General features: G+C 47.1%; 3 protein-coding genes across 3 annotated transcripts; 2 read left to right on the top strand and 1 right to left on the bottom strand.

The window, feature by feature from the left end:
* Window positions 1-13,900: 13,900 nt before the first annotated feature.
* Window positions 13,901-45,207, top strand: LOC117978850 (immunoglobulin superfamily member 3-like). The gene is given in 7 exon segments (XM_063594525.1): window positions 13,901-14,306; window positions 16,209-16,619; window positions 22,081-22,470; window positions 29,384-29,785; window positions 33,057-33,461; window positions 44,282-44,692; window positions 45,125-45,207. Coding segments are annotated over 7 exon segments (2,508 nt in total).
* Window positions 24,393-26,244, bottom strand: LOC100978154 (N-lysine methyltransferase KMT5A). The gene has a single exon (XM_003804265.5). It carries the CDS (start codon window positions 26,227-26,229, stop codon window positions 25,198-25,200), a length of 1,032 nt encoding a protein of 343 aa, XP_003804313.4. The 5' UTR covers window positions 26,230-26,244; the 3' UTR covers window positions 24,393-25,197.
* Window positions 45,208-52,513: 7,306 nt separating the features above from the next.
* LOC130541212 (inactive glutathione hydrolase 2-like) lies at window positions 52,514-64,611 on the top strand. Its single transcript, XM_057301274.2, has 2 exons — window positions 52,514-53,390; window positions 62,033-64,611. Exons 1-2 carry the CDS (start codon window positions 53,333-53,335, stop codon window positions 62,344-62,346), a joined length of 372 nt encoding a protein of 123 aa, XP_057157257.1. The 5' UTR covers window positions 52,514-53,332; the 3' UTR covers window positions 62,347-64,611.
* Window positions 64,612-70,993: the final 6,382 nt, after the last annotated feature.

Below are 70,993 nucleotides of genomic sequence, written 5' to 3'. Positions count from 1 at the left end.
GAATGGCATCAGATATAGCGAAGGTTTGCAAACTGATTTTCAGGGTTGGGCTGGTCTTCATGTGTTTGTTAACCTTGAGGACTAGGTATATCATTTGTTAAGTGTGTTATTGGACTGACAGCTGCTCTCTATGAAAAGTAGAATAATCATTGAATATAATAAAAAGAATAATTATGAAGGTTGGATAAAGAGGTCCGCGGAGCGATGGGCGAGTACGCGGGTGCCACACGCTCCTCGCCTTCTGCTGCCTGCAACTGGTGGCAGCGCTGGAGCAGCAGATCTTTGACTTCCAGGGCCGCCTACCAGTGAGCTCCCACCCTAGCCAATTTCCTGCGCCTCGTGGCGCTCACCCTGGGCATCGTGGGCACCGCAGTGTGGCTGACGCTCCGGGCTGGCCTGAGTGCGTTTATCACCTGCTTCTACCCGAAGGCTGGACCCAATATCCCTAGACCGCGACTTCCCCACAGCGTCCAAATGCCCCTGTACCGATCCAGGGATGGAGAATCGCCGGGCAGCGGGCGACTCCGGTTCTGAGCTTCCCCTGGCCATGGGGGGCTGCCGTGCAGTCTTGTCCCTGGCTGCCTGCTGCACTGTCCCTGCAAAGAAGCCCTCAGCAGCGCCCGCAGATCCTCCTGGCGCTGCTCCGCTTCCTGTTCGCCAGCTATGGGAGCAAAGTCTTCCTGAAGGAGGAGGCAGCTTTGACTTCATCAGCGGCTTCCACTCCTAGGGATGCCAGGCGCCCCAGAAGACGTCACGTTGACACCAGCAGCCTCTATGCGCTTCGGGTAGCCCTGCCCCGCCTGCCCTGGCCCTGTGCCCTTGGCGCTGGACTGACCTCGGCAGCCGCGATCTTGGTCAGGACCAGCAGGCACAGCCCTGGGGGCTCGGGACCCGCTGCAGCCTGTGAAGGCCCCATGGTTCTGCACACAGAGAGGCGGAGCAGCAGACTTTGGGACTTGGCCCCTCACAACCAGGACTTCAGAGAGGATTGGGGCGGGTAAGGGAGGGGCCACGGAGTCCGCATTTTAAAAAATTTCAGACTTAGTGTGAGCTGGAGCTTTTCTCCCTTCTCCAGCCTCTTCCTTTCACCCTTCACCCAGCATCCCGCCCCTGTCCAGAGAGAAACAGCAGGAGGGCTTGCCCTTTCTATCTCACCGCACTCACTCCCCAGCCTGAGGAAAGCCGGGGGAACTAGGGGCAGGAGTTCTGGTTTCTCATCGCAGGTCCATCAGACTCTGGGTGACAGCTAGCAGAGCCCTAGCCCTCTCGGTGCCTCAGTTTCCCCACCTTGCCATTAAAAGAGTCCCTTGGTAGGTGAGCTCTTCTAGCCTTCTCATATAACTCTGAATTCTGTGGGCTGGGGTGGGATTATAAATCCCATTTTGCAGATGTAGAAACTGAGGCCAAGAGAAGTGAAATGGTTTGAGGCCACACTGCTAGATTTTGGTGGAAGCAGGCCTTGAACGCAGCGGACTTTCTGTCGTTTCAGCCTCTAAAACCCAGTGTCCTCTCTGAGTTCCATTTTCAGGCCCCTCACTACATTCACACATCACTGCTTGCCAAGACCTCTCCTCAACCACCATCTTATCAAAGGTGACAAGAGTCACCTTTGCTCCAGTTTCCAGCAAGTTCCTCATCTCCATCAGAGACTGCCTCAGCATGGATTTCATTGTCCATATCATTATCAGCATTTTGGTCAAAGCCATTCAACAAGTCTCTTGGAATTTCAAACTTTCCCACATTTTCCTGTCTTCTGAGACCTGCAAATTGTTCAACCTCTGCCAGTTACCCAGCTCCAAAGTAGCTGGGATTACAGGCACACACCACCACACCTGGCTGATTTTTGTATTTTTAGTTTCATCATGTTGGCCAGGCTGGTCTTGAACTCTCGACCTCAGGTGATCCTCCCCCCTTGGCCTCTCAAAGTGCTGGGATTACAGGTGTAAGCCACTGCGCCTGGCTGCTGCTCCTTTTTTTTTTGTAATGGACCTGGGAGATCTTTAGGAATGAGGGAAATGATCCTTTCTTTGAATAAGGCAGAATACTAAAGACTAGCCAGCCCTCAGGCTCATGGTGGTTGCTGCTATTCTGTTGAATGTGAACCATAGCCTTTAGAAAGGAGCAAGTCTTTGTGGAATACACAGGATTTGAAGTGCAACAAAGGGGTGGAAACCCAGCTGACCATGATACCTTCAAGTGAGTTTTTCCACTGAATTTGATTATTTTCTCATTTGGCACTTCTTTCTGGGTTTTTTAAGCAGCCCAAAAACTCTAGGTGATTTTACTTTTGTAATTGTATTCTCTTGGGAATGCTCATTCCTGATTCCTCGTTTCACCAAATAGGTGTGGAACCTTCTTGTTTCTGCCTATAATAATTCTGGAGTCTTTAAACAAAACGACTGTGACTTTTCATGATGAGTAGAAGATAGGTTTTACTCATGCTACAATCAATATTAATTCCTTGCAGTTCAAAGACACTGAGGCCTTGTCTAATAATATAGAAGTTGAACTTGGACTTGGGAGATGACTCCTGCCTCTCGTCCTCTCTGTGGCTCTGCTTTCTATTATTTTACTCATAAGCTTGTTTTGTCTCCTTGCTGAGAATTGTCAAACATGAAATGTAATTTCAGGCTATAGTGAAGAAAGATGATGTAGGCAGAAGAAATTGGCAATCATTTGGCCTGTACATGTTGCTTTTTGTTTTTTTTTTCTGGACTTAGGTTATAGACCACACCTTGACATTTCTGGCCTTTGAGTCTTTCACAACTGTGATTATAATACATTAGCTCTTCTAGAAGTTAGAAGTGACTTTGGATTAAGTCTTTCATAAGGTGGCTAAATGAATTTATATAGCTCATCACAATTCACTAGATTGGTTAAGCAGGAAGTTTACAGAGATTTTCTTCTTTGCTGTAAATGTTTTTCTAAATTGAAAAACTTCTATTACTGTCTTCTGGAGTATTAGAAATAAGTGCAAGTGATTGTTTTTGGCAGGAGGCCACATAAACATTTCTGCTTCTCTGTGCCTTATGGGTAGCATTGATATAAATTGTTAAAAATAATGATTGTAGATAGATAATGTATCAGAGTTTGGGCTCAGCTGCGGTAGCTGCTGTTGACCCAGAGGGACCACTGGGATCCTCACATCTCAGGGCAGCACATCATTTGCAGCAATGGTTGGTTCTACGCAACCTTTTATGAAATTAGGTGAGGCCCTTGCTTAGAATTTTTTAAAAGCTTAATATGAGTTTATATCTCTTTAAATATCAGTTTCTAATATTTTTTTAAAGGCCTATGTTTACAACAAATTTAGGAGATACCTTTATGCACTACTAACTAGTGTTCTTTTGTGGTGCTTTAGAAATTCTGGCTTACTTGTATTTTTGCTGGCCTTCTAATGATTTCACTCATCAATCAGAAGATATTTGTGTCCACCTCCCTGCTTCCTCTCCGGTGATCTTGTCTATTCTTGGCCATTTTAGAGTTGACTTAGCAGCCTTCACAAAACTGATTGGAATTTCCACTGGGATTAAATTGATAGGTCATTTTTGGGAGACCTTTGCAATATTGAACTTTCCAATCCATGAACTTTACTTATCTGCCCATTTATTATGTTTGTTTTTGGTAGATTACAAAATTATATGATCACTCCAAAAATTACCTTGCCCTTTATAGTAAAACCTTCCATTGTAAACTTCTGGCAATAACTGATCTGTGTTCCTCTAGCATTGCTTTTTTTTCAGAATTTTATACAAATGGAATCATTCAGGATGTAGCCTTTTGAGTCTGGCTACTTTCATATACTGTATCAACAGTTATTCCTTTTAATTGCCAAATAGTAATCCATTGTATAAATACTACATGGTTTGCTTATTGGTTTGTCATTGGAGGAATATGGACTATTTTCACTTTTTGATAAATTATAAGTGGATTGGAATTCACAAAGTGCTTTTTGTCTGAGCATAGGTTTTCATTTCACTTGTGCAAATGCCTAAGGGTAGGATTGCCGAGTCACATGGTCCATGTACGTTTGACTTTATCAGAACCTGCCAAATTGTCTTCCAAAGTGCTGTGCCACTTCTGTTTCTTTAATAAATACAGGGGTATTCAAGCTGTCTGTTTCTTCTTGAGTTTCGGTAGTCTGTCTTTCAAGGAATTGATCTATTTCACCTAATTTGTAGAATCTAGAAGCATATAGTTGTTTGTTTTGTTTTTGTAGTGTCCATTCTAGCCTTCTAGTGTCTACAGGATTTGTAATAATATTCCTTTCATTTCTGGTATTGGCAATTTGTGTTTTCTCTTCTTCCTTTGTCAGTCTGCTAGAGGCTTCCTCATTTGATTGACTTCCACCTCCCACCACCCTTGCAAAGAACCAACTTTGGATTTCATTGAATTTTTTTCCTTTACTGTTTTTGTTTAAATATTACTGATTTAGTCTGTTTTTCTTATGCCTGATTTGAGTTTATTTGGTTCTTTTTTTACTTAAAGTAAATGCTTACATTATTGATTTGATGCTTCATTTCTCATAATTTAGTGCTATAAATTGCCCTGTAAGCACATATTTTGATAAGATGATGTCATATTTATTAAGTTCAAACTGTTTTCCAATTTGTCTTAAGATACTCTCTTTGACCTATGGGCCATTTAGAAGTACGCCATTTAACTTCTCATATTTGGGGATGTTCTAGAAATGTTCTAGATTCCTAGTTTAATTCTGTCATCAGAGAAAATAATTCACTGAATTTTAATTGTTTAACTTTAGGGTTTGTTTTATGACCCAGAATATGATCTCTCACCACCACCATCCAGATAATTCTTCAGGTTTTGACGTTTCCCAACTTGTCTGCTGGTTACTTTTCAGAGTACTTGGGTCATTGCTATTTATATTTTGTCCAGAGTTTCAAATTGTGATCAGTGGAAATGACAGGCCGTAGCATGCATACGCCATCCTGGCCAGCATCACAGGCGGTCAGCATATCTTTCTGTTGTTGTTTTGAGACAGGGTCTCACTCTGTTGCCCAGGCTGGAGCACAGTGGCATGATCAGGGATCACTGCATTCTCAACCTGCTAGGCTCAAGTGATCCTCCCACCTCAGCCTCCCGAATAGCTGGGTCTATAGGTGTGCTGCCATGCCCAGCTAATTTTTGTATTTTTTATAAAGACGTGATTTTGCCTTGTTGCCCAGGCTGGTCTCAAACTCCTGAGCTCAGGCCATCCTCTCTCGGGCCTCCCAAAATACTAGGATTATAGGCATGACCACCACACCTGGCCAGTACATCTTAAAAATAATTGTTGATCCATGTTGAATAATGATGGCCTGTAAATATTTTCTCTTGCACTTGCCTTGTTGGGTTTTGATATCAAGGTTATTTTTATTTTAACCTTGTAAAATGAATTCGGGAGTCTTCTTTTTTTATTCTCTGTTTGTGTTGGTGGCAGAGTTTTTTTTGTTTGTTTGTTTGGTTGGTTGGTTTGTTTCTCTTGTATGTTTCATGGAACTTTTTGGTGAAGGCACTCGGGCCTGGAAATTTCTTTATGGGAAGTTTTTTCATTACTGATGCAATATATTTAATCTATGTAAGTTTTTTTTCTACTTTTTGAGTCAATTTTGATTTTTTTTCCTAGAAATTCATATCTCACCAAGTATGGTGGCTTATGCTTATAATCCCAGCACTTTGGGAGGCTCAGGTGGGAGGACCACTTGACTACAGTAGTTCAAGACCAGCCTGGGCAATATAGTGAGACTCCATCTCTACAAAAAAAATAAAAATTAGCTTGGTGTGGTGGTGAGTGCCTGTAGTGTGAGCTACTTGGGATGCTGAGGTGGGAGGATCATTTGAGCCTGGAAGGGCGAGACTGCAGTGAGCTGTGATTGTGCCACTGCACTCCAGCCTGAGCGACAGAATGAGACCTTGTCTCACACAAAAAAAAAAAAAAAAAAAAAAGATTTGTCATCTATGCTTTAAAGTCTGTTGGCATAAAGGTATTCATAATTTTACATTATGAATTTGTTTATTTGAGACAGGGTCTCACTCTGTTGCCCAGGCTGGAGTACAGTGGTGCAATCATGGCTCACTGCAGCCTCCACCTCCCAGGCTCAAGCCACCCTCTTGCTTCAGCCTCCCAAGTAGCTGGGACCACAGGCACGTGCCACCATGCCCAGCTAATTTTTGTATTTTTGGTAGAGACGGGGTTTTGCCATGTTGCCCAGGCTGGTCTCAAACTCCTGAATTTGAGCATTCCTCCCACTTCGGTCTCCCAAAGTGCTGGGATTACAGGTGCGAGCCATCGTTCTTGGCCTGCAAGTTATGACTTTCTTTCAGAGTCTTTCTATCTGTAGTACAGTCCTCCTGTGCAAGATTGTTTTTTGAATGCTTTTTCTTGACAAATCTTGCTAAAGGTCTGTGAATTTTATAATGTATTTTTTAAGAACCAGGTTTTAGCAGGGCATGGTGGCTCATACCTGTAATCCCAGCACTTTGAGAGGCAAAGGTGGGAGGATCGCTTGAGCCTGTAAGGGGGAGGCTGTACTAAGCTGTAATTGAGCCACTACACTCCAGCCTGGGCAACAGAATGAGACCCTATCTGAAAACCAAAAAAAACACAAGTTTTAGCTTGGCTGATTCTATTGTGTGTTTCTTTTGTATTTCATTTGTTTGTTATGTTTTTCCTTTTTCTTTCTTTGAATTTAACTTGTTCTTTGTCTGATTTATTGACTGATGCTTAGTTTTTTGGTTTTTTTTTTTTTTTTTTTGAGACGTAGTCTCACTCTTTCACCAGGCTGGAGTGCTGTGGCACAATCTTGGCTCACTGCAACCTCCAGCTCCCGGGTTCAAGCGATTCTCCTGCCTCAGCCTCCCGAGTAGCTGGGACTATAGGTTTGTGCCACCACACCCAGGTAATTTTTGTATTTTTAGTAGAGCTGGGGATTCACCATGTTGGCCAGCACAAAGTGCTCGGATTACAGGCATGAGCCACTGTGCCTGGCCAGTGCAAGTGTCTTTAGCCAGCTTCATTTACTCCCTAACTCCTTGCCTCAGGTTCTGCATCCGTAAAGTGAGGTCACTAGGAGTATTTACCTCAGAGGGCTGTTGCAAGGTTAAAGCTGATTATACAAGCAGAGTACTTGGAACAGTGTCAGTTACCTGGCTGGGGCTCAGTAAGTGCTGGCTGTCCTCATTGAAAAGGTTCAAGTGTTGTGTTTTCCTGTCACCTGATCTGGAAAGAGGTCAAACAAAGGATCTTTTAGCCCATGCCACTTCCTGTCCTTCCTTGGCTGAAGGCTGACAGGTAAGAATCCCCAGAAGTTGTCACCGATGTGCCTGTGGAAGTGCCTTCCTGATTGCTTTGCCTCTGGAGCCTTTAAGTTCCATGAAGCGCTTAGTTGGCCTGGACTCCACCTATTCAGCATGCTGTGGCAGCTCAGTTCAGATCCCAATATTAACTTGGGACTGCATAGATTCCCCATCATTTCTTTTAGGACCAGGTGGGCAAGAAGATCCAGTCAGTGCTTTATTACTTCTCACTGATATTCACAGAGCACATTTAATGTGAGCCATGGAATAAGAAAACTCTTAGTCACATTCTGTGTCATGAGAAGGCTACTTAACCTTGGAAACCATTTCCTTGTCTGGTAAATGCAGCTGTAATGAAATCGACCCCATTCACTGTTGTGAGGATTAAATGAGATGATGTATGCAGAGCAACTAGGACAGTGCCTGGGAAAGTGCTACTCATGATCATTTACCTTCTGTTTAGAACAATATATACTTGCTTATTTAAAAAAGGAGATAATAGAGAAAAGGTATTGAGAAAAATAGGAGAGGAGAAAATCACTCATATTCTCACCATTCAGTGATTCAGCCTGGTATCATCAATGTTTTGTTTGGTTGTTTTTGTAGGTGTAGGATTTTTTTTTTTTTAAACGTAATTTTCCTGCATATGCAGTTTCACATTTTTAACCCAAACTTAATATTCTTTTTAATGTTCTTGTACTTACAAAGATTTATCCTGTTTTTAGATTGATATCTCACCTTGGCAGAAATGAGATAAAATTTTAAAATATTCATTTGGTGGCTTTCACAGTATTATTTGATCTCTAGGGTCTCCTGTGAGTTTGCTACATGGTACATTGTATTACTTTCATCTTATAGATGAAGAAAGATACTAGTGTGGCTGAGTCACATGCAGAATTTGGAGGAGCATGGTGGTGAATGAGTTTTGATGATTGTAGGGGCCACAACTGGAAAAGTAGATGTAAAATGGTGAGGTCGATCCCTCTGACACTTTCACATGCTGAGTCACACATCTTGAACATATAAGTTGGATCCTATGCCTAGAGAGGTAGTTTCTGAGCCAAGGCATATTCCAAAAATTGCATGAGAAGCTGGCTTTCCCAGGCACAGTGAGCCCTCCCAGCTCACTAACTCCTGAATCATACCTCCTGCCCCTAGCCAGGTTTATCTAGGACTTGAGCACAAAGAAAAAGTGGGAGCATCTTTGAACAACAAATATCTTGAAAAACTAGTTAAGTGGTATCATATATTTGTGGGATGGGTGATTTCAACACCCAGTCTAAAAGGACAGGACCTTGCTCATTGACAATTTATTGTCTGATGCAATGTTTCTTAATCTTTTTGGGTCTTGGATTCCCTTGAGAATCTTTTGAAGTTTATGGACTCTTTTCCCAGAAGAACACACTCATGTGTATGTAACACAATTTTGCATTCAATCTTAGGGACTGCAGGTGTCTACATTAGTTATATATTGGTGTAAAAAAAAAAAAGCCCCAAACTTAAGGCTTAAAGGAACAATAGATGTTTATTATCTCACAGTTTCTGTGGTTCAGAAAGTCAGTAACATCTTAACTGGATACTTCTGACTCAGAGTCTCCCAGGAGGTTGCAATCAAGATGTTGTTGGGGGGAAAGGGGCAGGTTCAGTGGCTCATGCCTGTAATCTCTACACTCTGGGAAGCAAAGCCAGGAGGATTACTTGAGCCCAGGAGTTTGAGACCAGCCTGGGCAACACAGTGAGGCCCTACGTATTAGTCAGTTCTCACATTGCTATAAATACATGAGACTGGAGAATTTATAAAGAAAAGGGGTTTAATTGTCTCACAGTTCCACAGGCTGTTCAGGGAGCATAATGCTGGCATCTGCTCGGCTTCTGGGGCAACCACAGGAAACTTTCAATCATGGTGGAAGGTGAAGGGGAAGCAGGCACGCCTTACATGGCCAAATCAGGAGCAAGAGAGAGAGGGGGGAGGTGCCACACACTTTTAAACAATTAGATACTGTGAGAACTCTAACGAGCACAGCACCAAAAGGGTGATGCTAAATCATTCATGAAAGATCCATTCCTGTGATCCAGTCACCTCCCACCAGGCCCCACCTCTAACATTGGGGATTATAATTGAACGTGAGATTTAGGTGGGTACACAGACCCCAACCATATCATCCCGTCTCTATAAGATATAAAAAAGTTAGCCAGGCATGGTGGTGTGTGCTGGTGGTCCCAGATACTCAGGAGGCTGATGTGGGAGGATCACTTGAGCCTCAGAGGTCAAGGCTGCAGTGAGCTATGATTGCACCACTGCACTCCAGCCTGGGTGACAGAGTGAGACCCTGTCTCAACAACAACAAAAAGATGCCTGGGGTTGACATTATCTGAAGGCTTGACTGAGTTGACTGAGGCTGAGAATCTACTTCCAGTCACGTGCTAGCAAGTTAGTGCTAGCTGTTGGCAGGAGGCCTCATGCGGTCCTCCCCATATGGCTGCTTTGATGTCCTCATAACATCGTGCTTGTCTTTTTATGACCTAGCCCTGGAAGTCACATTCCACCATTTGTGCATTTCCTATTGGTCACATAGGTCAGTCCTATTTAGTGCATAGGGCAAGGTCTGAGAGGGGAGTAGTGCTGACTGCCCATGCCCTCTCCTGGTGCACACCGCTTCCAGCACCCAGAAGCTCTCCTAACTCCGTTATTTAGGGTTTTCATATGGGATTTCATTACATGGGTATGACTGATCAAATCACTGACCAATACTGATTGGATCAATCTGCGGTCCCCCTCTTGTCCTTGGAGGTCTAAGGGTGGGGCTGAAAACTCCACAACTCTAACCATGGCCAGCTCCTTCCTTGAAACTGCCTCCGTGCTCACCTTCAGTCACCTCATTAGCATAAACTCTGGGATGGCCAAAAGGGGCTTCTTATAAATAACAAAAGGTACTCCCATTGCTTAGGAAGTTCCAAGGGGCTTAGGAGCTCAGTGCCAGGAACTGGGGACAAAGACCAAATATGTATATATATATAAATACTACAGTAGTGAATTTTATATAGCAAACATGCATTATTTTTCTTTTTGGCTAAAATTTTTTTCTAGTTATAAAACTGGTACATACTCATTGCAGAGGACTGGGGGAAGGAGTAAAATATTAAGAAAAAAATAAAAATCACTTGCCATCCTGTCACCTAGTATTTTCTTTCTAGTTCTTTTCATGCAGTTATATATAACATTTTGATCTTTCTTTTTATGTTACAGAAGTCATATTTGCTTATTGCAGAGTAATCCAAAGAGTACAGAATGTCTAAAGTTTAAAAAGTTATTTAAAAAAAATGATCCTTGCCTGGGAGGAACTTTCTATTGTAGGTTGAGAGGGGAGATAGAGGCGCTGTGGGTCAGAGGATGCCCTGGTCAGGGTTGGGTGCCTGTGTCTCTTTGGAGGCAGCAGAGGTCTGCACAGCAGGGTATTACCATTATAGGGAAATGGGGGGGGATGTGTGGAAGGGGAATTAAACTGCCAAGAAGAAAACAATTATTTTTATGTTGAGAAGCATTATTTTCAAGGGTCAGAAGCCCTTTGTGGGGCAGAGGGAAATTAAGGAGGTATTTAATAAACAGGTGCAGTTGAATGTGTGTGGTTAAAGTGCAATCCAGTAGTTATTTATTTGTCTGGATTGTTTATAACCTGCTTCCAGCCTAGACAAGTTGATTTGACCCTGCTGTCCTGGCTCATTCAGGCCACTTAACACTGTTTACCTTTGGGTGGGGAGGACATGCATGATCCGCTGGCTGAGTGCCTTTGTAAGGTCTGTAAATAGGATGCATTCTGGTTAAACTCATTATTGCAGCACAAAAGCCAGTATCTGATGGGTCTCAGCTCTTTTCTTTTGCACTGGGGAAGACTGGAGGAGAATGAAACTTCCTTGAACCAGTGATTGGGTCTCTACCAAAGAGAGAAACTTAAAGCTAGTGAGAGCCTTAAGATATTTCATTTGAGCACTTGGCTGGCACCATGTAGGTAGAGACACTTTAAAGTAACAGTGCTTTGCTACACCTGATTTGAATCATCTGTGGAGCTTCAAAAAAAATCCTAATTAATCCTAAGACCAGTTATGTCAGGTGGGGTCCAGGCACTGTTATTTTTTTTAAAGCTCCCCAGGTGATTCCAGTATAGGTCCAGGACTGAGAAGCAGTCCTTGAAGATGCTGGTGTACCCTGACCTGCCTCCAGCCTTCTTTGCAGGAGATGGATGGGGGTTGGTTGTAGTTGCTCTGTCATAGAACACGGCAATTCAAAGGATACCTAATGTTATGAATGTAGGTAAATTGTTTGCAAAATTTTCTGTGTTTCAGGAATACTGCAATCATTTGATTCAAATGTCACCGTGTGTGTGTATACAGTCATGGGTCACTTAATGATGGGGACATGTTTTAAGAATTGTGTCGTTAGGCAATTTCATTCTTGTGTGAACATCATAGGGTGTATTTCAACAAACCTAGATGGGATATATATTTTCATTTATATATTTTATTATGGAAAATCAAATGTCCCAGCACTGTTACTAAATATCAGTCATTTCCCCTACTTGATCTGCCATGCCAACATTAAGTGCCATATATTAGATCTCTATATATGCTCCATTATACTCTTACAGGATCACTGTTGCACATGTGTTTCCTCATTGACTGAAATGTTATTCAGTGCATGACTGTACATATAGTAAAAATGTTATGCACCATATTTTAACATACTGATATTACTAATGAGTTGTCCTCATGGTGACTTTAAATATCATAATTAATGCCATCAACCAGAATATATCAAATAAATTCAGATACCACTTGTTCTGTTTATTTCCTTCCCCTGCCAATTTTTTATTTTTCCTGATTCTGCTGAAGCCAAGATGGGGTTCTGTGTAAGATTTTGTTTGTGAGGAAAGGTTCTGCATGAATTAAAGTTTTGCAAGCCATGGGCATTTCATTGTATGGGCCGTTTTGAGGTCTGTCATCTTGCAGATTAGATTAGCTTACACTGAGGCACAGTCACCTGCTGGGCTGGGCAGAGAGCTGCACTCCACTAGTATTTGAGCTGTCCCGGCTGTTCACCAGCTGGATCCACTTCAGATAGGCATAGCCAGGGCAGCCGCCATTCCCATTTGTGGGGGAAAAGGGAAGCTATCACAAGAATGGGCTGCAGCTGTGGGATGAGGTGGGCAACCCAGTGATGGTGTCATTGTCAAGGGGCCATTGAAATGTCCTTAAGCAGTCATTGGCCAAATCCTGTCCTCTATGGATCCAGAGCCACAGAATGTTCCAGCAGAAATATGTCTTAGCCAGCAGCTCTTTATTGAGGACTGATTGTGGGCTAGGCTCTGTGCTAGGGTCTTTACAGATGTTACTAAATCTTCGCAATAACCCTATGAGACAGGCATTATTATCCCCATCTTACCGATGAGAAAACTGAGGCTTGGAGAGGTTAAGCAGCTTATCCAAGACCACAGTTAATAAGTGACAAAGCCAGCATCGGAACCCATGCTAGTCCTCTCTAAAGCCTTCTTAGAAATCATGTGATAGATGAGAAGATCAAGGTCTGGAGAAGAAAAGCAAGTTGTCTGAGATGACACAACCAGCTCTAATTGGTGGCAAAGCTGCGCCTATAACTCACCTGCTCTTTTCACAACCTGCAGTACGTGACCACTGCCGAAATGAAGAGGCAGCGGTGTGCCCCCTCCCACCTTCTGAGTGGCTCAGGCACAATCAGTGTTGAGTTGGCATGAAATGAGAACTTAAACTCACCATGCCACTTTAAGAAGAACATGCAGAAGGCAGGCAGAAGTGACCTTGGAGAACAGTATCTGAGCCAGAAGGCAGGAGGTCAGCGGGGGAGTCTTGAGTGGGAAACTCAAGGGTAGCCTGACTGTCCTTGTCACAGGTTTAGCTGGGCACTGTTAGTTCCCCCCTTTGTCAGTTTGTGGGAATCTGGGCATCAGGGATCTGTTTCAGCCCTTCACATTTGTATTTGGGTGTGCTCAGCTTAAAACGATAGCAGCCTGCAGGAGCTCAGCTCTGCCTCCATTTATGGAGGGAAGAGAAACTAAGGAATGCTCCTTGGGGTGGTGTTGGGGAGCAGCTACATGGGAAAATGAAGGGTGCAGCACCAGTAAAAAGGCGCTCCCAGGACTCCCTCCCACCAGCACTCGGACCAAGGAAGAAGCATTTAATTTCAGCCAGATTTCTAGATGGTCGCTTTTATTTGTTTTCATCTGAATTTGTGCCAAGGATTCAACTTTTCCCGCTTATTTTATTAAAAACTTTATACACAGCATTAATAAATAGATATAAACTGCCATATACATGACAAACAGAGGGGCTAAATGAAATTCCCACGGGTCAGCTGTTGAATAAGTAACAAAAGCACATCTTGGCATGAACAAATTCCCATATATTCAAATTAGGGACAGTGCTTTACCACAGAGTGTTTTAATTAATATTTATAAATCACAGAGTGCCTTTGAAAGGGCCAGTAAGCTGTTTATATTATTATCATGTCACACAAATAACAAACCCTTTGGAGATTGCTGCCTACTTTGCATTTTGGTCTGAGAAGTAAGTGAGCATGTTGCGTGTGTTTCTCTCCCTCGTAGGTGTGGTGTCAGCACAGCGGCAGGTCACCGTTCAGGAAGGACCCTTGTACCACACGGAGGGCTCCCACATCACTATCTGGTGCAATGTGAGTGGCTCCCAGGGACCTCCTGAGCAGAATTTCCAGTGGTCCATTTACCTGCCTTCGTCGCCAGAGCGAGAGGTGCAGATCGTCAGCACCATGGACCCTTCCATCCCCTATGCCATCTACACCCAGAGCGTCCGCGGAGGGAAGATCTTCATAGAAAGAGTCCAGGGGAACCCAACCCTATTGCACATCACAGATCTTCAGGCCCGGGATGCCGGAGAATATGAATGCCACACACCCAGCACCGATAAGCAATACTTTGGGAGTTACAGTGCAAAGATGAACCTAGTGGGTAAGGAGAAGCTGTCTTCACGTTGCCAGCGTCTGGCCTGACTCAGTTCTTTAGTAGTGTAATTTTGCTTTATGCCATGCATTTGACTTTAAAAAAAATCCCAAAACTCCCAACATATTTTAGGGGTCAACAGATAGCACAAGGAAACTAAATTTCTGTGTTCACTTCTAAATAATAGGTGGTTGAGGGTGAAACTTTAAAAAGATCTAATGCAGATGTTAAGAATTTCATAAGTTAACTAACCCTGTAACTGGTGAAAAGGGATATGAAAATATAAGGCAAGGACGTTTGTGGTTGATGATCTGAATGACAAGGAAGATGAGACGTATGACATCAGTTGGAAGAGAGGAGAAACCTCTCGGAAGGATAGGCCTTTGGGTAGCTCTGAGACCCACGGGGCACTGCTGAAGCAGGAAGCACATGTGGCTGCGGGTCCTTGCTCAGACCTTGTACATTGAAGGTCCTTTGGCTCCATGCGTAAGGAACTATGAACTGGCTGTCTCCCTTGTTGCTCCTTAATGCTGAAGGAAACATGAGGAAGAGGGATGCAGGAGCTTCCAGTGTGGGCAGCACTGGTCACAGTGTTTGCCAGTGTCAAAGGGTTAACCGTATCAAGGCTGTTCTGTTTTTCTGCCTATCTTAATGTCCAGTTTTTATTATCACAACTAAGCAGTGGGTGTTGCTAGTTCTTTTATTAATACACATACTATCATTTGTTTATTTTTCCTTTCTCTAACTAGTCTGTGTCCCAGCAGGAGACCTTTTATTTTTCGTGTGTGTGTGTGTGTGTGTGTGTGTGTGTGTGTGTGAGTGTGATGGAGTTTTGCTCTTGTTGCCCAGGCTGGAGTGCAATGGGGCTCACTGCAACCTCCACCTCCCGGGTTCAAGCAGTTCTCCTGCCTCAGCCTCCCGAGTAGCTGGGATTAGAGGCATGCACTACCATACCTGGCTAATTTTGTATTTTTAGTAGAGACGGGGTTTCTCCATGTTGGTCAGGCTGGTCTCGAACTCCCGACCTCAGGTGATCCACCTCCCTCAGCCTCCCAAAGTGTTAGGATTATAGGTGTGAGCCACCGCACTTGGCCGTTCCCAGCAGGAGACCTGTAAGACCCAATCCTTGGGTGAGAACAGGGAGAAAACACATACTAGTTGTCACTAGGGTACTCTCATCAGACAGAGAGGTGGTGCTATTTAATCTCCAGAAAGGTGCAAGCAAGGATCAGGGTATGATTCTGACCAAGGGATCATGGAGAAAATCTCTTCTCTTGCTTGAATCTCTCCAGACTGTGGCTTCCTTCCAGTGAGGACCCCTTTGATCGATGAATTATGTGAAAATTAAACCCACTAAAAATAGGGTATGATGATTATTGTTTCTACCAAAAATGGTTTTTTAAAAAAATCATCTTCCTAGGGCTGCATTGCTGAAGTAAGTTACAGGATGGGGATGTGGGAAGGAAAGAAAGGATGTTGTATAGAAATGTAAAACTAAAAGTTCCAGGAGGCATTTCCATTAGAGGACCAGTCAGAAGTGAAGTTAAAGTATCTCAAAGCAGTGCCAGAATCAACAACAAATGTTATCTGACCTATAAGACAATTGTTTAAAGACAGTATTTTCAGGGAGTTCATTTATTATGTAATATGAAATACACCCCATGTTTTATCCAAGTGTTATTAAAATACGAGACAGGTAAGTGTAAGCACCAAAATAATGCATTTCCGAATCCGAACAGAAAACTTTCTGTTTATGTGCATTTGGGGCTGTCTGTGGCCTTGAATCGATGGTTCAAGGATGACTGTTAGGGACGCAGTGCGGTGACGCCTGCGTGGAATGGGAGCTTAGCCCCAGGAGTCTCAGATTCTGTGGCTTTGTGACTGCAGTCTCAGGACATTTCTGTGTTGCAGTGATCCCAGACTCCCTGCAGACCACTGCCATGCCCCAGACTCTGCACAGAGTGGAGCAGGACCCACTGGAGCTCACTTGTGAGGTGGCCTCGGAGACCGTTCAGCACAGCCACCTGTCTGTGGCCTGGCTCTGGCAGAAAGTTGGCGAGAAGCCCGTGGAGGTCATTTCCCTGAGCCGAGATTTCATGCTTCACTCCAGCAGCGAATATGCCCAGAGGCAGAGCCTGGGGGAGGTGCGGCTGGACAAGCTGGGGAGGACCACCTTCAGCCTCACCATCTTCCACCTGCAGCCTTCTGACCAGGGTGAGTTCTACTGCGAGGCCGCCGAGTGGATCCAGGATCCGGATGGGTCGTGGTATGCTATGACCCGAAAGCGTTCCGAGGGAGCAGTGGTCAACGTCCAGCCAACTGGTCAGTCCCTCTGAGCCTCTTGTCCTGTCCTTTACTTGGTGGTGAAAGCTGTCAGATACTGGGAGAATGTGGAGACTCCTTCTTTGGGCACCTCTACCAGGGCAGCAGGTTTTCATGTGAAGTTAAAGCCGGTCTTGTGTGCGGCCAGAGGGAGCTGAGGGATGTTGGGGACATAGGTATCCTAAGACCTGAGTCACAGGCAGGTGCCACACAGACTGAATCCTGCTTAGAGACATGCTTTCTTCCACCTACGTGGTGTTTACACTTTTTTGAATTAGAAACTCATTTTAAAAATTCGGAGATTTCTGAGAAACCATTTGTATCTTAAAACTCTGGGCTTTCATTCCCATTAGCCACAGTTGCTGTCCCGTTTAATGATGTTGCCTTCCTCAGGTACCCATCTGGTTTCATTTGCAGAAGCCATTTGAGATAATGAGACTTCCATCCAAGGTCTAACATTATGGACTAGAGAAATTTTGGCTTAAATTATTATTTTTTATCTAATAATAGTCTTTGGTGATATTTTGTAATTTCCAAAATGCTTTATCACATATTACTTCACCATCCCCCAGACGTTCTGTGAGGTGAGTAGGTGGTAGTACTCCTATTTTGCAGGTGAGGATGCTGAATGCAGATTACTTTATGTTGGGGCTCAAGAGGAGTCATAGGGCATGTTGATGAGGCCAGTCTGAGAGTACCAAGTTCCACTGTAGACGTTTTCTTAAGTGAAGGCCTGGAAGGGGTTCTGAGGAGGTTTCATGATGTCTTTAGACACCATCATTTGTCTTGAGGCAAAATGATGGTGGCACAGCCAGCTGAAACCCTCCCTGGCTTCTCTTGGTATCTCCCGTGGCCCCAGACTCTACTCCCCAGTCTCATGAGCCCATCAGGCTCCAGGCCAGAGCTGACAGCTGTTGCTGGCTGCCTCTGCTGGGCTGAGGGCAGGTTCTCACATGGGCCTTCAGTTCCCCCAGCTTTGGTTGGAGCGTGGTTGTTGTGCCATCACTAAGTTGGTGATGAGTGGCCTGAAAGCCTTTCCTTGTGCGGATGCTCACTTCCAGTGAGGACTGTGGTGGTTCTGGTGAGTGAGTGTGGCTTTGTGGGAAATAAGCTGGTGAGTTGCAGTACAGGTGGGGTCCTTCTTCAGGACCTGTCTCTTGGGCTCCCTGTCCCATTTGCTGCAGTCAGTTGTCTGGGTCTTTGTATACTTTCTCTGCCATTCTAGAGTAATGCCTCAGACTCAGCTAACAGTACACATTTTGGGGCTTCGTCCCAGAAGTCTTCAATTGGAGGCTCCTGGGATGGGACCTGGGAAGCTGGATTTCTGGCACGCTTCCCAGGTGATTCTTCTGCTATCTACATTTTTTTCAAGCAAAGCTTCTAGGGCAGAAGCAATTCTCTGGACATCACTTTAATAAGTCATCTAATGGATGTGAAATCTTTTACCATAGGGGTTGGTAGGGATAGGGAGCACTTTATCTGCTCTGTAGGACATTTAGCAGCTTCTGGATTTTTCAGCATTAAAAAATCTATCCAAGGGGCTTTATTTTATATTTATCCTTTCCCTTCCTGGATAGTTTTAAGATCAACTTCAAAAATTTGGGCCAAATTTTGAGTCTTAATGCTTTTAAATTAGGTTGCATCAGTTCATCTTCTTTATTTTAATCTTACCAATTTGGAATTAGAACTTTTTGAATTTACCCTGAAAATGTATCTAGACTAAGCCATCAAAAGGAAAACTAAGTGAAAAAAAAGTTGATGACTTCACTCTGCATTCCTGTGCTGTTTAGGTTCAGCAGTTGCATCTCCAACTCTACCCTTCTCAGTTTATTTCAGTAAACATGTATCCAGTCTCCACAGCATTGAAGGTGTGATGGTGATAGGCATTAAGGGCTTCAAAGATGACTAGCACTGGTCCCTGCACTTAGGCAGACCTGAGAACCAATGGACAAGTAAAATGTGCTAAGTGCATTGATAGCATTTGTATAGAGTGCTCTGGGAATACCGGAAATAGGAAGTGTTCTTGCAACCATAGTTTTCTCTGAATGGGATGGTTGATAAGACAAATCCAGGAACACCAGTAAGTTTCTTGACTTGAACTGAGTCTGGAAGCTTGAGGAGTCAGCAGGAGAAGAAGCATAAAAGTGCAAAAGTGTTTGATATGTTTGGCAAGCAGAAAGGAGTCAAGTATGACTAGTTCCAGATGTTGAGTTCCAGATGTGTGTGATGAGAGGAAAGGGAGCCCGAAGCCCCAAATGCAGTGATATAGAGCCGGGGCTTGACTCTGTGGGCCAAGAGTTTTCAAGCTGTTCTTGGAACCCTGGAAGCCCCTCAAAGGTGCCTAGGAGGTTAGACATGGGTGTGTGTTGGTGTTCATGTGCACGTGTGCATACCCAGGAGTGCAGGAAGAAGGCATGCGAGGGCCTGTGTGGTCCCCCCTTGCTTCAACTATGTTGGGCAGCAGAAGATTTTATATGAATAAAAAGTCCCCTTCCTTTGTCCTCTTCTTAATAAAGTTTGAAGACCTCTGCTGCAGACAGTTGGAGAGGAGGTAGAGATTTTTAAGCAGGGAGTAAGACAATCAGATCAGGGTTTCAGAAAGAAAAACCTATGGAGGCCACCTGGAGGTTGATTAAATCCGTTGAGTCTGAAGCCAAGAGACCAGGTAGAAAAGAGCTAATAAGAGCCAAGGCTAGGTCAGTGGGTGCCAGAGGCGAAAGAATAAAGAGCACAATGGAAGGAGGGGTCCAACTGTCTAGAAGCCCAGGGGCTGGGGCTGGGGCTCTGGGGGTTCCTTGAACTGTGGGAGGGAAGGAACAATAATGAGGACATGCGTGACCTTTGCATTTGTGGCAGCATTGGCTGCCTTTTGTTTTTGTAAATTCTAATGAAAGAGCCCATCCATCAGACAGACTCTGATAGAGATGCTCAGTATGTGAAACACCCAGTGGGTCCTCAGACATAGGGGTCTGGGGCTCAGAGACCGAGCCTGAGAGTGATCAGGGCCCTGGAAGAGCCCATGGGGTAAAAATGGGAAAGGGCCTGGGAGAACAGCAGCAGTAAGAGGTGACCAGAGAAGCAGGTGAGAGAGTGGAACAGAGTGGGCAGGCCAGCAAGAAGAAGAGCAGGAGAGAAGGGATCATAGAGCAGGCTCAGAAGCCTCAACCTGCTTGAGGAAAGCCTTTGGTTAGGATGGGGGTAGGGGTAGGGGTAGGTTGGATCATTCGTGACATTTGCTAAGTCAGCGAAGCCTAATTTCAGTGAGATGAAGTGGAAGGGGTATTGGAAAAAGCACAGGTCAGTTTCTAGAGATGTAATTGACTGGGCATAACCAAGGGCAGAAACGGGGGTGATGTGGGTAAATCTTGTGTCTTCAACCTGGGAACATGAAGGTGTCACCAAGGCATGGGAGGACTCCCCTGAGATGAGCAGAGTCTTTGGCCGCTGAAAGAAGAAAGCCAGAGTTACAGCCAGGCTAACCTGGAGCAATGGAAAGGTCTGAGGTCTAGGGTACCCCTTGCACAGCTCCAGTGGTGTTTATGTGGAAGGAGTGCTTTTCTGTCATTGATGTCGGGTTATAAATGACTAATTGGGTTGACATGAGAGATAATATCCAGCAGATAACACGGGGACTGTCCCATATGGGTGTGTTCATCCAGGCAGATGGTGGCAGAGTGAAATGTGCTTCCTTCAATCCATGCCTCTTAAGACTGGTCTCTTGGGAGCTGGAAGCTGTGACGGCAGCTACTTCATTGGAGGGGAGGCCCTAGAGTTGACGTGGTTTTCCCTGTCAGGAAGTTTGGCTGCTAGAGGAAGTAGTTAGGTCACTGGAAAGAAGGGGTGTTTGCAGCAGGACACTGGCCTATATCAGGGGGAGGGGCTGGAGAGCCTGAGAAGCGGGAAGGGTAAAGCTGAGCTGGGGCTGGAAAAGAGGAATGTGGATGCTGCTCATGCGTGACTCTTACGTTTTCTCGGGGAAACAGAAACCTCGTCTGCTTGAAGAGTGCCTAGGACGGGATGAATGGGCAAGATCTTGAAGATAGTGGGAAAGACTAGACATGCCAGTCTAGGGAAGGCAGGCAAGGTCAGAGCTAATGAATCTACATGGAATTCAAACATCTCTGCCATGAGATTTTTTCCACCTCAGTGTTCTTTTTAGAGGAACAGAGCTAGAACTGGGCAGTGGTCACAGCTCCAGTCTCTAACCCTTAACTCCGTTTTCTTCCCCCTGACTTCTGCCCTGGGTGCCTATGAGATACGATAGCTGTCTAATGAGATTAATAGCCACTGTACACTGGTACACAGGTTGTGGTGATGCTGTTAGTGGTGATGAGCCCCTCTTTGGTCACCCCCTCATGCCTGGTTAAACACTCAACTCAACAAAAATTTGCCAGATATGGTGGCTACTCCGGAGGCTGAGGTGGGAGGATGGCTGGAGCCTGGGAAGTCAAGGCTGCAGTGAGCCATGATCATGCCACTACACTCCAGCCTGGGCAACAGAGCGAGACCCTGTCACAATAAATAAGTAAATAAATAAAAATTTAAAAAACACCTAGCTCTTTGGAGGCGGCTTGGGTTTAGTAATCATTTCAGAGGCTGTCTGGCTTTCAGCGGAAGTAGGTACTTTCCTACTAAAGTACCTACTAAGTACTTACTAAGTGGGAAAGTACCTACTAAGGTTTAACCAGGCGTGAGTACTTAGTAGGTACTTTCCCACTAAAGTAGGTACTTTCCCACTAAAGTAGGTACTTTCCTACTAAAGTAAGTACTTAGTAGGTACTTCAGTGGGAAAGTACCTACTTCCATTGAAATCTGCCTAAAGATTTGATCTGACAGGTGGTAAACTAGTGAACAGACATTAGTTTTTATTTTTTCTATGTAATTCTGTTAGGGTTTTGTCATAGCTACATCTTATTTCTAGTATTCACATGGTGGGGGGTAGAGAGGGAATTTTAATCTTTGAGCATTTGTTAGGATTGGGCCAGCACCTAGGCCACTCTGTAATTTTTTTCCCACAGACCTCAGTGGGGTAAGTCTTACAATATCTGCTGAAAATGTTTATAATGCTGTTGCTTAAATAGAGTTCTGGGTGCATATATCAAGGCTAGATATTTGTAATCCACCATTTGAGTGATATTGGTAGCTTCTCACTGACCTGGGGGTCTCATGCAAGACATCTAAAGCTTCAGACTGAGCCCCATTGGTCTTAACTGGGGTAACAGTTTGCTTAGACCGTCTGGGCTGAAGTAGTTTTGAATTCTGTCTGTGATATTCAGGTGTTTCTCTGGACCTCAGATAACCTGGGTCTGAGTTGGATTTTACTTCAAGCCAAGTGCTGTGGTCCTCCCCGCAATTAGTATTGTAAAGAAGAGGAAGGATAGTGGGAATGTGCTAATGTGGTTTAGTTGGCTGGGGCCCTCATTCACCCAGGATGTGTCTCTTTTCTTAATTGTTCTCTCAGAGAAAGAATTCACTGTTCGGCTGGAAACAGAGAAGCGGCTGCACACGGTGGGTGAGCCGGTGGAGTTCAGATGCATCCTGGAGGCTCAGAATGTTCCCGACCGTTACTTTGCTGTCTCCCGGGCCTTCAACAGCTCGCTCATCACCACCATGGGCCCTAACGCTGTGCCTGTCCTCAACAGCGAATTTGCTCACCGGGAAGCCAGGGGACAGCTTAACATGGCCAAAGAGAGCGACAGTGTCTTTGTGCTGAAGATCTACCACCTCCGCCAGGAAGATAGCGGGAAATACAACTGCCGGGTGACTGAGCGAGAGAAAACCGTGACGGGGGAATTCATTGATAAGGAGAGCAAGCATCCCAAGAACATCCCCATCATAGTCCTCCCCCTCGGTAAGTAGAGAGATGTGCTGCTTTCTTCTCCTTTGGCTCAGCATCATTTAGGAGAGGTAGAGGGAGAGAGAATAGTGTGGTGAGGGTGAGGGGAGGCAGATGGAACCCTCGAGGTTAATGCAGAGCTGGGGGAAAAACCGTTGAGCCTCTCTTCCCTGTTGTAGCCCACCTGCCTACATTTAGCAGTCTCCCCATAGCAGAGGATCAGGATCAGGGGTGTCCAGGATCAGGGCAGTCTAGGGCTGGTCATAGGCCTATCTGATTGCTAGCAGCCCTGTGCATACACAAGCAGTGCCAGCTCAGCTTGGAGAGAAACGAGGAATCCCAGAAAGCTGTTTGCTCTTGTGTGGGAATCAAGTCCCAGAAGAAGTGGGTAGATAGATGCCTGCCTTGAAATCTCACTTAAGGAGAGCTGGTCTTTTATGGGAGGATTTTAAATCATAAAGTGCATTATTAAGGATTTGCCATCTGGGTTTTTCAGTATAAAGGCTGGCATTTCCCTAAATGGCTTTTCCCTGTTTAAATTGTGTTTCTAAAAGTCAGTGGATGGGACCTCTCACATCTTCCTGGAGCATAGCCTTCTAAGCTTAGCTGATTTCTGAGGCTGCCTCAGTGGGCTCCCAGCCTTCATGTAGACTGGCCTTGTGTGGGTGGGTAGTGGCCATTGCTAGGGATTCCAGAAACTACCGGTGTTTGCTTGTGTTGTGTTTAAACATTCACAGTATCAAGATATTCTTATTAATCTCATTCTCCCATAGTTCTGTTTTTAGTAAAGAGAATAAAAACCTATGATGATCTGATTTTAAACAAGTGGTAAAGTTTTAAGACTAACCTTTAACCTTTTCTCAGCTGCTAAAACTATTCTTTCTCTGAGCCTTGTAATAATTTCCTTTACTTTTTATTTATATGTTTTAATATTTAAAATATTTCTCTTCAAGTGTGAAGTAAAAAGTAGCCATAGGGGTCCTCTTGTCAGTTTTTTCTTCTTTTCTCATCAACTGGATTATTTTCTTTTATGCTTATTATTATTTTGTTAAAAACCATGCACACACATACCTAATTATCTTTTTTTTTCCTGGCAATAAATATTTTAATTTGTTTCATTTTTATGATGACAAATACTTTTCAAGTTTATTTCCTTGTTTAAATACAAAGCTAAACCACAAACAGGTATAATCAAGACATTGTGTCTCACATTTACACTCCCATCGGATCCTCTTCCAATTTGCTGACCACTGACCAGGCTAGCGGCGGGGGGGGAGGTGTGGGAGGGAAGACTTTCTTAGGTAACACCGTCGTAAGGCCCGAGGTGGGGTTGGGGGGGAAATCAAAGATGAGGACAGGCTCTCATACCTGTCTCCATTCACATTTACCTGGGACCAGGGTGGGCAGGAGACACCAGGTCATGGCTCCTGAGCCCCGGCCCCCTGGACTGAAGGGACAGTGTGTGAGAATCAGTTCTGTGAAGGGTGGGAGGAAGCAGCCACTTATTCCTCCTGCCTTCACAGTTAAGGTGAAAACCTTAGCCCTATCCTTGATTCCTGGGGGCTGCCAGGCCCTGTGTGCTCCCCTGCACACCTGGGTGCCTTTCTGAGGCTGGCAGCAGTGGCTGGGGTCAGGGGTCCTGGGCTCCTAGGCTCACACCTCAGCTCAGTTGCATCCTTGCAGGAGGACACTGGGTATCTGACAAACACAAGGCCTCGACAGCAGGTCTGGAACTTTCAACCCCAGCAGGATGAGGGGGAATGGGGGTGGATGTCAGGTAAGTAATTTCTGGTCCCACTACAAAACTTTATTTTTGGTTAGAGTACCATTCTCAATCTCTTCTACAAAAAGCAAAAAAAAAAAGCAAAAAAAAAAAAAAAAAAAAGCAGCCACTTCATTCACTTCAAGACCTATATACATGTAAGTTGTTTTCTGTGTTTTTTTTAATTATTTTTAATTTTTATTATTATTTTTTAAAATAAATTCAGTGTTCACATTTCTATAAAGAAGTAACCCAGTTTCAGGAAACCCTGCCCCAGCAGGGCAGGTAAGCAACACTCTCCCTGCCCACAGCTAGTTTGATTTCGCGTCCTGATGCTTCAAGGTGCCCAGAAAAGCGGCAGCTTGTGGAAGAGGAAATCTATGCCCGGCCCGTGCTTGGGGTCCAGGGCTCAGTAAGCTTTCGAGAAAGCAGAGGGGAAGACTAGCTTACTGCAAAAACCTTTTTAGAAAATATTCATACACTTCAGTGAGCGCCTGTCGAGACGTTAGGAGAACAAGAGCTTGGAAACATCCCGTCCAGGCCATTGGGAGGCAGCATCTTCCTCACACTCCATCCCTGGATGTCGGGGGTGCAGGGGGAAGGTCCCGGCTCTTCCACTGGAGAAAGGAGACTCACCTAGCTTCCTAGTTCATGTTTGACTATTTCCTCTAAAACCTGTGCTGAGTCTTTGACTGCATGCACGGGAAGCACAAACGTTCGGCTTGTATGCAAAAAAAAGTACAAAAACAACTAGAATATAAAAGTTTCGGTAATATAAGGCCATCTGTTCAAGTCCACCTTGGGAACCTGTAACAGATATTTAAATACTACAGTGAAAAGGCATCTTAATATACTTTTTAAAAACATCTGAAGTAATCCGCTAAGATTAAGTGTGTAAAAAAAAAAATTCAATTCCCTTTGAGGGCACTTTGTCCTTTGAAGAAGGGAAAGTGGGGCGGGGAGGGCGCGGGGCCCACCGGTTAATGCTTCAGCCACGGGTGGGCTTCAATGGAAGCCTTGCTGCGGTCCCCATAGTCATACAGGAGCTCCTCCCCAGCCGCGATGTCTCGGGAGGCGATGAGGATGAGGTGAGGTACGCCGTCAATGTCGTGCAGTTTGGTTTGGCAGTTCCCACATTTGCTGTGATTGATCGGTCTTCCTGGGCGATTTGTCTCTCTAGTTGCATCCACGCAGTAGGTTTTGCTCAGATACTGAAAATAGTACATGTAGCAGCCTGTGGAAGGGTCCTGTGCATACAGAGCCTCCCATTTCTTGGCGTCGGTGATCTCGATGAGGTCCCCGTGGTATTCCACCACAAAGTCACCCCGGGAGAACTGCTTGGTGGCAATCACACCCCTGCCTTTGCCATCGATGAGGTCAATCTTCATTCCTTCTTCCTTCCCACTTTCAATCAATTCATCTATTCTTTTCCTTTCTTCAGACTGCAGCTCGGCTTTCCTCTTCCTGGATCTCCTTCGGACAGGGTAGAAATCCGTAAGTTTGTGATTCTGTTGCGTTTTTCCTTGAGCTTTTTTTCGGGGGGCCTGTTTGCCCTTGATGGGCTTTTTCAGGGCTTGCTTGGCGATGGCTGCATTGGTGGAATCACAAGATGAGGGTGGAGTTTTTGGAGGTTCTGCTGCTTCAGATTTTTGGTTTGGAAAAGGTACCAGGGGACCTCTCCTGGCGTCTTTGATCTTCTGTTCCTTGGACTTCATGGCGCTCCGTACTGCGTTCCCAGTATTTCTTTTCTCTTCTCGTTTCCTGTAGATTCCGGCTAATGGTTTCCCCTGGCATTTGACTTCGTGATGTGTAACTGAGTTCTCTTCCTGAAGGGGGAAACGCATTCCAGAGCATTTGTTCGGGCTCATGTAGGAATAGATCTTTGACTGCCAGGTAAATACGTTCTCCCCATCGGTGCGGGGCCTCCCCGGGCCCCTCCGCTCCACCATCTCCAGGCCCGGGGCCGTCGATGCCGCCGCCGCCGCCGCCTCCAGCGTTCGGGGCTTGGACATCTTCCTGCCTGCAGCCCGGCCAGGCCCATGGCAGCGCGCCCCGCACCCTCGCCGCCGCCGCCGCGGCCCGGCCACCACCGCTGCCACTGCCGCTGCTGCTGCTGCTGCCGCCGCCACCAGCGCCGCGGCGGCGCCCCGGGGAAGGGCCGGCGGCGCCCCATGGTGCCCCCTTCCCCCATGGCCGGCAAGGCAGGGCCCGGCACCCGCGCACCGCGGCAGCCCCAGGCCGCCCGGGGTGAGGCACGCAGGGAGGGAGGCACAGGCGGCGCGTCCTCAGCAGCCCGCCCGCCCGCTCCACCTAATTATCTTGAAATTCTTTTGTTTCTTTGCCTTTTCCGCCCTGCAATGCCTAGCATGGTGCTTTGCATAGAGTAGGTGCTCGCTGAATACTGTACAACTGAAATTATTGAATTGAATGCCCACTGTCTTTACTATTTTCCTGTCAGTCTGTGCTTGCCTTAACCACGGACTCTCTACTTTTAAATCTGCAACTAATTCCTCATTGTTTTCTAAGGATCAAGTGAAGGGCAGCCACGCTGTTTACTTCCTATATTTTTTGTACTAAGATTTCCCCCAACCCCTTCTGAGAACTTGTTTGATGATCTGTGGCCTGCTATATTGCTTTTCCAGCAGATAACTGGGTAGTTAAAGTCCCCCAGCACCACCAGATCCTGTCCCAAGGCCACTTGGGTAAGTCGGCCGAAGAACAACAACAATCACATCGGTAATGGTGATAATGCCTTGGATTTTAATGGCGCTTTTCCTCCTAAGAGACCGAAGTGCTTCTGCATATATCATCTTCTTCTCCGCTCCCACCTCTCAAATCCTTGTAGAGGCCAATATGATATCCATCTAATGAATGAAGAAATCAGAGTACCACACAGGAAGTGACAGAGCTGATTGTTCAGTTAGTGGTTGAGCTTGCATTGTATTAGGAAATATTTGCTTCTAACTCCACACCCACCGCCCTGCGCTTAGCCTGTGCTACACCATCAACTTCCTGATTTGAAATTTCATTTGCGAATGTGTACTCAGATTTTTATTAGTTCTGTCCTGGTTTTCACTTAATCCAGAGAGTTTAAAATTGTCGGCTGCCTTTTCTTAGGCCTGGAAATTCTTGTAAATAGTGTTAGTGGGCAGTGAGGCACCAGGTCTGTAGTTGCCTTTGCCTCAGCTGCTGTAATAAAATAGCATTTCTTCTTGTAGCCCCACATTCTAACTATGTGGGTTTCCAGGCTTGCTCAAGCAACAGAGCACCACCAAACAGTAGCCCTTTCAATAAATGAGCCAGGACTTGCATAAGTGTCCACTGGGATGACAGTAGGGGATGAGAGTGAGGTCCTGCAAGTCATTCTCCTGCTTAAGACAAGTGAAAGGATTTTCTTCCTTGATGCTGCAGTTACCCTTTTAATCCCTTATTTTGAATTGATAACAGTGGGGATGAGTCTTTAATCTAAAGAGGAATATTGTTGTTATTAATGATGATGAAAAATAATTACCTCATCTAATCCTGTCAATGTCATGCCCTAAGAAGTAGGCACTATTAGTATCTCCATTTTTCACATGAGAAATTGGAGCTTTGGTAGGTTAAGGAAGAACCACAGGATTACAGAGTTAAGAAGTCTCCAAATCCATCCCCTTAACCATTAGTGCTATAGATGGTGACTGTTCAGGAGCCTGATTATCTCTATGAATCATCCTGGTATGACTCCTGGGGGAGGTTGCCCTCCTGGGAAAATTGCTATTCCCTGCCCCATCCAGACCTTTTATTTTTCACATAAAACAAGCACATCCAGAATGGCTAGCAGGCATCCTCACTATAATAAGAGCTACATTTTGAGGCTCAGTGCTCGTCTTTGTTTCTGCTTGTTGGGGAAATAAAGGAGAGAAAAGATTTGATTCAAATGCATTGTTATGTGTATGTGTATGTTTTCTCTTGGTAATTGGGCGTGCCTCTTAAAATCTGGGATTTGATTTAATTAATTGGTTTAAATTATTGCATGTATTTAATGTGGGTGGTACCCAAAAATTGGAGCCAAATTAGTTACTTTGTGTTCTTTAATACTTACAGACCTTCTGAACTCAATATAGATAATTATACAAAATACTACATGCATAGTTAAAACATATTAGGCTATCTGTGATGTTTATAAAAACAAAGAGTTATGTGGAATAGTAAAATTAATCATGATCATGATGACCAGTTTTTGAAAATCTACTGTGTTAGGTGAATCTATACGCATCATCTCATTTACTTTTTAATATTTAAAGAATTCTACAATTAAAGGTGGCTCTCTACCTGTCTTACAGAAGAAGAGGCTGAGGCATGTCGAGTTTAAATAATTTGATTGAGTGAATTCAGATAGTTAAGTGAGCAGCAGAGGCTAGATGAGACAGGGAAGGGAGTGGAATCCTTATCCCAAACTTTTGATTGGCCGAATGTTTCTAGAAAGAGAGCAAAGGAGCCCCAGGGCTGACTGGACAGGTGGGAGAGAGGTGGATGACGAGCTGCTGGCTTTGTTTTATTCCTGTGTGTTAATGAAAGAATGAAAGCCTGCTCCTCATGCACTCTGCAAAACTAGACCATCTGTGCTCCCTTATTGCCCACACTTAAGCACACATTATCATCCAAATACTTACTGTCAGTTTTTTTTTTCGTATTTCCTAAATTGTCCTGAAGGACTCAAATGGCACATTATGGATGTTCAGCTTTTATTTGACTGCTGTAGTATCGAATGGTAGGAAGAGTGAAGTGAAGTAGGATTTTGGAGTTACTCTTCTTGCTGAAAATTCAACTTGAAAAACCCTGAACTGCAGCTGAATAGATTACCCAATAAATTGTTTTATGCCCTAATCATCATGCCACTATGTTGTATTTCTTAGGTTCTTATTCAGGCTCAGGTCTTAGAACCTCATTATCACAGTTCTCTGCACACAGCAAAGAACATTCTAGATTATCAGATCTAAAACCACAGGGAGCAATGCCCAGAACCAGCCAGGGCTTACATCAGCTAGGGTCAGAGTGTTTTTGACCCTCTGAGGCTCACCGTACCTGAATATGATTCCATTTGCACCCCTCCTCCTGTTTCCTCTGTGGGGAGGGCACTGTGGAGACCATAAAGCCTCCAGGGTGTTTCTCTCTCCCTCTTCCTAGAGAGCAGCATCTCCGTGGAGGTGGCCAGCAATGCCAGCGTCATCCTTGAGGGCGAGGACCTGCGCTTCTCCTGCAGCGTCTGCATGGCAGGAAGGCCGCCGGGTCGCTTCTCTGTCATCTGGCAGCTTGTGGACAGGCAGAACCACCGCAGCAATATCATGTGGCTAGACCGGGATGGCACCGTGCAGCCAGGCTCGTCCTACTGGGAGTGCAGCAGCTTTGGGAGCATCCAGATGGAGCAGGTGCAGCCCAACTCATTCAGCCTGGGCATCTTCAACAGCAGGAAGGAGGACGAGGGCCAGTATGAATGCCATGTGACTGAATGGGTGCGGGTGGTGGATGGCGAGTGGCAGATTGTTGGGGAGCGCCAGGCCAGCACTCCCATATCCATCATAGCTCTTGGTGAGTGAGCAGTGGGACTGGCAGTGGGTCTGGCATGGAGACAGCTTCAGTGTCAAACACCTTATCCTGACTTTTGTCTGTCAGAGTTCTAGCAGGAAACTATGGCCAGTCTTTTACCTATAGAGTTTGAAGTACTTTCCTTTATATCTATTTTGTTTCTTATAAGGGTTTAATTAATTAAGATAGTGCTAGCAGGAACTAAGGGACCCACAGTGGATGATGGGGCTCCTGAGGGATAGCAATAGCTGGGAGCTGTGACTACTCCTAGTCTGGCTGGGAGAGAGTGATGTTATCAGAACTCTATCCAGGTTAGTGAAGCCACCCAGCCATAGTTGTGGCCCCAGGTGGAGGAGCATGGCCACTGCCAGCCTGGCCTTAAAGAGAGCAGAGTGGCTGAGCACTGTGTGGCATGTCTTTCCTGCCCTGCTGCTCAGGGGCCAGCCTTCCTGAAAGAGAGCAGAGAAGGGTATAAAATTATCTGTTGTCATTTATTTAGCATTTACTATGTTCCTGGCTAATCCTTAACACTTAAGCTTAGTTGTCCCATTGAATCCCCACCTAGCCAAGTGACAGACACTTTCATTTTATGGAGGAAACTGAGACTGAGACACATTAAATACTTTGCCTAAGGCTAGAAGTTTCTACTACCTGATGGGGCCCATACCTCACAAAGCTATTCCCTCATTAGCATGGAATGAAAAGATACCTTGAGATTTGCTAAAACCAAGGAAGATTAGATTTGCTTCTCATTGGGGTAAAGAGGCTTCTATCAACATTTATCTGCCTGGATATAATCAGTATATTAGATTTTAAACGACCAGTCTGTGACTTTGCTGGGAAAGAAACTTGTTATGTCAGGTCTTCCTGTTTATCAGGAGACATCGGTTGTCCTCAGCAACTTTATGTCCCACTCCCTGGGACTGTGTCACCACCTTCCTTGCAGGTCGGGATGGTGGTGCTTTTGGATACTTCCAGTAAAGATGGCAGCCCCGAGTGGTTTTTGTCCTTAACAGAGTCCTCCATTTTCTTACCCCTCTGAGATTAGAATTACATTTGTTTTCTAAAGCTTAATCCTAAAGATTGACCTGCTTTTTGCAGTAATTATATGGCTCAGATTTCTGTCTTAGAAACTTCCTCCAGTGATTGCGTTTCCTGATCAGCTCAGTTCCTGTGTCCATACTCAGCACCTGTGTGGACCCAGTCAGATGGAACTTGGGGGACAACTTTTGGATGTCCAGTACTGGTGTTTTTTTTTTTTTAACCATCCTGGAAGGTTAGGAATGTCCAATGAGTGATTAGAGTTAGTGAGGATTGTTTCTCTAGAAGTAATTTATGGTATCAGGTTATCCCCTGAGTTTTTTCTTACTCACCATATGTCTGGTGGTTCTCACAGCCAGGGGCACTGAGGGGCTCTGCCCTGGGATCTGGAGGCCAGCACTGTTCACCTGATCTTCACCACTGAGATACTTCTGGCTACAGCCATAATCAGGTGGCCCAAAGGACTGAACAAGGAAGAATGGGAGGGCACTCTAGACTAATTAAGGTTGTCTTTTCAGTCTAAAGTTAACAATGACACACATGAATTTTCATATCAGTATAATTAGATGCGGGTCCCAAATGTACAATGGGCCATTATGGCTGTTCAGTTAGAGCAGCTTGGGTGCTCTGTGACTGTGGCATGTGCCTGTGTCAGGACTAGACAAAGTCATTTGCTTGGGGAAGCTCTCTCCCCTTCAGGTGTGAGGCCAGGAGCACCTGGTGTGGGTCCTGTCCCTGAGGTTCTGTCCTACACCACCCTCATGCAACACCTACTACACACAGGTGCACAGTGACTGTCAGAGGTGCTTCATGTTTAAGGATGGGCCTCCGTGTCATAAACTTTTTTAAAGGGTATATAGAGATAGCTCATGAAATCCAAATCAAAGGTCCAGAGTTTTCAGCAAATTGTACCTACCTATTTGCCAACTTAACCTCACCATAGAAAGCCAAAAGATTCATCCTGTGGCCAGTCTTTCCCATTACAGAGTTTAAAGTACTTTTTAAAAATTTCTATTTCATTTTTTAACAAAATATTTAACAAAATATAGTATATCTCATGTGCCAGGTACTATTTGTAATATTTATAAACACTGATTTATTTAATCTTCACAGAGACTCATTTTACAGATTGGAAAACAGAGGCAGAGAGAAGTTAAGTAACTTTAATGTCACTCAGCTGGGAAGTATCAAAGGCTTGGCTGCTGGCTCCAGAGTCTAGACCTTTAACCACTGTGTTATGCTTTCCATGGGTAAAGCAACCTAAAAAGGCCCCTGGAATCAGTTACATGTGGTTGGAGACTAACTCTGTCATTGACTTACCAAATGCTTGATATTGGGCAATTTATCTAACCTCTCTCTGCATCAGTTTCTACATCTGCAGGAAGAGATGACAAGCCTGCCTGTTCTACAGGGTTGTTTTGGGGATTCAGTGGAGCATGATGAGAGCAAAGCAGTTGGCACCATGCTTGCACCTAGATAGTGCTCAATAAATACTGGCTACTGTTAGCTTTATGATTGTGATCAATGTATGAATATTAAACAGTATTTCCAGGCTGAAGGAACTCTGAGGTACTCATATTGAGGAGTCAGTATTAGAGCTTAGCAGTGCTGCCCATTAAGGAATATTGAGAGACCCACAGCCACTGAGACTGCAGAACCCTGCATTTAGGACAATTGTCCCACCCCACTGGAGGTCCCCACCTGCTCTGTTCTTGGATTTCATGAGGGACGTGAGAAAGGGACTGGAGGCCGACTCCATCTGCTTCCCTTCTCAGCACCAGTGCACTAAGGGACCAGGAAAAGAGGTGTTGGGGCCGTGTGGTTGTGTTTTCCTCCTGTGCAATGGAGGAAATTGGCTTTGGGGTTTTCTTTTCCTGTTTTCTCATGGAATCTCAAGATTTCTAGGAGCAACCCTGCCTACATGCAATCAGTCCCTGAGAGGATTGTGATGTCTAATTCCAGGGGAGGAGCAAATGCACGAGGATCTCATTGGGAAGGGTTAGGCTAGTGCTGCTCAGGGGGAATTGTGGTGGGCCTTTCTTTGGAGTCTTGGAAACTCTTGGACTGGGCCTCAGCAGGATACTAAAAGCAACACTAGCCTGAGAGCTCAAAAGGGGCCCCGAGAGCCTCTGCTCCACACTGCTTGCTTTGCCAGCTGCCCCATTGCTGATGTCATACTGCCCTGAGAAAGCCACATGCCTCCTCTGGTTGAATCTCTCTGCTCTCTCTCCAGAAATGGGCTTCGCAGTCACAGCCATCTCCCGGACACTGGGGGTGATCTACAGCGACTCCTTTGACTTGCAGTGTATCATCAAACCCCACTACCCTGCCCAGGTCCCCGTGTCAGTGACATGGCGTTTCCAGCTGGTGGGCACGGTGGAGTTCCATGACTTGGTGACCTTCACCCGGGACGGAGGGGTCCAGTGGGGGGACAGGTCCTCCAGCTTCCGAACCCGAACTGCCACCGAGAAGGCTGAGTCCAGCAACAACATCCGCCTAAGCATCAGCCGAGCCAGTGACACGGAAGCAGGCAAGTACCAGTGTGTGGCAGAGCTGTGGCGGAAGAACTGCAACAACACCTGGACGCAACTGGCGGAGAGGACCTCCAACCTGCTGGTGATCAGGGTGCTGCAGCCAGGTGAGTGCTGAGGACCTGTGGGCTATGTGCCCATGCTGCCTGAGCAGACGTGAGGGAAAAAGAAAAGTGTGCATGGAGCCCTTAGCATCACTTCCCCCTTTCCCAGCTCTTCATTTAGAGACATTGCAAATCAATAGGAAGTTTTAAGAATCATGCAGTGGACACTTGTATTTCCTTTCCTTGATAGCCAGTTGTTGTCTGACGGCATTTGTTTTCTTCCTCTGTGTGTATGTTTGTTGTTGTTTTTGAGCCATTGGAGGGAAAGCTGTGGACATTGGGACACTTCCCCCTAAGTACTTCAGCATGTAACTCCTAAGAACCTACCCACCCACTGCACCATTACCACACCCTTGGGGTTTTACGTTAGTGTAGTCCTATCACCTACATTTCCCCAGTTGTCCCAATCATGCCCTTTAATTTTCCCTTTCAGATTAGGATCCAACCAGGGATCACACATCACATTTGTTATCCTGTCTCTTTAGACTCCTTTAATCTAGAACAATTCCCTAACCTGTGTGTTTGTGTGTGTGTGTGTGTGTGTGTGTATGTGTGTGTCTGTAGACATGGACATTTGTGAAATGCACAGGCCAATTGTTTTAAAGAAAGCCCTTTTCTTTACTTAACCTCATCTCCTGTAATCCTCATACAATTATGTGGAAGTGATATCATTGTCTCCTGTTCATAGACAAGGAAATTGTGAGTAAAGAGGGAGGGTAATAGGCACCTATTGAGCATCTTCTTTGCATGAGGTGCTGAAGGTCAGTTATTCTATTAGAATTGCACAACAACCCCAGGAAAGATTTAAGTGACTAGCTTAAGGTCATGTACCTAGTGAATGGTGGAGCCAGGATTTGAACCCCGGTTGTCTCCCACAATGTTGCCTGCACCCAGGCCCTGTCCAGTTGTATGGGCCCTGAATTTGAGCTCCTTTCTCTATGGAGGCTGAGTCTGTCTCAAAGCGGATCATCAGGATGCATTAATTTGGGGAGCATTAGTCAGTGGGGCTTTCTGCAAACACTCTCGCCTTCATCAGGCTCTTCCGCTGACATGCGGGAGGAGTTAAGTACATGCAGCTCTTATGGTTTTCCTCCATTTGTCCTTGTCTCCTGCCAGGTTAGAAGCTGGTGGAGGGTGGAGCCCAGGCAGTAGGCTCCTGTGTTCCTTCCCTCACCCAGCCCATGCCTCGGCTAGAACAGACACCTGTGCAGGCAAGGGCAAGGGTTTGACTTTGCAAAGATGGCTGGAACGCCTTGCCAAAGGGATTTTTCTGCCCACTAACAGCCATGGTTAGGGCCTGACCTGGTCTGCCCGACTACTTTAGGTGGCCACAATGTTGTTTTCAGCAACATGAGGTTAAATAACGGTAACCTTTGGGTTTCTCCTTCACCTCTTCCAACCCCATAACAGAGTTCTGTTCTGTACCAGATTTGGAACAAGTGAGTTGTATAAATGATGAGACTGTTCCCTTGGCCAACGAGAGCCTAAACTTTGACTGACAAGAGGCTCAGGGAAGAGGCTGTTTTACTTAAGTGGATTTTCAGGTTAATGGAAGGTTAAGCAGAGACCCCATTTTATGTGAACCCTTGTTGTGGAAAATGTCGAGGTACCCACTTGCCTGCGTTATTGAGTGGGACATTAGGATTGTAATTGCACCTTTTTTGGTCCCCTGTGGCTCTCAAAGTCAGTTTTCTGAGCAGCATTGCCCATCACATGGTTCTGCAGCTACAGAAGGTAGAGGAGATGCTGACCTCAAGACCTTGTCTGACATTGCCTTTTTGAATCCATCCCTAGTATTTGCCTGTTTCTGGTACTACTTGGAATCTAAGACTGGAGTGCCTAAGGGAAGAATACAGAATTAGTTCATTGAAGGTTCTAATTATTTGGATTAATTTATGGTGTTACTAAAGGCAGACAGGGAAAAATATGTATGAAGTACCTCTTGGATGCCAGGTTTGTGCTTAGTGCTTTACTCATGTTTTCTTTTTTAAATTTATCCAACAACCTAATAATGTAGGTGTTTGTATCCCTATTTTGCTAATGAGGAAACCAAGGCTCAAAGTGGTCAGGAATCTTGATGGAGGCAAGCCAGCTGGTTAAGGGGCAAAACTGAGATTTGAACTGAGATTGGAGCCCAGGTATCTCTGACTTCCATAGAGCAAATGTTTTCCTTTATACCATAATTGCCTCCTGGGTAAAGTAGCTGGAGGGTTGGGAGACCCCAGATCTGCTCTGAGGTTGTCTTTGTGTCTTGGGTGTCTCGAGTTGGTTTCTGTTGTGTTTTCACTGTAAAATGAGAATGAACAGTGGTTGGCAGAGGAGACTTATGAGTATCACTGTACTTGGGCTGTTATGAGGCCTCTACTTAAAGGTGCACAGTAATATACTTTTATGACCCTTTGGAGGCTAGGAAGAGCAAAGGTGGGTGCTTGAGGCCGTGCAGGACTCCCAGAGGGCAGCTGAGGCACCAGGAGAGTGCATCCCCTTAAGTGTTACTGTCTCTCCTCTATTAAATATTTATGCATTTAGCACTTAATATTTTCCAGAGAGCTTCATAAGAGTTTTTACTCTTTCTTATATACTTTGGTGCTGGTGCATTCATTTTGGGGAAATAGAAGTGGAAAAATACATGAGAGCTGACTGTGCGCTGGAGACTGTTGCACACTTGGTGTATATTATCTCACTTAATCTTCACTGCAACCCTGGGAGGAACATATTGCTTTCCCATTTTATAAATGAAGTAACAGAGGCTCTGAGAGGTTCTCAGTTCCTCAAATTAAACACCTAGTGAGTGGGGGAAGTTGGGATTTGAATCCAGGTGTGCCTTGTTAAAAAGTAATTGTGGTAGGGAGACTTTGACCTTTTTAAAGGCTATGTAATCAGAGATTCTTCTTTCTGCATTCAGTTAATGCTGTCCTTTACAGAAGAATTTTCTCCTTGTAGATTGATGATGTGGAGGAGTTATGGCACTAGTGTTACTGGTAGTAACAACAGTAGCAGCTAATATTCACTGAGCATTTCTTGTAAACCACTGGGAATGCTTTACACATAATAACTTAGTTCCTTGTTTCTTAATCCATGCAGTGCTGTGAGGGGGACCATTTAACCCAACTTCACAGATGAGGACACTGACACAGAAGTTACATAAATTGCCCAGTGTGCCATAGTAAGTGGCAGAGCCAGGATTCAAGTCCAGACAGGCAGTTTGGCTCCAGAGTCCAAGTTCCTAATTTTATTATTATATGTTCTAGACAAGTGTTTTTCTTCTCAGGAATCCTCTTTGGTACCATATGCTTGTATTTAATGTTTCCTCTCTCTGGTTAACCACTCCTGATTTCCTAATCCCCTTTAGCAAATCCTTAAATTTGTTTTTTGGAAGTTGGGGTCATAAGACACTGGTAGAGGTTCCTCAAGACACAGTTTGCTCATGGTATAGAAGTTTTATCTTGTGCCTCTTTTAACTCCTGATTCTTCCAGCTTCTGCCACAAGGTGGCTCTAAGACCTGGGGATACCAGAGCTCAGAACCAGCGCTGTCCTCTCTTCTTTTGCTCTCCCTGCGTACCTTGCCCCTCAAAACATAGATTCTTAGCCCTGCTCTGGTGTCGTCCATAGAAGTGTCCCCTGCTACCCCCGTTTTAAAGAATATTGTGTTAAATATTCGTATTCCATCAGAATCAAATAGGAACCCAGGGACTGTTGACTCACTCATGCTGGTCCATTTACCATCAGCCTTCCACTGCTGTGATATCATTTATCACAGCAAGCTTCTCTGTGGTCTGTGCCCCAGACTCGTCCCTGCTGATCCTGCCCCCATATCAGTATTCATCAGAATCTCTGGTTGGATGGCACAGTTGACTTGTGGATCTGTTATTTGACCATGCCCTGTGTGTGCTTCCTGTTGCATATGCACATCCCCAACAGAATCTTCAAGGAATGCCATCACTGTCATGTTGCCATTGATCTAGCTTAGTCTGATCCTCATTGATCACATAGTGTGACCCCTCAAGGGATGCTTAGGCAAGACTTTCAGCCAGTTCACATATTTGATTGTTAGCTCTTAATCAGTTTTCTCTTTTAATTGTAAAGCATAATTGCCTTGCTTCCTTCTGATTTTCTTTAGCTCAAAACGCCCTCCAATTACACATCCCTAAATACAGAAGCAGTAAGGGAAATGTCAGCACTCATTTTCCAAATGTTTACAACAATATCTTGGTTTGGCTATTAAAATTGACAAAGCCATAAACAAGCTTCCATGAGGACAGCCTCCAGTGGTGGAAAGCTGACCTGTCAGAGGGTGTATTCTGCTGGGATTTTACTGATGGACACTCAGGATGAATATTTAATACCCTCTGGATGTCGCCAAATCGGTTTTCTTCTATTTCTTATTGCTGACCTGGCAGATTGGGATAGCAGAGGGCTTTTCTTTGACTTCCATGAGTCCAGAGCATGTGAACACTGGCTCTCCTTTCACATTCTGAGGGATGACTGCCCCATCCCTCAGAAGACTGGCCTCTGCCTTCTTTCAGGGGAGTCCGGGGTTCTCCTTCTTCCATCCCAGGTGGCTTCTGCCTGTTGTCTGTGCCAAGATAGAATGGGCGTGAGTGCAAGAGCCCTAAGAGGAGAGCCCAGCCCCTCCCAGATGCCTCAGGCCTGTAGTCATGGTAACACCGGGGCACTTGTTATTGGCATCAACGAGCCAGGGTAACTGCCCTGCCTGCAGACAGGTAAGGCAGGGTAGGGCGCATCTGGGTAACCTTCATTAGCTATTTCCACCTGCAGACTCTTGCTGCTTTCCCCTTGCCCCTCCCTCCCTGTCTCTCTGCATGCATCGAGCACCTACTAAGTGCCAGGTTGCCATGCTGGTGAGGCTGCTGAGATGGGTGTGTCACGTTCCTGCCTTGCGGGCTCTGTGGGAGGCAGCAGGCCTAGGGACAGAGGAGAGCAGAAAAGCATTACAGGTGTGGAGGCAGAGCCAGCACAGGGCAGGGGGCAGGGGGCGTGAGGAGGGAATGGGGTAGGGGTGAGGGTGGGAGGTTGGGAAGGAGGAGTGGAGCATTTCAGGCTCAGAGAAGAGTGTGAATAAAGATAGTCATGGAGGGTGGGAGCAGCATGCTTATCTTGAGATGACTAAAGCATGGGGTCTGGGAGGGGTTCACCCCCAGGCAAGCTGGCAGGGATCAAGAAGTCCCTTTTGTACATGGGAGCATGGGGTGAGGGTGGGCATATGTAATAGCTAAAAGCAAGGACAGACCAGACGGCCTGGGTTTGAATCCCAGCTCTACCACTAAGCCAGCTGTGTGACCTTGGGCAAGTGTCTTTATAAAATTGGGAATAATATTTATTTCATAGGATTGGTGAGGACCAAATAGTTAATATTTATAAAGTGCTTAGAATAGTGCTGAGCACATAGGACCAGATGAAAGTTTGCTAAATTAATAAGAATATCCTAAACTCAGAAATTAGGACTTTAGCTCATACCCAGATCATATACTCCATTTTTGTAATAATTTATAATATTCCCTTTACCCAGAAATGAAATTCATATACAATATAACATTCCTAATCATATCTTTAAAATTTGCTATACTGTCCTAGTTGTGGGATAAAGAAAGTTTTTTTTTTTTTTAAGTAGTTCATAGTAAAATAATGTGTTTCAATGTGTAAATGCTCAGGACAGCTATGCTAGGAGGCACAGTCACAGTCAACGCTGTCCCTAAATGCACACTGACAGTCACCGTATCAGACTTGGCACCATGAGCAGGACTGCCATCCTGACAGGGTTTCTGAAGTCCTGAGTAACTCTTGCTACAATTCTGAACAAAACAAAGGAAAATCCTCTCTTGACTGACCTGGCATATATTAAAACCATGCAAAATAAAAGTATCGTGATTATAGTAAAATGAAAGTAGGTTCTAGGCTCAGAGGCATAATTTTTGCCCATATGAATGTCCTTCGAAAGTCACACAGGACACGAGGCAGAGTTTTGTTGCATGGAGTTGTCCCAGATACGATTTTACATCTTTAATGGCTTTATTCCATTGAATATATACCCCTCCCCAAATCAATATGGCAACCAGAGACCTGCTTGCAATTAGCTGCCTTATTGAGAACTGCTGTCACGGGCTGTGGGGTGGGCAGCCGTGGGCAGTAGCATGCCCCATTTGCCATTTAGGGAAATCCCCTGGCTGTGGCTAGGCCGAGAGGGAGGGAGTGTCATATGCAGGCCAATTATAAGAGCCTGAGAAAGAGATCATTGAGGGCCCAAATAGGGAATGGTCATGTGGAGAGAGCAGGGAGCCAAGGGGTGTTAAGGACAGAGGGACTCAGGGGTAGTAACAGTTTGACTGGCAGGCGCCTGTGCCACTGGCTTCCCATGCAGCTCACCCTGCATTCTTTCCTCGTCTCTCATCTGACTTGCTTCTCTCCACTTGAAACATCTCTCCTGCCGCAGCCACTGGCCGCCTCTATCTCTAGCATTACTGTCTGTTGTCTTTAATAAAGAGCAGTGTCTTCCTCCCTCAGTGCCCATCTCTTTGCACCTGCCACTCTGGCTGCTGCTCACACCACTGCACAGAAACCGCCTTCTCCAGACTTACCAGCAACCACCTCAGCAGCACAGCTGTTGCTACTCAAACTTGAATGTGCATCAGAATCAATTGGAGGGCTCGTGAGCCTGCAGGTTGCTGAGCCTTACTCGCAGTTTTTCTGACTCAGCAGGGGCTGGCAAATTCCCAGGTGATGCTGATCTGCAGATCCATGGCATGCACCCTGAGGGCCACAGGTGGTCAGGATCAAGTACAAGCTGCAGGTCCCTTGCAGTGTGGCCGAAGCTTACCTTTCTAACCTCATCCACTATACCTGAGCACTTGCTCCTCCTTGAATAGAGTGCACAGGGTAGTTGTCATCTTTCTTCACTTGTCCCCTCTCTCTGGCGTGCCCTTTCACTCTCCTTCTCCGCTTGTTTCTCAGGGCCTAGCTCAGAGGTCACATACCTTTTGAAATGTTCTCTTTTCTATCAAAATCAGAATTGCCCCTCCTTTTAAAAAGTAACCACATTTATTCAACCATTCATTGATTAGTTTAACAATGATTGGGTCAGAGTCCCTGCCCTGCATATGCTTAGACTTTTGTAAGAAAGAGAAGACTTTAAAAATTACCTTCGTTGTAAGGCAGCAGTAACAGCTATAGTGGAGCATAAGGAAATCCTTTATTGAAGAAATAAATGAGTTTTGAGTGAGAAGAGCACGCACAGAGTGGAATGTGAAGGGAGGGTAGGCTGGCTGAGAAAGCTGCTGCTGGTCTCCGCTGTGGAGTTCTTCCCTCTTCCTGATGTCTCACCTTGAAACCACCCTATCCTGGCTTGTAACAAACACAACAGCCTCTCCTACCATACAAAACACAGATCTTCCAAGTTTTAATCACAAGCCTGGGAAGGAAACTCTCCAGCTGCAGAAAGAAAGGGCCACTCCCTCAAAGCAGGGCCTGGCCCCTGGGGGCTGCTGTGAAGGCAGCTGCTGGCGTGAGCTGGAGCAGCTCTGGGCCCTCTTCCTGTCTCTTGCTGGATTCTTTCTTCCTCCTGCCAATTCACTGTTGGGGGTTAACCAAGCCTCACTCTTTTCTTTCATGTCTGCATTTATGGCCTCTCAAAGCCCGTTCACTCACACGGCCAAGTCCAGGGTTTCTCAGGCTTGAACCTACTTGTGAATCACCTGGGGATCTTGTTAAAGTGCAGATTCTGACTTACTGGGTCTGGGGTGGGGCCTGAGAGTCTGCATTTCTAACAAGCTCCCAGTGCTGCTGGTCTGAGAACAGCACTTTGAGCAGGAAGATTGCCACTTATGCTTGACAACTCCCAATCTAAGTGTTGAACTTTGAACTTGGGACAAGGCACAGAAACCAAAAAGGAATGAGAATAGCTAAAATTCACTGGGTGTTTGTTATATACCAGGTTCTGTGCTAAACTCTTTTTATAGACAATTGCTTTTAGTCTGCACAAAACACCTAATGGAGATAGAGACATTGTTCTTATTTTGCAGATGAAAACACCTGTGGTCTCTAAGTGGGCAGGGCTCTCCTAGCTCTGTGGAGGAAGGTGGTGCACGCAAGCTGTACACCACCCAGGGCAGGGCTCTGGCAGGACATGGGAGGGCTCCCTAATTATATGTGGAGATTCCAGTCTCCCCTGTGCCTCAGGAAAGGTCCTACCTGCCCTGGAGATGTGGGAGGAAATCCAGAGCATAGAATAGGAGCTGACCCCTTGCCCACCTGTCAGACATGCACCAAATTTAAAAAATGCCTCTCTTTCAAGCTTCTCAACACTTCACAATATTTTGACATGGGAAGGAAAAAAAATGGAAATGCTTTGGAACATTTCTCTTCCTTGAATTCTTGTTCTCAGACCATGTGACTGAATAGAAGTTTAGTCACAGGATTCCAGTTTAACATATGCAGTTACTATTGCAATTGAGGTTTCCTTAGTAACAGTTGCAAAAATAATCCGGCCCCAATTAATAATACATTTTAAAGCTCTTTCTACTCCATGCTGAACAATCCAGTTTTTTTGGCCAAGAACCAGATAATTCAGGTGGTGTCATTTGCACTGATATAGATATCATTTGCATGCGGTGAATTGGGTTGGAAAAGAATGAAAAGGGAGCCGGTTGTTTCAAGTATTATAGGAGTCCAATCTGAAAAGTCGACTGGCAAGCGAATGCAAATCTAGCTTCCAGAGCTTGGGAGCTTAATGGTAAACCCTGTCCTGGATTCCTAGTGTGCCCTAGAGGACTTTCTGCATTTGAAGAAGGGAGAAGGCAGAAGATTGGACTTGCTAACAAAAAAGATGAACCCGGGAGGGTGGGGCCGTGGCACACAGGATTTCTCTCTAAGTGGTGCCTGGTGTGTTCTTGATGGCGTGAGAAGGTCTGTGGGTTTGTGAATTCAACAAGTCTTCCTGGAGAGAGTGTCTGATTCACCGCTGGGAGATGCTCCGCAGTGTTGCTCAGTCATGGCATTGGGAACTGGACTTTGCCACACCTTGGCTTGCTAAATCCTTCCATCCATTCAGAACATGTGTCTGTGTGTTACAGGGAGACCAAGTGGCAGTCTGTGGCTTTCACAAGTTTTGGTTCTGTGATGCATGGGACTCAATCAACCCTTGATGCTGCCAAACCAAGCTTAAGCCAGCTGGCAGGCCAGGGTCATGACCAGTGGGCTGGGTCCTGGGTCTGGATGCAGTTCCTGGGGTTGAGCTGGACTAAAGAGACAAGAGTCTGACCAGCAGAGTGCTGGAGCCTGGCCAGGCATCCCTGCCCTGCCCCTGCCCCTGCCCCTGCCCCTGCCCTCCACACAAGCTCGGTTGGAGGAGGCCTAGGTTACTGTCCCTGGGTGGAATCTGCACCTTGCCCCTGCTTTCTTTCTCAGCTGGGAAGTGGTTTGGTCACCTGTGGCAGAAAAACTAAGTGTGAAGAGAGTGGTGGAGGTGGAACAATGCTTGTGCTATTAGTTCCCTAAGAGGAACTTAGAATTGTTTTGTTTGTTTGTTTGTTTGTTTGTTTTCATTTTTAGTAGCAGGAGAGGCGTGGGTGGGGGAATGCAGAGCCAAGGTTAATGATGACGGGGTGGGTGAGATCTCAAATCACCTTCCTAAGATGGATTTCATTAGACCTTGGCTTCTTGCCACTGGCAAGGTGAACATCGTCATTAATTAGCTGCTGGGGAGGCGCTCCACAGGCTGCCCTCTTGTCTGTTTTTGGAGCGGGACAGTGAGGAGAAGGGAGGATTGCAGTTGGCTTTGCCTTGTCCCGTGGTTTACTGTCTTCTCAGCCTTCTCTCTCACTCCCCTAGAGGAAGCCCCCTCTCCCCACCCCCGCAGCATCCTCTAATTACCTGTTGCCGTGTTTCTCCAATGTGCTCTCATTCGCTCACCCACTCATTCACCTATTTCAGCAAACACTGATCAAATGCTTTCCTGGCCCAGGTGTTGTGCTAGGCTCTGGGGGTGCAGCGATAAGAATGTCCGCTAGGCCGTCCACCCCATGAGGGCTGGGACTCTGGCTTACTCTTCAGGGCATCCCCAGCACTTAGCATCCTGTGGGAAACTGAGTGGGTACTCCGTAAATACTGGTTGATTGAGTGGAAAGAGCTTGATCCCTGCCCTGGGGGAGCTCACCATCTAGGATATGGGAGAGAGATGTGAGGACACACAGACCAGAGATATATAGAGGGTGCTGAGGAAGGGTATGGAGCCCAGGGGGATGGGAATGAGGGATACGTGGAGAGAAGGGTGAGGGTGGGAGGTGGCAGAAGGAGACAGGCAGAGAGGACAGCAAGGGCAAAGGCCAGCACTCAGGGAAACTGCACCAGGGGCGTGTGCCTGTGGAGGGTGCCTGAGGGTGAGTCGTGAGAGATGAGTCAGGACACTTGGGTGAAGGCCAGATCCTGAAGGGACTTTGTGCTGTGAAAAGGAATTGTTTCTCTCTAGCCCGTAGGTAGTTCAGAGCCATTAAACTTTTCAAGCAGAGACCTGATATAGCTAGATTTGTATTTCAGCAGGATCACCCTCAGAGGCCCTGTGATGGTGGGCTGTGCAGGCAGTGGATAGGGGAGAGATGGTGAAGGCCTAAGCTAGGCGCATGGCAAGGAGGAGACAGGGAAGGATATTTAGCGGTGGCCTGGGCTCCGTGCTGCCTTCCTCACACTGAAGCCAGTCGGTGTTAAATCCGCCAGGAACTGTGCTGGAGGAAAACTGACTCAGAGCCTCGAGGTGGATGGGCCACGTTTCTGGGAGTCTGTGGTGATTCCTGTGTTCCCCTTTCCTTTGCAGTGACAAAGCTGCAGGTGAGCAAATCGAAGAGGACCCTCACCCTGGTGGAAAACAAGCCCATTCAGCTGAACTGCTCAGTCAAGTCTCAGACCAGCCAGAACTCCCACTTTGCAGTGCTCTGGTACGTCCACAAGCCCTCAGATGCCAACGGCAAGCTTATCCTGAAGACCACCCACAACTCCGCCTTCGAATACAGTACTTACGCGGAGGAGGAGGGCCTGAGAGCCAGGCTCCAGTTTGAGAGGCATGTGTCGGGGGGCCTGTTCAGCCTCACCGTCCAGAGAGCCGAGGTCAGCGACAGCGGCAGCTACTGCTGCCACGTGGAGTAGTGGCTGCTGAGCCCCAACTACGCCTGGTACAAGCTGGCAGAGGAGGTTTCTGGGCGCACAGAAGTCACTGTGAAACAGCCAGGTAAGGCCGCAGGGCACGGCTGTCCTGGGCCAGTGGGTTTAGTGCAGAGACTGCCTGGGGGTGGGTGGGGCTCTGTGGGGCTGGTGTGGAGAGACTGTCTGCAAGGTGCATGCTGAGTGTGGGTGCAGGTACACAGACCATCACCCTAGCACACTGCAATCCCATCCATTTTACCTGCAGTGGGTCCTGATGCTGACGGCAGACTCATGGAAGCATCCTTGACTCTGCTTCTGTGGATAGCATCTTCACCAAGGAGCAGGGCAGCTGTGGTTAGCAGAATGTGGCAAGGCAGGGTTCGTGGCAGCTCCTGAATCTTCTTCTGGGTTTGCAGTTTGCACCCTGAATTTTGGGCTGACACCAGCTCCACACCCAGAGTTCCTACCTAGAAGGCATTTTCTGGTCTTATGCATCTGCATCCCCCTTCCTCCTTAGCTCCCAGCCCAGCCCAGACAAGCCTTTCCTATCTCCAAACTGAATCATTCCTCCTCTGGCCCTTCCTCGACCCCATGGTGTAGCCCTTATTCCTCTCCCTCACAGGTGGCACTCAACCTCTGCCAGAATGCTTCCAGGGAGGGAGAGCTACTCACTCCGCAAGCCTCAGTTCCACTTTTGGGCAGCTCTGATTGTTGAAAAGTTCACTTTCCTGTAATTTCCCTTTTGAGATCTGCCCATGGAAAAACCAAAGAGAAGTCTGCATCATTTCCTTTCAAATACATGAAATGTATGCCCCTTCTCTGTTAAAGATCTCTAGTTCTTTCAACTTCTCACATAGTGTAGCCTTAAGGCCCTCTCCATCCCTCATTCTCACATCCCTACAATTCGTTGTTGTCTCTGCCTGTCCTTCCTGATGGGCCATGGAGGGTGCTGTGTTGCCACTCTTAGCCTTGCTAAGAGTGACAATTCTGGCAGGCTGCAGACCATGTGTGGACCTTGATCTGAGGGCTTAGAGGCTTCGGCCTGCCAGCCCAGTGGGGGCACCCACCCCATCTCATCTCATTGAATGGGGCAGAGCAGGTGAGGGCATGATGGATGGATGGGCCTCATCCCCCTGCTTCCATTGCCTGGGGTCCTCGGTCAGCTTGTCTGCTCAGACTCCCGAAACTGGGGGTTGAGGAAGGACCCTCCTGGATCATGTGACTCCCTTCGGTCCAGGTGAGCAGGGTCCTTGGAGTAACAGCTCCTAGAGCCCAGCCTATAGCCCTGAAATTTGGGGAGAGGGCCTGTTAGGAGAAGCATCCCCTGCCCTGGGGTTGTAGAGGTGATCTAGGCTCCTCAGACCTTGTGGGGCCTCAGATGCTTACATCTCCAGCTCCTCCTGTCATGGGCATCTGGCTGCAGCCCAGCTCTGTGGCCCCATCTCCCAGGGAACCTTTGGTCTAATCTGCCTCCCGCTGAAACCCAGCCTCATTCAGCCCCACTGAGGCTTTCAGAGTTCAGGTCTCTCATTCAGGGTTTGAGACCCCACCGGGCTCAGAGAGACCTGCAGCCTGCACCTGTCCCAGATCACACAGCCCCAGGGATGGGACCAGGAGCCAGCCCACATCCCACCTGCAGCAGTTCCTGTGCCTTTAAAGCCTCCCCTCCCCCCCGCCCCGCCCCCAGGCCACTGGGGGAGGGAAGGAGGAGCTGGGTCACAGCAGGGAATCTTAGCTTGGTTTTGGTGTGCTGCTGGACGACCAGACCGGGCATCGGGTGAGCCCAGAAGTGAGAGCAGTTGGCTGCGCCCCAGTGCTGTGTGACCCAGAGGCGCCACTCACCCTCTCTGAGCTGGTGAACATCATAGGTGGGGAAGCTCAGGTCAGGGCACTCCCATGAGTGTCTGGAGGCCTGAGTCCCATTCTCAGCTCTGCCATGTGCTTGCTGCGCTCTAGAGGAGTTCCTCTTCCTCTCTGAGCCTTGGTTTATGTACCCGTGCAGTGGGAGTGAGTTGCACTTCGGGGTGAAGGGGGCAAGACTTGTGTGGGCGCATCCTGCAGAGGGATCCCACAGAAGGGGAGAGCCGTGGGTTCTTTATCCTACTGGGTCTGGGCTGGGGGGGCCTCTGTTTCTTGGCTGATGAGTTTATGTGAGTTTGGGTGAGGTATGTGGGTGGGTGAAGGAGGGCTGGGGGGAGTCACCTGACTTGTGCGAAGAAGCTCTTGAGAGAGCCGTGGCTTCTTGGAATTAAGAGGAAAGAGTGCAGCATGAACAAACAGGCCCTGGAGGATCTGGCAGCCCTGAGTGGGGGTGGGGGGTCAGCTCTGGAGTAGAGCCAGAGCTGTGATGGGGTTGGGGGACCCTGTGTCCTTGGGCCATGCTTGCCTCGCTCCTGGGTTCTGTTTGTGGCTGTGGATTGGGGTGGGGCAGGGCCGGTTGTGTGAGGGGTCATTGCCCAACTCCAGGGGGCACCTGCCACCTCTCAGCTATATATATATATAGGGATATATATAGTTCTTTCGACAGGTTTCCAGCAGGTAGTGGTTATCAAATCTTACTGAAGGGGTGTTTTTTCTGAGTCTCAACTCTGTGCCGCAAGGGTGGAAACTGTGAGAGACAGATTCCAACTCCACATCTGGGTAGTAAGCATCCAGTCCAGGGGTGTAGACGGTCCTGGGGAAGCAGCCAGAGATCTGTACATTCTCATATCCAGGGATAGCGACTCCAGGCTGGGGGCTGGCAGGGTAAGGGGTGGGTGGGTCGCAGGCTCACCCGCAGGTCTGCAGACTTCCTGGGGCCAGCTGACCTCAGTAAATCCCTTTTGTCTAAGCTTCAGTTTCCTGCCTGTGAATGGGATTGGGGCTGTGCTCTGGTTTCACCCTTGTGGCTCTGGGGTTGTGGTGACAAAGCCATCAAGCTGGGTTGAAGGATTAACCAGGAAACCTTAGACTGGCTGCCTTGTCTACCTCTTCCTCCTACTCCTCTGCTGCATCCTGGGAAGCTGCTCTGCTCAGCCTAGATGAGGCTCAGTTGTGTGTGTGTGCACGTGCTTGCACGTGTGTTGGAAGTGGGTGGTATTGACACCAGAGTCAGTGTCTCCGGGTGAGTGAGGCTTGCACATTTCTCGGGACAGGGAACTCACGACCCTATGTGCCCAGGACAAGAGCTGTGGGGTCTGGAGAAGACTTCTAGGCCAGCCCCTGCAGTCTTTCCTCAGGTGACATGGCTTCCCCAGACCCACTTCCCCCTAGGTGCCCTCTCTGCATTCAGGGGGTAGAGGGCTGACTGGGACAGAATGTGACACACTCAGCATGTGAGGAAAAGCCTCCTTCATTCTGTAGGCCCTACCTCTATTAACATGTCCTTTGATAAAGTGCCTCCCCTCCTGTCTCCCCTCTCTGGAATCCTCAGCTGCTGCCAGGCCTCAGCTGTGCCCCATTGAAGGCAGCTCTGTCTCCCTACTTTCCCCAGCCCAGGGTTTTCCTTTTGGGGTCAGCTGCAGGGATCTGGGCCATCCTTTACCCACTCAGACTTTCTTCCTGCCCACCTGCTGCTGTGAATCCTGTATGTCATATATATATATATATATATATATATATATATATATATAATATATTATATAATTATTATATTTATGTAATTTATATAACATAATATATTATATAAATGTATTATATATAGTATTATATATAAAATTATACTTTAAGTTCTAGGGTACATGTGCACAACATACAGGTTTTTTACATATGTATACATGTGCCATGTTGGTGTGCTGCACCCATTAACTTGTCATTTACATTAGGTATATCTCCTAATGCTATCCCTCCCCCATCCCCTCACCCCACGACAGGCCCCAGTGTGTGATGTTCCCCTTCCTGTGTCCAAGTGTTCTCATTGTTCAATTCCAACCTATGAGTGAGAACATGCATGTCTTATATGCTCTCAGGCAGAGAGGAAACTGCTGAGCAGGGCAGGGGACAGAGCCCTGTGGCTCTCCACTTTAGACCCCTCCCGGCTGACTGCCATGGAATGCAGCCACTTAGCAGGGCCAAATCCCCTGATGTTCCTGTTGGCTGTCTAGCCTTCAGGGACAGGTCATGGGGCCTTTGTTCCTGCCCTGTCATCTTCCCAGTCACCCTGATCTTCAGGGGGAGGAATAGCCTGAGAAAGAGCTTGTTCATAGCACCTCCACCCTAGGGCTATTGAGGATCTCACAGTTGTGTGTCTGGTGGGTTCTGTCCAGAGCCCATTTGAGAGCAGTGGATGACAGGACAGGCCTATGTGACCCAGGCAGGCAGCAATATTGGGTCAGCCTTCATGTCCCCTTCTGTCAGCTTGGGGCAGCCTGGAAGGATAATTGTGGGGTAGGTGTTATGGGCACGGAATAGACCTCAGGTGGAGGCTGCAGGGGCTCTCCGGCACTGTAGACACAGCAGGCCAGGATCAGGGGAGGGAGCCATGACTCAGGGAGACTCTGGCCCATATCGTTGGCAGATGAGGGCCACAGGGGAATGGGCAGCACTGTCCAAAGTCCCCTGGGCTGGGTCCGCAGCTGTTCCTGGCTCAGACTTCTTGGTGGGCTGGTCAGAAACATGCAGTAACTTGGGGCAGTTACCAGGTGGCCAAGTCTGCACTGCTGGGCTCTGTGAGCTTGGGCCAGCTCAGGCCCTCTCTGGGCCCTGCCTTTCTGGGCTGTTCAGGTGGTTCCTTGGGCCTGGGGTGCTAATGTTTCTGGATGGGCAGCAGAACCAGTCTGCACTCAGGGCCCCAGGCCATGTTCCCGGAACACACCTTTAGCATTGACAGCAGCGTGTGGTGAGGCCCCTTAGTCTGGGTTCTGGTCTAGTGCCAGGGGCACCACTACTCCACCGCCTCCAGAGCCATCTCTGGGACACTGGCTGTGCGTTCAGATGTTCTGAACAGGGACAGGGAGAGCCAGAGGGACCCAGCCTGGGGCTCACTGGAGGGGCTCGTGGGCAGACGGTGCCCTTTAGAGGGAACTGAGTCTGAAAGGAAGGAAACCCTTTCCCCAGCTCATAGCATCTGCCATCCAGGGCCCTGCCAGGGCTGCGTGAACTTTAGTCATGTGGTGACAGGCCGAGTCACCATGCCAAGTCACTGTGCGCCTCCTTGCTGCTGTGACGTCAGCTTCCCCATCCTCCCAGCCAGGCTGGATCTCTGTGAGAGGCCTGCCTGTCCTGCACCCTGTGCGGATGCCTCCCACTGTCCACCAGGGCTGCTGGGCACCCCCTGGCTGGTCTCTTGGACTAGGTAAGCTCATGGGTCCTCCGGCCGCTCCTGCTCTTTCCCTGCCTCTGCTCCTCCTTGGAGGTGGCCACCCCCAGATCCCAGTCCCAATTCGGAGGCCCCCTGAGGAGTGCTGCAGGGGGCCGCAGGCATGGCTCTGAGCCACTCTGGAGAGTGGGGGGGCCCAGCCAGTTCTGTGGCTGGGAATTTCCCAGGCAGACAAGTCTGTTTCTTCCTCCCCAGTGGGTGCAGCCCAGAACTGTCTTCTGAGGAAGAGGTGCTCTCCTGGGCCCCCACTGTCCCCAGGCCTCAGGTAAGCCCATCAGGGTCACAAGGAAGGGGGTCTGGGTTTGAGGCCAACCATGGCAGCTGACCTACTTTCTAGCATCAGTTTCCCCTAGTGTGTGCAGCTCTCACACTGTTTGGGTGAGAACCAGGCCTCTGGGCTTGGACATTCTTTCAGTGAGTTTCGAGGGTGGAGGGATGGGAAATGGAAGCCCAGGACCTCAGCAGGGTGTCTTCCTCCGAGCCGGGGACATCTGCCTGTGGGAGGCTGGGCCCACCGTCCCTTGCTGACCTGCCCTGGGAGGAAGGGACAGGGCCCAGCACTGCCTACTCCCCTCCCTGTTCTTCCCAGCAGTCTGAGCCTGGCTGGGTGCCCCCTGCTCCTCCAGGTGCCTACTTGGGCCTTTGGGTAGACAGATTAACAGACAGGGGAGGCTGGGTCATGGTTGGACCACCCCAGGACCCTGACCGGGGGCTCAGCTTATGACCCTGAGCCTGGGAGAGATGAGGCCATGCCCTCCAGGGCACTCAGCATGACCCGGCCCAGTGGACGGGACTGGGTAGCTTCCTTGGTGCAGGGGGCTGTCATGCTAGGACAGGGTCACTGACCAGGCCAGGCCCCTGCCCCATGACTTGTGGTGGAAATGTCCTTTTGTTTTTGTTTTTTGCTTTTGTTTTTGAGACAGAGTTTCCCTCTTGTTGCCCAGGCTGCAGTGCGGTGGTGCAATCTTGCCTCACTGCAACCTCCACCTCCCGGGTTCAAGCAATTCTCCTGCCTCAGCTCCTGAGTAGCTGGGATTACAGGCACCTGCCACCATGCCTGGCTAATTTTTTGTATTTTTAGTGGAGATGGGGGTTTCACCATGTTGTCCAGGCTGGTCTCCAACTCTTCACCTCAGGTGATCCACCTGCCTCTACTTCCCAAAGTGCTGGGATTATAGGCGTGAGCCACTGTACCCGGCCATGTGATGGGAATGTTCTGTGTCCATAATAGATGCTGCATATTGCTGGCCCAGCTCCTGAGGCTCTTTGGACCTCCAGGAATCGGTGTCTCTATCAGGAACCCTTAACCCTGACCCGGACTCCCGGCTGGGACCCAGGGTGTTGGAGTGGCAAGAGCGCTGTCAGGCCTGGTGAAGGGTGTGAGCTGTCCAACGGGGCAAGGAGGAGGCAGGGCCTGTTCTGCAGTTGGACAGACAGAGCCCTCTAGCTGCTTTCTGGAAGACTGAAGGGCAGGCGATGTTGGAGGGAGGGAGTGCAGGCAGGGACTGTGAGGGAGTTCAGGTCAGAAACAGGTGGCGCCTGGATTCAGGCTGTGGTGGTCACGGTGGGGATGAGGGGCTGCTTTGGATTGTGCTGGGGATGTGGGGTGGTGCGCTGCTGCATGACTACTGCCAGGTCTCTCTGCTCTTGGTGTCTGCATCCAGGGCTGGGAGGGGGTCAAATGTATCACACTATCGGCCCCAGGCCCACCAAGCCTGGGGAGGTGGCCACCCTTCCACAATGGCATTTGGATGTTCCCTGTGTGTGGGGAGGGCACAGGGACTCCATTCCTAGACCACCTCTGGGACAGTGTGTCTACCTCTGAGGTCAGACGCTCTGCACTGGGACAGGGTGGAGTGGAGGGAAACCCAGCTTGGGGCTCATTGGAGGGGCTTGCTGGCAGACACCGCCCTTTGTGGGAAACTGACTGTGGGAGAGGGGAACCCCAACCTCTGTCACCACATCCCTCTTCCCTGTTGTCACACCTGTCACCTGCTGCCATAGCCATGAGACTTCCCAAGGGTCACTGCTGCCACTCACTGCACAGCCTGGAAGGGAGTCCACAGGGGACATAGAGTGAGCAAGAGACCTGTGCCACTCAGGCCTCCTGGGGGTGTCCCCAGTGCAGCCATGATGATAATCACAGCTACCATTCACCAAGTCCTGCCCACAGTCTAACCTACTCTATTCACAACACTCCCAGCAGCAAGGCAAGTGAGGTGCTGCCATCATCCAGGCTGGACAGTTCAGTGATTTGCCTGAGGCCCCACAGCAGGTGAGTGGCAAGTCCAGCGTCAGAGCAGGGCAGGCTGGCAGTGCCCCTTGAGCCCCCTTTGTCATGCTTACCACATGCACATCCTGGGCTTCTGCAGGAATGCCCTGTCCCCTACCTGCCCTGCTCCGTGCAAAACCCTCTTTGAACTGTGCCTGGGAGACATGCTGAGAGAATTCATGGAAACAAATGTGTCACTGACAGCCTCTTTGCCTCCAGAGTTCAAATGGAGACAGAGAAACCAGCTAGAGGCAGAGGGAGGTAACACGGAGTCCCCCAGAAAGGTCTGGGCTGCGCGTGCTTCAGGTAACCTCCCTTGACCTTCAGGAGAACGAGAAGGCTGCCTGATCAGAGAGTCTCTGAAGAAGATTCTGTGGCTACAGGCTTCAGCAGAGTGTGAGGGAGACCCCAGTTATTTCCTCAGGTGTTTCCACCAAATCCTCCTGTCTTTCGTGGCCACCACCCCAGGCAAGGCTTGGGGCCCCCGTCTGCTGCTGGACAGTAAGTCCTGGCCCCGTGGCAGTGAATCTGTGGGGTGCTCTGATTGTGGGCACTATGGAAGCTAAACCCCATGCTCCAGGTGGGGTGGAGGGCCTTCAGAGGACTCCTGGACAGTGCCAGGCTCTAGGCTGAGGTGGGGGACACAGGAGAAACCAGGCCAGGCCCATCCCTACTGGAGCTTCTCCCTAAGCAGTGGAGGCTCAGCCACTCTGAGGAGGTAGGCAAGGCCCTGCAGAAAGAGGGGTGTGGAAATCTGGGGGCTCCCAGGAAGGGCCGCTGCTGGAGTTGGGGTTCTTACCAGGATGGGCTCTGAAGATAAGCAGGGAGGATTTGGGAGGGCAGAGATGAGGCCCAGAGCTTCTGGCAGAGGGCATGGCCTGCGCAAAGGTCTGGGGGCCGGACAGCCTGCACGTATTCTGGGAAGCGGGAAGGAGACACAGGCCTTGTGTTTCTGAGGCCCGACTTTAGACTGTGCCCTGTTGGGGAGGGGCCAGGGAATGTCTGAGGCTGGGCCTGACCCTGCTCCTTACCCCATGGGAGCAGCAGAGCCATGAAGAAGAAGTTAGTGGTGCTGGGCCTGCTGGCCGTGGTCCTGGTGCTGGTCATTGTCGGCCTCTGTCTCTGACTGCTCTCAGCCTCCAAGGAACCTGACAACCATGTGTACACCAGGGCTGCCGTGGCTGCGGATGCCAAGCAGTGCTCGGAGATTGGGAGGTGAGCAGGGCAGGGCATGGGACATGGGTCCTGAAAACTGGGCAAGTGGACCTGAGCAATACCTTCACCCCTCTGAGACTCAGTTTCCCCACATGTAAGCTTTGCTTGGACTCTCTCAGTAGCCTTTGGGAAGGGGACGGTGACTCCGAGAGCAGGGTGTGGGTCTCCTAGAGCCAAACAGGGCCCCTTTTCTCAGTTCTAAGAGTCTCTGTCTCTTTGGATAAACTCCACTGTTTTGTTGTTTGGTTGCTATTTTTACTTATATCTATCTATCTATCTATCTATCTATCTATCTATCTATCTATCTATCTATCTATTTAGAGATGGAGTTTTGCTCTGTTGCCAGGCTGGAGTGCAGTGGTGCAATCTCAGTTAACTGCAACCTCTGCCTCCCAAGTTCAAGCGATTCTCATGCCTAAGCCTCCCAAGTAGCTGGGATTACAGGCGTGTGCCACCACGCCCAACAAATTTGTGTGTGTGTGTGTGTGTGTGTGTGTGTGTGTGTTTCTGAGAGATAGTATCGCTCTGTTACCCAAGCTGGAGGGCAGTGGTGCAATCTTGGCTTACTGCAGCCTCCCCCTCCCAGGTTCAAGTGATTCTCCTGCCTCAGCCTCCACAGTAGCTGAGACTACAGGCATGTGCCACCATGCCCAGCTAATTTTTGTATTTTTAGTAGAGACAGGGTTTTGCTATGTTGGCCAGGCTGGTCTTGAACTCCTGACCTTCTGATCCTCCCACCTCTGCCTCTCAAAGTGCTGGGATTACAGGTGTGAGCCACTGCGCCTGGCCTAATTATGGTGTTTTTAGTAGAGATGGGGTTTCACCATGTTGGTCAGGCTGGTCTCGAACTCCTGACCTCAGGTAATCCACCCACCTGGGCCTCCGAAAGTGTTGGGATTACAGGTGTGAGCCACCATGCCCGGCTTATTCTTTTCTTTTTTTTTTTTTTTTTGGTTAGGAGACAATTTCTTTCTTTTTTTTATTTTATTTTATTATTATTATACTTTAAGTTTTAGGGTATATGTGCACAATGTGCAGGTTTGTTACATATGTACACATGTGCCATGTTGGTGTGCTGCACCCACCAACTCGTCATTTAGCATTAGGTATATCTCCCAATGCCATCCCTCCCCCCTCCCCCCAAGGAACGCTGTTGCCCAAACAGGGACATGAAGGGCTTATTCTTTTTTTAAGGTGGAGTCTTACTCTGTCACCCAGGCTGGAGTATAGGGGAGCGATCATAGCCCACTGCAGCCTCAAACTCTTGGGTTTAAGTGATCCTCCCGCCTCAGCTTCCTAAAGTGCTGGGATTACAGGTGTGAGCCATGGTGCCTGGCTTCTACTGTTTTATTCTATTTTAGACTCTTATCTCATGTTATATATAAAGATCAGTTCCCTTCTAAAGACTTAAACAGAAAAAATATTATGTTTTTCATATTTTGAGACAGGGTCTTGTTCTGTCACCCAGGCTGGAATGCAGTGGCATGATCATAGCTCACTGCAGCCTTGAACTCTTGGGCTTAAGCGATCCTCCCACCTCAGCCCCCTGAGTAGCTAGGACTACAGGCGTACATCACACCTGACTAATTTAAAAAGACTGTTTTGTAGAGATGGTCTCACTCTATTGCCCAGGCTGGTCTTGAACTCCTGGCCTCAAGTGATCCTCCACCTTGGCATCCCAAAGTGCTGAGATTACAGGTGTAAGCCACCATCTCTAGCAGGGAAAAAAAAAAGTTATTAATAAAGTATAGCAATTTCCCTTTTTGTCCCAATTATAAAAGTCATGTACCTTTGTTTGCTTGATAAAGAGGAAACTGTCTGTGCAAGGTGGTCCACACCTGTAATCCCAGCACTTTGGGGGGTTGAGGCGGGCAGACCACCCGAGGTCAGGCGTTCGAGACCAGCCTGGCCAACATGGTGCACTCTGTCCCTACTAAAAATATAAAAAGTTAGCGGGGCATGGTGGTGTGCATCTGTAATCCCAGCTACTCAGGAGGCTGAGGCAGGAGAATCGCTTGAACCCAGGAGGCAGAGGTTGCAGTGAGCTAAGATCATGCCACTGCACTCCAGCCTGGGCAACTGAGTGAAACTCGGTCTCAGAAAAAAAAAAAGAAAAGAAAAAGAAGAAACTGTAATCCCAGCACCTTGGGAGGTTGAGGCGATAGGATTGCTTTATACCATGAGTTCGAGACCAGCCTGGGCAACATAGAAAGACCCTATCTCTACAAAAAAGACCAAAAATTGCCCGGTGTGGTGGTTCTTACCTGTAGTCCCAGCTACTCAGGAGACTGAAGTGGGAGGATTGCTTGAGCCCAGGAGGTCAAAGCTGCATTGAGCCAAGACTGTGCCACTGCACTTCATCCTGGGTGACAAAGTGAGACCCTGTCTCATAAAACAAAGGCTGGGCACAGTGGCTCATGCCTGTAATACCAGCACTTTGGGAGGCCAAGGTGGTGGGTGGATTACTTCAGCACAGGAGTTCTTGACCAGCCTGGGCAACATGACGAAACCCCATCTCTACAAAATACACAAACAAACAAAATTGGCTGGGCATGGTGGCATGTGCCCATAGTCCCAGCTACTTGGGAGGCTGAGATGGGAGGGTCAGTTGAGCCCAGGAGACTGAGGCTGCAGTGATCTGAGATCACACCACTGCACTCCAGCCTGAGCAACAAAGAGAGACTTTGTCTCAAAAAAAAAAAAAAAAAGAGGCCAAGGCAGGCGGATCATGAGGTCAAGAGATAGAGACCATCCTGGCCAACATGGTGAAACCCCGTCTCTACTAAAAATACAAAAATTAGCTGGGCGTGGTGGCATGCATCTGTAATCCCAGCTACTCAGGAGGCTGAGGCAGGAGAATCGCTTGAACCCAGGAGGCAGAGGTTGCAGTGAGCTGAGATCGTGCCACTGCACTCCAGCCTGGCAATAGAGCAAGACTCCATCTCAAAACAAAAAAGAAAGAAACTAAAAACAAAAACCCCAAAACTCGAATGGACTTCTCTTCCATCCTCCTTTGGACAGGTGGGCAGCAGGGTGTGTATGAGGGGCCAGGGTGGAAGCCTGCAGGTTCTCATGCCTTTATGTGCCACATGGCAGGGACGCACTGCGGGACGGTGGCTCTGCGGTGGATGCAGCCATTGCAGCCCTGTTGTGTGTGGGGCTCATGAATGCCCACAGCATGAGCATCGGGGGTGGCCTCTTCCTCACCATCTACAACAGCACCACTCATGAGTGCCTCAGAAGAGGAGAGGGAGAGGGGCAGGGGTTGTGGGTTGGGCCGAGGCACAGCTGGGTGGCCCCCAGGCTCACGTGGCATAAAGGGTTTGGGTGGGTGGGCCTGCCTACCTGCTTCTCCTTCTAGGAAAAGCTGAGGTCATCAATGCCCACGAGGTGGCCCCCAGGCTGGCCTTTGCCAGCACGTTCAACAGCTCGGAGCAGTCCCAGAAGGGTAAGCCATGCTGCAGACTTGGGGCGTGGATGCAGAGCTGGCTGAGCCACTGGGAAGTGGCCTTGCCCACAGGAGCCTGCTCCCATCAGGGTTCAGGGGCAGTTCTAGCACCCCCGCATCCCTTCCTGGCCCCATAGCACCCTCCCACAATGAGTGGTCAGGACCATCATCACCACGGTAAAGGGCTGGGAGCTTCTGTTATTTCTGCTAAGGCCTCCGGGGCCACTCTGTGCAGCACATGGAAAGAATAATTATTATGCTAGCAGACCTCACGGACCAGGGCTCACTGGGGCCCACGCTCTGCTCTGTGCTTTTCACCCACGAGCCTCTCACAACCCTCCCTGCTCCTTTGGGCTAGGGGATGCTGTGTGGATTCCCATTTTACAGGGTGGGGATGCTGAGGCTCAGACAGGTCATGCAAATCAGCTGAGGTCACACAGCTGGGAGGTGGTGAAGCTAAAATTGAACCCAGGCTGTCTATATCCTGCCTTTTCAACAGGCATCCCATTCACTCATTTGTTCATTTGTGGGGATGGCGCTCTAGAATGTGAGGTGGAGTCTCTCTTTTCTAATCTGGTCTTAAGTGGAGAGGAGGCCCCCAAATTCCCCAGGTACCTGAAGGGAAGCCACTGTCCATCCAGGAAGCCACTGTCTGTCCCCAAAGGAGGCACAATAGATTGTGAGATAAAAGTTGGAGGATGGGAGGTTCTCAACAACTCAACGCCTCTAATCCTAGCACTTTAGGAGGCCAAGTCAGGAGGAGCGCATGAGCTCAGGAGACCTGCCTGGACAACATAGCAATACTCCATCTCTACAAAAAATGGAAAAAAAAATTAGCTAGGTATGGCGGTGTGTGCTTATGGTCCCAGCTACTCGGGAGGCTAAGGTGGGAGGATCACTTGAGCCCAGGAGGTTGAGGCTGCAGTGAGCCATGATTATACCACTACACTCTAGCTTGGGCAACAAAGTGAGACCCTGTCAAAAAAAAAAAAAAAAAAAAGGCTGGGCCTTTTTTTCACAGGCTCACGCCTGTAATCCCAGCACTTTGGGAGGCTGAGGCAGATGGATCACCTAGGTCAGGAGTTCAAGACCAGCCTGGCCAACATAGTGAAACCCTTTCTCTACTAAAAGTACAATAAGTCGGGCATGGTGGCACAGGCCTGTAATATCCCAGCTACTCAGGAGGCTAAGGCAGGAGAATCGCTTGAACCCAGGAGGTGGAGATTGCAGTGAGCTGAGATCATGCCACTGCACTCCAGCCTGGGCAACAAGAACGAAGCTCCGTCTCAAAAAAAAAAAAAAAAGTTGGAGGATGGAAGGGCAGGACACACTCACCATAGCAGGTCTTAGACTTCAGGTGGGGGTCCTGGGTGGTGCCCTTTGGAGTCTTCTGCAACATACTCAATCTTTGATTTTTTTTTCTTTTTTTTTTTTTGAGACGGAGTCTCACTCTGTCGCCCAGGTTGGAGTGCAGTGGTGCAATCTCGGCTCACTGCAAGCTCTGCCTCCTGAGTTCATGCCATTCTCCTGCCTCAGCCTCCCGAGTAGCTGGGATTACAGGCGCCTGCCACCACACCCGGCTAATTTTTTGTATTTTTTAGTAGAGACAGGTTTTCAATATGTTGCCCAGGCTGGTCCCTCGATCTCCTGACCTTGTGATCCCCCTGCCTCGGCCTCCCAAAGTGCTGGAATTACAGGCGTGAGCCACTGTGCCCCACCAATCTTTCATTTGTTTTTAATACTCATTGAGAAACTCAGCATCTGTAGACATGAAGTTGCTCAGGGTAAGAGAATGCAGGAATCATAGGCTTGGCACCTTGTGGATGCTTAGAATCATTTATTTAACTAGAATGTATTGAGCATTGTCTTAAAGAATCAGCTGTTGTTCCTGAAGCTGGGGTGAAAAACAAAGATGGCAGATGAAATCTGTGACACTCCAGGTGGGAAAAGAAACTAGGCAGGTGCGGGTGTGTTACGGGCTGTAGAAAAACAGACCTGGAGGGCCTCAAAATCTGGGACTCTATGGAGGGTGACCTAGTCAGGGAAGGGGACATCTGAGCAAAGACCCAGAGGCAGAGATGGGGTCAGGGGAGTTATCTCCTTGTCTGCTATCCAGATGTGATGGCAGGGACAGAGCCCTGTGGGGAGCTGGGGAGGCTGCAGCAAGTGACCCAAGGGAAATGGCCCAGGTTGTGTGGGATCTCTTAGGTTATGGTGAAGCCTCTGCTTCCTGTCTGAGGGAAGTGGGGGCTCGTGGAGTGTGTGAGTGGAAGGGGATGGATCTGGCCTATGGACCCCTTGGATTGCTGTGTAAGGGGCAGGGAGCATGTGGGGACCTGTCCGGAGGTCACTGCAGTAATTCGTGGAGAGGGTGCTGGGAAGTGGCTGATGCTGGACAGACACACTTGGAAGTGGAGCCTGTGGATTTGAGGATGGGTTGGGTGTGATGCTTGTGTAGGGAGTCCCCGGGGACCCCGATCTTTTGTCTGTACCTGGAAGGATGGGGTGACCCTAATGGAGACAGGCAGGGTTCTCAGGAAGCAGGTTGAGCAGACACTCAGGAGCTCGGTTTTGGGCACGTTGAAGTTTGAGATGCTTTCTTCGAGCAGGCAGGTAGATACTCAGGTCTGGTTATCAGAGGAGCAGTCCAGGCCAGCAGGTCAATTTGGGAGTTGTCAGTGCATAAATGGAGGCTGAAGCTCAGATGTCAAGCAGACCACCAGGAGAGAGAGCAAAGACAGAGGGGAGAGTAGGAGCTAGGATGGCACACGGGGGATACTCGGGTGGAGACAGGTGCTGGGATGCAGGGGAGGCTCTCAGGGAGAGTGATGAGCCCAGTAAAGCTGAGAGGGGCACTAGGTCTGGCAGTGTGGGGGTCACCAGAGAACTTGGCAAGTGTGGTGGCATGAGAGTCTGATTGGCCTGAGGTCAGGAGAAGATTTTTCTTCTGATATTGATACATGATATTTTCTATATTTATGGGTACATGTGAGTGCTTGTTACATGCATAGAGTGTATAATGATCAAGGCAGGGTATTTGGAGTCTCCGTCACCTTGAATATTTTTCATTTCTGGGTGTTAGCACCATAGTCCTCTCTTTGTTACTTTGAAATATACAAAATACTGTTGCTAAGCATCGTCACCCTGGTCTGCTATCAAAGATTAGAACTTCTCCTGTCTTGGCTGGGCACGGTGGCTCATGCCTGTCATCCCAGCACCTTGGAAGGCTGAGGCGGGTGGATGACCTGAGGTCAGGAGTTTGAAACCAGCCTGGCCAACATGGCAAAACCCCATCTGTACTAAAAATACAAAAATTAGCCTGGCGTGCTGGCCTGTGCCTGTAATCCCAGCGACTTGGGAGGCTGAGGCAAGAGAATCACTTGAACCTGGGAGGCGGAGGTTGTAGTGAGCTGAGATCATGCCACTGCACTGCAGTCTGGGAGACAGAGCAAGACGCCATCTCAAAAACAAACAAACAAAAAAACAAAACAAAACAAGAACTTCTGTCTAACTACAAGGTGGAAGGAATCATGTGCTGGGTGTCAGACCTTCCGGGATGTATGTGCAGCTTCTAGGAATTGAAACCACCAGCTCTTGGAAACTTGTGCCAGGCTTCAGGGTGGGAGAGGCAGGTCTAGAGCCGCAGCCGCCAAGCCAAGCCAAATGGCCCCATCATCTCTCGCAAGAACAGGAGAATACCTGGGGGCAGAGGCCATAGTTGTACCTTTCTGGGCAAAGGGTCAGTGTCTGTAGTGTACATATGGGCAGTGGGGCTCAGTGGGGAAGCAGGCCCAGGGGTCTGTTTCCAATGACCTCCTCAAAAGTCAGAACTGGAAGGCAAAACCCCTTATAGACTGGGTGCACCTGTAATCCCAGCATGTTGGGAGGCTGAGGTGGGAGGATTGCTTGAGGCCAGAGTTTGAGACCAGTCTTGGCAACGTGGCAAGACCCCTGTCTCTACAAAAAATAAAAATAAAAAATTAGGCTGGGAGTGGTGGCTCAGGCCTGTAATCCCAGAACTCTGAGAGGCTGAGGAGGATGGATCACCTGATATTAGGAGTTCAAGACCAGCCTGACCAACCTGGTGAAACCCCGTCTCTACTAAAAATGCAAAAATTAGCAAGGCATGGTTGTACATGCCTGTAATCCCAGCTACTTGGGAGGCTGAGGCAGGAGAATTACTTGAACTCGGGAGGTGGAGGTTGGAGTGAGCCAAGATTTTGCCATTGCACTCCAGCCTGGGCAACAAGAGTGAAACTCCATCTCAAAAAAAAAAAAAAAAAAAAAAAAAACCACACGTAGTGGGGTATGTCTGTAGTCTTAGGTACTTCAGAGGCTGAGGTGGGAGGATCGCTTGAGCCTGGGAAGCCAAGGCTGAAGTGAGCCATGATTGCACCACTTCACTCCAGCTGGGACAACAGAGTGAGACCTTGTCTCAAAACAGACAAACAAACAAAAACCCTTATAGTTGGATGGAGAAACTGAGGCTGGGAGAGGGGACAGGATGGAGGTTAAGGCTCAGTCTTGCCTCTCTGGGGCAGTAGAAAAGAGGAAGGGAGCCCTTTCTTGGGGCTGGCTGTGTCTTGAAGGTGGCCTGTGCTTGACCTGGGTCAGGGTGGGATCTGCTCTTGTTTTGGCACATTCTGGTGGAGCCCATGAGTCTTACAGGATAAGGCCTTGTGGTCAGCGAGATGGGAGGGGGTCTGGCCTGGCACAGGATTTTAGACATGTAGGCACCTGCACAGACAGATACCTCATCCTGGGACAGCAAAACCCAGCCACATGCTACTGCTTCCCCTCCTGTGCCCTCCTCAGACATCCCTGGTCCATGTACACTCCTACCTGCTGAGCCCCTCTTAAAAAAAAATTAAACATCCCCTCCTAAAAAAAAAAAAAATTAAAATTAAAAAATAAATAAATAAATTTAAAATCCCCTTCTGCTGGGTGTGGTGTTCACGCCTGTAATCTCAGCTACTCAGGAGGCTGAGGTGGGAGGATTGCTTGAATCCAGGAGTTCGAGATCAGGCTGGGCAAGATGGCAAGACGCCAACTCAAAAAGGAGAAAAAAAATCTTTCCTCCTAAGCCTCATTGCCCCATCTGTAAAACGAGTCAGGGACTGTGCCTGGGATGCTGCCTGCGAGAGATCCCGATGTCCCCCACTCAGGGTCAATAACTGTGGCTCTCTCTCACCAGGAGGGCTGTCGGTGGCGGTGCCTGGGGAGATCCGAGGCTATGAGCTGGCACACCAGCGGCATGGGCGGCTGCCCTGGGCTCGCCTCTTCCAGCCCAGCATCCAGCTGGCCCGCCAGGGCTTCCCCGTGGGCAAGGGCTTGGCAGCAGCCCTGGAAAACAAGCGGACCATCATCGAGCAGCAGCCTGTCTTGTGGTATGTCTGTGGGTGCGGCCCCCTGACACAGGCAGGGCAGGCACAGCCCAAGGACCTTGCAGGCCGTAGCAGCAGTGGAGCGGCCCTCTGCCTTCAGGACCCTGCGCTGATAATGGGATGAGGAGATACAGACCCTTCCCACCACGTGTGAGGACACATTCTGAGCGTGGGGTCCCAGTGGCCACTGTGGCTGGCCATGTGTCCTGAGTGGCAAGGGACACTAGGAGGTTCCCGGAAGGGACACTAGGAGGATGAGCGCTGAGTGACAGGGCCACCCACCCATGACAGGCGCTGCCCCTGCTTTGTGCTGGTCTCCTGTGTGGGCAGGTGTGGGGGTTGGTCTAGCTAAGTCCACCCCACCTGCTGCCTCACATGAGCCCCCTCTGCCCCAGTGAGGTGTTCTGCCGGGATAGAAAGGTGCTTTGGGAGGGGGAGAGACTGACCCTGCCGCGGCTGGCTGACACCTATGAGACGCTGGCCATTGAGGGTGCCCAGGCCTTCTACAACGGCAGCCTCATGGCCCAGATTGTGAAGGACATCCAGGAGGTTGGTGAGTGGGTAACCTCAAGGGCCTGGGTGAGGAACTCTGCAGTGGAAACCCTGAGCTGTAGCCCAGAGCCATGGGGTCCTCCTGTCTTGCCTGAGCCTGCAGGAAGTTCCTGGTGGAGGAGGGTCAGTGACTGGCCATGTGGGTCCACAGCTCCTGCTTATATCAAAACCAAGAGAGGCCACACAGTCTAGGAGAGCAAGTCCCTGTTGGGGTAAATGCAGGTGTAGGCAAGAGCCAGGGCTAGGGAAGCACTAGAATACAGCCTGAAGATCCAGGAGGACTTCTTGGAGGAGGTGGTGGCTGGGCTGCAGATAACTTCGTTAGGCAGAGAGAGGAAGGGATTCCTAGCAGAGGAACAGCTGGGCTAAGGCCCAGTGGAGGGGGCTCTGATTCACCAAGAGGGTTACAAGGGATGAGGGTCACCTTGAGAGAGGCATGGGGAAGGGGATTTGTGGGGCAGGGGCCTGGAGCTTGGCTGTGGCTTTCTTCAGGTAATTTTTGTCACTGTTTCATGGAGGAGGGTGATTAGCGTGTCGACCTTTACCACTGAGGCTGGAAATTGGCATGCCAATACCCTGTCTGTCTGGAGCTGACTCCAGGAGAATTAAGAGCCTCCCTCCCTCCCTCTATCCATTCATCGTGAGGAGAAGAGGCCAAGCAGCAGGGACACCGGCAGGAATTCGCCAGTTAGAAAAGGCCCTCTGAGCCAGTTGCGGTGGGTCTGAAATCCCAGCACTTTGGGAGGCCGAGGAGGGTGGATCACCTGAGGTCAGGAGTTCAAGACCAGCCTGGCCAACATGGTGAAACCCTGTCTCTACTAAAAATGCAAAATTAGTCAGGCATGGTGGGTTGTGCCTGTAATCCCAGCTACTTGGGAGGCTGTGGCAGGAGAATCGCTAGAACCTGGGGGGCTGAGGTTGCAGTGAGCCGAGATTGCACCACTGCACTCCACAGAGTGAGACTCCATCTCAAAAAAAAAAAGAAAGAAAAGGCCCTCTGAGGCCAAGCTTGGTGTCTCATGCCTGTAATCCCAACACTTTGGGAGGCTGAGGTAGAAGTTGAGGCCAGGAGGTCCAAGACAAGCCTGGGCAACATAGTGAGTCTACAAAAAAAAATATTGAGAATCTACATAAATATAGTGGGGGTGGGGGTGGGGAACAAGAAAACAAAAAATTCAAAGCATAGTGAAAAGAAATATAGCAAAACCCAGCCAGGCATGGTGGCTCACGCCTGTAATCCCAGCACTTTGAGAGGCCGAGGCGTGTGGATATGGGGTCAGGAGATTGAGACCATCCTGGCTAACACAGTGAAACCTGTCTCTACTAAAAATACTAAAAAATTAGCCAGGTGTGGTGGCGGGTGCCTGCAGTCCCAGCTACTTGGGAGGCCGAGGCAGGAGAATGGCGTGAACCTGGGAAGCGGAGCTTGCAGTGAGCCAATATCATGCCACTGCACTGCAGCCTGGGCGATAGAGTGAGACTCCGTCTCAAAAAAAAAAAAAAAGAAATACAGCAAAATACAACAAAAAAAATTAAAATTTGCTGGGTGTAGTTGTGCCTTTAGTCTCAGCTACTGGGGAGGGTCTGCTGGAGGATCACTTGAGCCCAGGAGTTCAAGGCTGTTCAACAGCCCTTCATGCTAAAAATTCTCAATAAATTAGGTATTGATGGGACGTATCTCAAAATAATAAGAGCTATCTATGACAAACCCACAGCCAATATCATACTGAATGGGCAAAAACTGGAAGCATTCCTTTTGAAAACTGGCACACGACAGGGATGTCCTCTGTCACCACTCATACTCAATATAGTGTTGGAAGTTCTGGCCAGGGCAATCAGGCAGGAGAAGGAAACAAAGGGTATTCAATTAGGAAAAGAGGAAGTCAATTTGTCCCCTTTTGCACATGACATGATTGTATATAAAGAAAACCCCATTGTCTCAGTGCAAAATCTCCTTAAGCTGATAAGCAACTTCAGCAAAGTCTCAGGATACAAAATCAATGTACAAAAATCACAAGCATTCTTGTACACCAATAACAGAAAAACAGAGTGCCCAATCATGAGGGAACTCCCATTCACAATTGCTTCAAAGAGAATAAAATACCTAGGAACCCAACTTACAAGGGACATGACGGACATCTCCAAGGAGAACTACAAACCACTGCTCAATGAAATAAAAGAGGATACAAACAAATGGAAGAACATTCCATGCTCATGGGTTGGAAGAATCAATATCGTGAAAATGGCCATACTGCCCAAGGTAATTTATAGATTCAATGCCATCCCCATCAAGCTACCAATGACTTTCTTCACAGAATTGGAAAAAACGACTTTAAAGTACATATGGAACCAAAAAAGAACCCGCATCGCCAAGTCAATCCTAAGCCAAAGGAACAAAGCTGGAGGCATCACGCTACCTGACTTCAAACTATACTACAAGGCTACAGTAACCAAAACAGCATGTTACTGGTACAAAAACACAGACATAGATCAATGGAACAGGACGGAGCCCTCAGAAATAATGCCGCATAACTACAACTGTCTGATCTTTGACAAACCTGAGAAAAACAAGAAATGGGGAAAGGATTCCCTATTTAATAAATGGTGCTGGGAAAACTGGCTAGCCATCTGTAGAAAGCTGAAACTGGATCCCTTCCTTGCACCTTATACAAAAATTAATTCAAGTTGGATCAAAGACTTACATGTTAGACCTAAAACCATGAAAACTCTAGAAGAAAACCTAGGCAATACCGTTCAGGACATAGGCATGAGCAAGGACTTCATGTCTAAAACACCAAAAGCAATGGGAGCAAAAGTCAAAATTGACAAATGGGATCTAATTAAACTAAAGAGCTTCTGCACAGCAAAAGAAACTATCATCAGAGTGAACAGGCAACCTACAAAATGGGAGAAAATTTTTGCAACCTACTCATCTGACAAAGGGCTAATATCCAGAATCTACAATGAACTCAAACAAATTTACAAGTAAAAACAACCCCATCAAAAAGTGGGTGAAGGACACGAATAGACACTTCTCAAAAGAAGACATTTATGCAGCCAAAAAACACATGAAAAAATGCTCATCATCACTGGCCATCAGAGAAATGCAAATCAAAACCACAATGAGATACCAACTCACATCAGTTAGAATGGCGATCATTAAAAAGTCAGGAAACGGCAGGTGCTGGATAGGATGTGGAGAAATAGGAACACTTTTACACTGTTGGTGGGACTGTAAACTAGTTCAAACATTGTGGAAGTCAGTGTGGCGATTCCTCAAGTATCTAGAACTAGAAATACCATGTCACCCAGCCATTCCATTACTGGGTATATACAGAAAGGACTATAAATCATGCTTCAATAAAGACACATGCACACGTATGTTTACTGCGGCAGTATTCACAATAGCAAAGACTTGGAACCATCCCAAATGTCCAACAACGATAGACTGGATTAAGAAAATGTGGCACATATACACCATGGAGTACTATGCAGCCATAAAAAATGATGAGTTCATGTCCTATGTAGGGACATGGATGAAACTGGAAATCATCATTCTCAGTAAACTCTCGCAAGGACAAAAAACCAAACACCACATGTTCTCATTCATAGGTGGGTATTGAACAATGAGAACACATGGACACAGGAAGGGGAACATCACACTTCGGGGACTGTTGTGGGGTGGGGGGAGTGGGGAGGGATAGCATTAGGAGATATGCCTAATGCTAAATGATGAGTTAATGGGTGCAGCACACCAACATGGCACATGAACACTTATGTTACAAACCTGCACATTGTGCACATGTATCCTATAACTTAAGGTATAATAATAAAATAAAATAAAATAAAAAAACAAAATATACACTAATACAGATTAACCAACTTAAAAAAATAGTAGAGAAAGGTCATTTAAAAAATATGAAGAATAGAGTAATAATCTAACACGTTGAAATCTAAGAAGGAGAAAATAGCTTGTCTGAACAGCATTTTAAGTGGCAATGTTAGAGGTTTTATCAAAATTGACCAATAATATTAAACCTCAGGTTCAGGAGACTTTTCAAAGCAAAGGAAAACACACACAGAGGACACATCTAGAAACATAATGGGACAATTTCTGAAAAGTAAAAGAAAAATGTAAAGAGCACTTGATAAAAAAATTGGGCTAACTACAAAGAGAAAGAGTTGACTGATAACAACTTCCTCAAATGAATCAACAAAAGCCAACAAGTGAGGTACTGATATCTTTCAAGTCCTGAAATAAAATAAGTGCTGACCTAGAACTTTCTACTTGGTGTACATATCCATCAAAAGCAAAGATACAATAAAGAATTTCTCCCAAGCAGACCCACAGGAAAAGAAATACTAAAGATTATTCTTCAGGTAGAAGAGCCATGATCCCTGATGAAAGTTTGCATTTAGAAGAACAATTTTTTTAATGAAAGAAATAAACATAGAGAGAAATTTAATTGAATATCGACTGTATAACAGAATGCTATCTCATTAAGTTTAAAATGTATCTTCCATACAACGGCAGAAGCATATAAGTTGTGAGTTGGATAAATTAATTTTAAAATATTGTCAGGTTTTTTTTTCTGTAAATAGACAAATGTACCAATTATATTAGACCCTGAATTCAATAATGCATGTTGTATTAAACCAGGTAAAATATAACCAGACCAGATTTTTAAAATGGACTCTCTTAAAGTTTTTATAATTTATATTCATATTTCACATATGTTGAAAGTAAATAATGGAAAAGCATGCAATGCAAATATTAACCAAAATATAACTTTAGTTGTACTTATATTCACATTTTAAAAGTTGGACACAGTTAAGTCTCAGTGATTTTTTTACACAACGGAGGCAAGCTGTGCAGTTATAAATAGTATTATATTATGCTCTTGGCCTGATTACAGAAGGGAAAGGGGCGATCATACCGGACAATGGCAGAATGAAGCAACAAGGAGTAGAGTTACAGAAGGGAAAGTGGCGATCATACCAGACAATGGCAGAATGAAGCAACAAGGAGTAGAGTTACAGAACATGATGCTGTAACTGGGACTGGAGTTACTCTTTTAGAGTTAAAGAATAGTAAACTGGACAAAATATATGAAACATTTTTTTGAAGTACTGAACATCAGGCAGCACAGGACTCTGCTCTGCAATAGAAGAGAAGGAGCCAGAATGAGTCCTGCTTTATTCCCAGATTCCCCGTGACAGCAGTAGAGAGGAATCCTAGAGAGAGCAGACATTCTCATTGCACTGAGGAACCAGATAAAAATCAAAAAAGGTTAAGTAGCTGGAATGTGTAGTAGAAGAGAACGTTTACAGAAAAAGGAATCAATAATCAGCCTAAGGATTCTCCCAAGTCCCTAAGCCAAATGTACATAGGATGAAATTCTAAGGAGCTCAGCAAAGGACTCTACCAGGGAGTTGGAAGAAGAACACTTCCCTGGCATCACATGACAGGAAGACACGTTAGCTCTGACAAGCCAGAGAAGGGAATCCCCTCTGTACCTCCAGGATATTCAGTAAAGACCACTGGAGGTTCATGCCCTAGTGACAGTGCTCATTAAGCTCCAAATTACAGATGGCTCTAGACTAACTCCACAAAGTTTAAAGAGAAGATTTAAAACAACAACAGACAAATACTCATCCTGAAGTTACTGAACTGCCTGCCACAACATTGTTCAAAAGTAGCCAATAAAATCTAGATATTCAATAGCATAACACCAAAATACCCCCCAAAAAAACTCTGACATGCAAAGAAGCCGTAAGATATATATAATTAAGATATATATTAACAGGATAAAAATAAGTCATTTATAAATGACAGAAAAGAAGGAAATTTCAAGGTCCTTAAAGTAAATATATTTTATAAATACATATAGATAAATACATATATATGTCAAGGTACTTAAATGAAAATTGAACATAGGAGAAAAATAGAAGTTATAAAATGAAAAATGGGGCATGTATAGATGAAAAATAAATATTTGATATAAAAATTCCATGAGATTGAATAAGTAATGGATTTTACCCTAACATCAGAAAATTTATAGAACAAAATAGAAGCTTTACAAACTAAAGGACAAAGGGTAAACTAAAATAAGAAAGCCAGAAACTCACTGATACGTCAGACAATATGCAGCAGTGTAGCATACATGTAATTAATATCTCAAAAAGGATGGGTAAGGGAATTACAGGTGAATAAAGAATGGTACACTCATTCCTGAGGGCACTGAGGATGAAGATAGCTTTAGATTTCTAAGGGAGGGTATTATCCATTCATGAAGGTCCAACCCCATGACCAAACACCTCCCAGTAAGCCCCACCTGCAACATTGGGGATCAAATTTTAACATGAGATTGGAAGGGGCAAGCATTCAAACCATAGCAAGAGTTAAATTTCCTTTTTTAAAAAATCACTGATATGATTCCATTTCACCATAGATAAAAGCTAGTATTTCAGCCTACCATTGAGTGTGCTTATAGCTCACCAAAAGGGCACTCTGTCTCGGGAATACAGATTTGCCTAGAGGTATCCTAGTGCAGTCAAAGAAAGAGCAATGAGGGATAGAAAAGATTAGTGATGGAGACACCAGCGCTGCATTTTGCAACAAACAATGTAAAATTTTTACGGATTGGTTCAGCTAACCTGCTACAGTTTACATTCCTCTCAGGTGGGAGAATTGTTGCGTTTTTTCTTAAGATAGAAAAGCAATTCAGATAATCTGAAATCTCCACAAGAAGGATAAGAAGCACAGCAGAAACTATTCTAGGCAGGAAGTCAATCCTTTCAACTGTCTGTGCTCCATAGAAACAATTGTCTGCACTGGGAGTCATATGAGGTACAGACAACAGCCAGACCTCTGATCCTCTCATTAGTGATTTCAGAAGAAATTACCAGTCAACTGAGTAATTCACTGAGTAAAGTAAACATTTGGCACTGAAAGAGGTTAGACGGATAACTATTTCTATCACCATATTCATGAAGCTAAAATATTTTCCATTACTGCTATCACATCCGAATGGAAGATGTTAAAAGGTCTCTCATCTTGTAAGATGGATATGAAAGAACATTTTCTGAGAAATGAAATTATTAACACACCTGCGAGGTGGATGGAAGAGAAAAAAAGAATAATCAGCTTGAGTTCTTCTCCTTGATAAGATAACTCACTAAAAACATAAAGAGAAAAATACAAGTTTAAAATAATTAACCAGAAGAAGACGACTCTAGAGTTTTAAAATTGCTGATAAGATTTTAATTTGCTCCAAGTTGAAAATAATTATATTGCTTGTGTTTTAAGGCACATAATGAGCAATTATATCACACATGATAGTTTCAGCAGTAAAATATGATCCGTTAACAGCTGGAACTCATAAAAGCATAGCACAATGTGAAGATGGAATTTGCTAAAATAAACCATCTGCTGAAAACTACTATTCTGCAAATTTAAAAATAAAGTTTAAATGTTACTTGTCATATTTAATAGGTCTGTGAAAAAATGCGCTATTTGAAAAGTAGGTGCTACCTTAATTAATTCTTTATATTAGACAGCTGGTTACAGTAATGCACAGTAAGGTGCTACATAGATATATTGCTAAATTTTCTGCATATACTATGTATTTGGCTTAAATTATTTGAAGTTTTATAGTTAAAATAACAAATGTATATTTAAATTTTTTGACACAAATTGCAAATATACCTTTAAAAATCATCTTACACTCTAAATATTATTTGTCACCTATATATTTGTTTTTTCTCTATAGGAAAGTTTAAATTTTTCCCTTGAAGCTTTAATTATTTGAGTCTATAAAACAAACTGATAATGTACAAATTAACAGGAAAAAAGTTTACAGATATGTGCACAAGTATGCACTTGGAGTTTACATTATATATAAATATATCTATACAAATATTTGTATACTATAAATAGATATACAAATATATACTATATATATAAAAACTCCAGGAAAGGCAAGGTAGTCAACACGCCAATGCTGTCTTGAGGTTACAGAAAACACAGAGCTGTAGGTTGGTAAATCAGGCTTTGCGGAAGACAAGTGACGACAAGGAAGAAAGAGGAGCCTGGCAGCAGAGGTGGTCTTGTTACATGGATGAAACCTCAAAGGGAGCAGCCCTCCTCTTGGGAAGTAGAGATAGGAAATGGTTTTTAGAAATGTAAACGTGCCAGGCTCAGTTAATCTTTCCTAAAC

The sequence above is a fragment of the Pan paniscus genome, chromosome 12 (assembly GCF_029289425.2).
Source record: "Pan paniscus chromosome 12, NHGRI_mPanPan1-v2.0_pri, whole genome shotgun sequence".
Lineage (NCBI taxonomy): Eukaryota > Metazoa > Chordata > Mammalia > Primates > Hominidae > Pan > Pan paniscus.
This window is presented reverse-complemented; position numbering and strand designations above follow the sequence as displayed.

What these genes read in the sequence shown, in the direction of transcription:
- LOC100978154 (XM_003804265.5), bottom strand. Translation starts at nt 26,229, where the DNA reads ATGTCCAAGCCCCGAACGCTGGAGGCGGCGGCGGCGGCGGCATCGACG.
- LOC130541212 (XM_057301274.2), top strand. Translation starts at nt 53,333, where the DNA reads ATGTGTACACCAGGGCTGCCGTGGCTGCGGATGCCAAGCAGTGCTCGG. An exon ending in CAGTGCTCGGAGATTGGGAG is followed by an intron (nt 53,391 to 62,032) that starts GTGAGCAGGGCA and finishes CTCTCTCACCAG; the next exon opens with GAGGGCTGTCGGTGGCGGTG.